The 72,089-nt window shown below is 41.6% G+C and overlaps 2 protein-coding genes across 2 annotated transcripts in view; one reads left to right on the top strand and one right to left on the bottom strand.

Annotated features, from left to right (window-relative positions):
• Positions 1-23,761: 23,761 nt before the first annotated feature.
• On the bottom strand, positions 23,762-32,056 carry LOC140254024 (uncharacterized). The gene is made up of 6 exons (XM_072340200.1): positions 32,003-32,056; positions 27,908-28,262; positions 27,350-27,648; positions 27,202-27,255; positions 26,738-27,111; positions 23,762-24,526 (listed from the first exon to the last, which is right to left on the bottom strand). Exons 1-5 carry the CDS (start codon positions 32,054-32,056, stop codon positions 26,755-26,757), a joined length of 1,119 nt encoding a protein of 372 aa, XP_072196301.1. The 3' UTR covers positions 23,762-24,526; positions 26,738-26,754.
• A 37,803-nt stretch (positions 32,057-69,859) lies between these two features.
• LOC140253808 (catenin alpha-3-like) overlaps positions 69,860-72,089 on the top strand; it is a 15,807-nt gene continuing 13,577 nt past the window's right edge. Inside the window, exon 1 of the mRNA XM_072339762.1 lies at positions 69,860-69,943. Within this exon, the coding sequence (XP_072195863.1) occupies positions 69,887-69,943 (57 nt within the window). The 5' untranslated portion in view covers positions 69,860-69,886. The remainder of the gene's footprint in view (positions 69,944-72,089) is intronic.

Here is a 72,089-nt window from a genome sequence, read left to right as displayed (position 1 = left end):
AGTAGCACGGAACCTGTTAAGTTTCAAGGCTGGCACTGCAATTTCCCCTCATAGACTGTTCTTGAGGCTTGTTTTCTTCCTGGCCTCCTCTTCTTTGCCCAGTGTCTTCAGTAGATGCTTTACCTACTGCTCCTTAAGGTCTAGTATAATGTTCCTGTTACAGATTCCCATGACAAAGCCAGACAAAATCTAGTGTGATACATAAAGGGATAGCTTTATTCAATTAAGCAAGGTGGTGCAGTGAGCAAAACAATGCTGGGTGCTGAGGGCAGTCTACACTCCACCAAGGTGCCAAGGTCGCAACTTGAACAAAGGATCAGTTCTGCAGTTACACAGTTCTTATCTCTTGCATACGTTCCAGTCATTCTTGTGGCTGCACAGGTTATTGCTGGGGTCCTATGTTGTTGTGTGTGGGGGTGCACTTTCTTGTCTCCTGATGATCGTGGGGGTGAAATTCAGCAATCTTTTCTGTTATTCTCTGGTTATTTTCTAGCAGCTTATGTGCCCTGGCAATGTGTATTTTGCAGTGCATGCAGCTTCTTAGTTTCCCTTGTATATAACACAATTTATTTTTTACAACACTGTTTACATTCCAGTACACCTGAGAAAGCACCATTGAGTTTCGATCTGACAAACAAACTGAACCCTTACCTATCACAGTTCCAGTCCACTCGAATTCAGGTGCTGTTTGTTATAGCTTTACTGTGGCACGTGAGCCTGCAGGCAAAACTCCTACTTAATTCTGTGTTTCCCTAATGAAAGCAGCAGAGCTGGTTACTTAAGGGCTGAAAATGGACTGTGAGATTTGTTATGATTTTTGTGTGTCACTAGATTTCTGCTTAGTTGGTATGCTCCATAGCCAAGCAGGGCCTTTGGCCTCCTTTACAATTAGGTTGTGAACATGTAAAAGCAAGTAGACAGCAAACTGTTGTGATTAGTGTTAACTCAAACACTGCAGCATCTGACTTCTCAGTTCACAATGGTTTTGAGACAGTGTTTTTGAGTTTCACTGTCTTAAGGAATTTTATTCATTTTCTCTGTTTTCCTGGTACCCTCTTAGTTTTTCTGTGATTGAGGCTCAACTCTCGCATGGATTTTTGGGATCCAGGAATACACCAGGATATTTCCTTTGTTCCCAATAGCTATAGATAATGTAATGTCTTTTATGCTCCAATTGATGGACTGGATTACGTGAGCCATAATTAGTGCATCTCTGGCAATAGGAGTAGGAAGACTTGATGTGTGGGTAGGGTGATCAGGGGAAAATTCTCGAATATGTGCTTAAGTACCTAAATCCTTAATCAGGGTATCCTTGGCTAGAATTATTTTGAATTTAAACCTCCTTCAAAGTCCTGCACACCCTGCAGGGTTTTCACTCTACTTTTCATTGTCTCTTAGCTGAATGCCCCTCAGTGTATGTCCCAATTTGCAGCTCATTCCAGTACAGAGCATCTAGCTCCTCACTTTCTACTGTCCATCCCCCTTCTGCCTCAGCAACATAGTTGACAACCTATCCAACTTTGTGCTACAGCTCCTCCTTTCCCGGTGAGTAACTCCCAGAACCTCTCCTCCTGCACCTCTTCAGCCCATGACAGATAAAATGCTTCTTGTGCTTGCCTCCTAGCCCTTTAAAAACTCCCCCAAAGCCTTCTGCTCCCTAATGTACTCCACTCCTGCATTCAGTCTTTCCCACTACTTTCTAGTATATGCAGCTGGACAAACAGGAGGCCTTTTCCCCCAGAGAATTTCAAGTTCCTCAGTGCAGGAATCTCAACGTATGTCCCTTTTCTCCTTGTGCTTCAAGGCAGCAAAGCAGGTTAAGTCAGGCTAGGCGTATACTAGCCCTTTGTGCGCTGTGAGAACGGATTGCTCCAGGCAAGGTCTGGAAGAACACTAAGGCTAGCAGTACTTCAGTGTGGTACTTTTTAAATACATTGTAGCTACTCTTACTTCTCTTGCCAAGTAAGCTGTACAGGATTCAACTCATCTTAAGAAGCAAATTCAGCCCTTATAGGGGCTTTTGAGCTGTTTGGCGTGTTTAGCCATGTGATTATTTGTGTGTTATTTGTGGTCACATGTTAACACCTCAGTTTGTGAGATGATAAGTGTTTTCAAACCGAAGGGATTTGGATGCATTATTTCTGGTTTGGCACTTTTTTTGAATGCAGTCTTATAGAGTAATTGTTATTACCCCAGTGTTTCCTACATGTGTGTTTGAAAAGTTTGCTTACATAGATGTAAGTCTGTGGAAAACAGTTATGTTGACACATAGTGGCTTAGCAGGAGCTCGGACCACCACTGTAGAGTTGTGCAGCTTCTCTCTTTTCCCTGGGGACAGTCAGGAGCTACTGCAACCTGCAGTGAAAACTTCACCGGCCTTGGGCTTTCTCTAAGACATGGAGGTTGTAATGAAATAATTTTGGCTGAACTGTTTATTTGCTCTGTGTGGAAGGAGAAGTGACAGCGCATTACCAAGCAGAGTACTGACAGCACTGAAACTGTTTTCCCCACTGAAGAATATGAGCAGGCGGTGAAGGACTACTGTAGTGCATTCTCTTCACAGATTACCAACAGGCAACTAGATGCCTTTCTAGAAGGGATCGGTCTTGCCAGGGTCAGGTCTATGGGTCACAAGTGAGTATGTTGATATTAAATACATGTGAAGTGAGGTCAGCATAGATGAATACCAACTTGGCACCTGAACCCACATCCGAGCTATTTCACTTGCTGTTTTTAAAATGCTGCTGATAGTATAATTTTACAGTTTTACCTGAGGTTTGCATTTGTTAATTTCATCCTGAAAGCTGTTAATTCACGTGCTATCTTGTGCCAGTCAGTCACCATCCTACTGCTTCTGTTTCCAAGATTTCTCGGTACTCTTATGGTATTGATATGTTGATTCCCTTCAAAGCTTCTTCCATTCTGTCCCGGAGACCTTTGCTGAACAAAGAGCCTGGGGGGTGATTCCAGTCCTTACCGATATCTCTTCAGGCACATCCTTAGATACGTCACTACTTGTATATTTGTACAGTGTGTACTAGAAAACATTAAAACACATGTTGTTGCTAGTTTATATACTGTTAATTATTTTAACTTCTCCTCTTTAGATCCTTTATTACTCAGGCCTTATTTGTCCAGCACCAAATATCGGTAGTTTTATTTAGACAGCTGGACAGACAGGAGCTGCACTCTTTGTACCTATGACTTCTACCTAGGAACTACAAATTTCTTTACTTATATATTCTTACTTTGTTCTAAATGCAGAAACAAACACTTGATTCCCATGCTATGGCAGCTCCTGTTATATTTCTGAGTGTTTGCAAGCTGTGACTGGGTCAAATCAGAAGTAAGTCTTGCTTAACCTCTTAATCTTTGAATTGTACTGTGCCAGGATGATACAGCTTTTTAGGTACTGCATTCTCTGCTGGAAAGAGTGACAAATTCGTGGAAGATAAACCTATTGAAGACCGTTAACTATAGAGAAACCACCTTTACCAGAACTGGAATCGCACATAGCTGAAGATGTAGGAGCCCTCTGGGGAGTGCCATTATTTGCCTGATAAAAGGGTATGCTCTTCTGCAGGCATCTACCATCAGCTGCCGTTCAAATTGCAAGGCTTTCATTTGCCTTTAAAGGAAAGCACAAAACAGGGAAGAGGGTGAGCAGCCGAGTCGTCCCCTCGTTCAGTGGGTCTTGAGGGCAGAAAAGGCCAATTAGGAGTGTTCCCCTGTTGAATGCTTGTTCCATTAATTCTTGAGCACTATGCGGTTGGTGCGTGATTTTCATATTAACTTTAACTAATGGAGGGCAACCAGGTTTTGTGTAATGCCAAATTGCAATAAAGTATTTTATATGTAAAATATATATATAATAAAAAAATAAAAACAAAACTACTGATAGGACTGTAGGTCTCTGTACATGCCCATCATAGAATTCATGGTGCGTTTTCTGGTTCTTCAGTGATATTTCCTGGTAGATATATGATGCTGGTTTGGTGGTGATTTCTTAATGTGTTGCAATATTGTTGTAGAGAATTGTACTTCAAAGGAGCTGTGATCTACAAATAACCTCTTCTCAAAGAAGTGTTCATTGTTTTCTTTGTACTTTGTAATGTGAACCCAGAGTCCAGTCATTTTCACCATTTATTAAAGAATAAATACACCAGAATATCCTTTATTCTTCCTGCAGTCTCACACTTCCAGCTGTCCCCAGCTGTAAACTGGAGCCTGATGAGCTCTTAGTTGCCTGGTGTGCAATGTGAGAGAAATCAGAAACTTTCTCTGCTAACTTTCCTCTGCTTATGTTACATTGTTGCAGCTCCATCTTCCCACACCTTTAATTTTCTGTCTGCTGCTTTAATTTTAGTTTGTTGTTAGTAGTGTTGAACTGCTATCTAGCTGCATCAATATAGAGTTTTCCTAAATGAGCATGAATTGCTTTGTTTGCCTGATGCTTATGCTGCAATGAGAATGCCCCGATGCTTACATGTTATCTTAGAAAACAGTTAGGAGAGGATGAAAAAGATTTGTCCAAATACTATTAGAAGGTGATGGGGCTTTCTTATTTCTTAAGTTAGGGTCTGAAGATGATGTGTTTTTTACCTCCGTTGTGTTTCTCTTATCTTTTTAGCCATGGTTAAAATTACTTTTAGTGTTATTGCCTCGACTTATCACACACTGCGCAATATTGACTGGAGATGGATTTGAGTGCTGATGTACAGTGAGCTTGTAACTTGAATTGAGCATTACAGCGATGTTTGCCATGTATTTGGCCTAAGTTTTAACTTGTCATTTCTTGTAGGTGTGGATGTCTTTTAGCCTCTCTGGAATACTCAAAATACTGAAATCAAGAACTACAAGTATGTAAGGTTAATACATCAGAGTACAAGACTGTCTATATCAATTCCCAAAGTTTAGCCAACCCAGTATCCAGTGTGTAACAGCAGCCTGCAGAAAATGCTTAGGAAGCATCGAACAAGATGCACTTACGGTGTACATTTCACTGGGTATCCTTCTGTCCTTCAGAAAGCTGCAGCTGAGTGCCTGCCTCAGCCACAGGTAGCTCTGTGTTTAGCAGCCTTTGAGTATAGTTTTTTTCAACATCTGTAAGACAAACTGGACACAAAATCCTGTGGCAAAGTATTCACTAAGTGTTTGAAGATATGAAGATGCGTTTCTTAAGTTCACTTTGTGTTTTCTATCTAATGTCTCTGTGGAGAACATCGCTTAGTTCTTTAATAGGAAAAAAAGCTATGAATTATTCCCTTGTCTGTATAGCAACCAGAATTACTCATTCTCATGGTAGAAGAGCCAAGAGAAAATAAAGCTTGCTCACTGAGTGTTGCTGCTGTGTTGGATAAGAGTGCGATTACACATATATCTGGGACTTAGTCCTGACTATGGGAGGCATTTCTGTTTCTAGGTAATGTTTACAGATGGAACAGATGTTTTTACTGTGGTGGTCTATTTCGGGGGGAGAAAGTCAATGAAAAAATACTACAAAAAATTAAAATTGAGCTTTATTTGGGAGACCTAAATTAGTATTCTGATCACCTTCCTCTTCCAGAGCAAAATAATAAAATTCAGATTAAGCAATAGAATATGATTTTTATATATTGAAGCTAGTATCAGCATGTAAAACCTACCTTAAATCTGAATTTATTAGATTTTTACTGTGTGGTTTATAATTGTTTTGCTTTACGCTCCAGTCCTTGGAATCTCCACTGTTACATTTATGTAGTTGTCAGAGGGTTTTCTGTTACTTCCTGCGTAGCTCACTGGTGGAAATTAAAACTTGATTAAGAACAATGTCTGTGCTTCATTCGACATTAAGAAGTATTGAGAGCTCTGTGTGTTGTTAAGATTTGTCTGCTCTGGAATCAATGGCAAAACGTCTGCCAAGAGGCACTCAGTTTAATAGTAGCGCAGTGCTAAGCAGCCACTGCATCAAGCTACTAATGTACAGTCAGTCTTATGAGGATGTCAGCATGGGCCTGTGGATGGAATATTAATTCCCCAGTCATTCATTTGTTGTATGCATGCGAAGACACCGTATAGGAAGTGAATGGTTGTTTTGTATGCTCAGAATTTTTTTTTTTAACAACTTCCTTTTTTCTGCATTGCAAATATCTATAAAATTGAAGCTTTCTTAAAGGTGTATTAGAGTGATGAAATAATTGTAAAAGAATAGGACAGGACTTGAAATTCCAGATACCTCCTATGACATTATTGCAAGTACATTAAGTGAAGTGATGGCTTGTTCTTAAAAAATAAAATTGTTCTTGTTCATAGCTACTTAAATCTGTAAATTGAAGGTATCTATTTCAAATATTTTCTGTTGCAAAATCTACGTTCACACTACTCTACATGTGAACTGTGAAAACAGGACAGCCCTGAAAGTAATGGCTTCCTCCCAGGGTGTATTTCATGTTTCTGAGGTCAAATAGATCCTTTCTGATTTTGCAGTAGCAGCTATGTATCCAGTATTTTGCACTGTATTTCTGTATGTCTCTTGTAATAAAGCCTTCATGAGGTGGAATACTCTATGCTCATATTCAGTCAATTTCAGCTTGAAGAAAATCTGTCTATTCAAACTCCAATACGGGGCTGATTCACAATAATCTGCTTTTAACAACCTGAATCATTATGATACTTACTGTTCAGGTATTACTGCTAAAGCTTAGAAGGTTTCTCTGCATTGTAGTCCTTATCAACCAGTTTGTGTCATAACATATTAGTAAACTGGTTGAGAACTGTTATGTTGTGGATACCCATCAGCAGCACGCACCACCACTTGCCCAGGTAGAGCAGACATCCCCGCTAGTCAAATGTGTAAGACTGAGGCATGCTGTGCCCTGTAGCATTTGCTTTTACCAAAGTAATTTTGGATGCAGCAGTGATAGTTATGGGCCTACTGGATTATGAAATGAGCGGGGTTTTAGTTTGAAAACTTGGTGGAGTTTATTTTCATTATAGATAATTTGCTCATTCTATGTATTGTGCTGCTCATTGCTTTTGAAATTCATCTTGGATTACAAGTACTTTATCTCTGTATGCTCTCGGGTCAAGGCGCATGTGATGTTCAAGGCATGCCTTCTGTATTGTGAGTATATTCAGTATGCTGAATATATCTTCACAGCAGCTTTTATCTTAAGAATCATTTCTATCTTCCTAGAGAGGAATGTCCTCAAAGCAGTAATGTTAAGAGACTATTTGTTTTGTACAGCTGGTTTACAATTGGGTAGTCTGCCAAAGAATTCTCAGTAAGTTTGTGTTGTTATTTTGTGATGTAGGGATTTATATCTCTGCCCTGCTTTGCTCTTGAAATGCAACTGATGATTTATGGCTGTGGTGATGCATGGAGGTGCAATAATATTTCATTCAATTGCAAAGATTAAATGCCAAAGATAAATCACTTTATTAATTTTCTTTACACTTATTTAATTAATAATAAAAAATCAATGTGTCTTTTTTTATGTTGTGTTTGCAGATGCTGATAACTGTATTACAAGTTACGCGATCGCTGATGGTTACATGTGGCGCAATGAACATCCTTAGGAGCTGCTTGAAGTTCCCTTGCATAGTGAAATCCTTAAGTAGTTTTCTTGCTGGAGAGGAAAGAGCAGGTAGAATACAAGAAGGTTGAAGTGATATTTATAGTACTTATTAGGTGTAATAAGTTGTCATTTAATTCCACAATTCTGCATTTACACAACAACATCACCCGAGAAAACAGATACAGAAGTTGCTTGAACCATGCTTGAAGGTTTTTCCCATTTGAGGTAGCGGATTTAGCTGTGGAGAATTAGTTTTCATTCATCAGCTTCCAGTCAAACATCTACACAATAAAAGCTGCAGAAAGTTGCAAATGACATAGTTTAGTGCAACAGAGCTACTTCCACAAGCCAGTAGGACTGGCTGAATTAGAGCCTACCGCGATTGCAGCTCCTGCAAGAAGTGGCATCTCAGATGTTGCTGGAGTGAGAGGTAAGATCTGTTCAGTTACTTTTTAAGAGAAAGGTGCTTGTAGAACAGTTTATTATCAAAGTGAAAATTGGCTTGATGGTGTAACTGCACCCGTGTTAGTATTTCACTGTAGAATCAGTGCAGTGTAATGCAACACCAAAAGGCTTTACAAAAATCAAGGACATGTATAGCAGTGTTCAAAAGGTTGTGACCTGTGGTATTGGGCAGGTATACTGACACTGATAAGATGGATCTACAGCTGTTTCATGGGAATGTGAACTGGAATCTGCTATCTACAGAATACTAGATGACAGTGATGTGCAACATCTGGATGCCCAATGAAAATCGTGGCATGCCCTTTGCAGAGAGTATCTCTGTGGTAAGTTGGCAATGAATCCTGCTAGAATATGTCCATACAGATCTTTGAGAGAGGATACAGCTTAAGAAAGCAATGTATTTTAACAGTTTCATGGGCAGGAGTTAGGCTAATCAATGTGACAGCCTAAGATCTGATCAGTCTTGAATACTGTGTATTCATAAAGACAGGAAATAGATGTTGTTGCATAACCCGTTACTGCCAACAAGATGCATTTTGAGAACAGAATAATCTGAATGTATTCTAACTAAATTAAGAGTACTTAGATAATAAAATAAACTTTTAATTCATGCTGTTTTTGAACACATTTCTCTGTATATGAAATCACCCGTCCCTGTAAGTATGCCTGGAAGTATTCTGTCTGCAGATCTAGGTAATGCCTAAATTTACTGTGCGCTGCTGTAGCTTAAATAGATGTGTTTTTCTTCTCCATTGCAGATTTTCTGTACCATGCTTTGAACAAGAATAGTGCACCTGCATGTATTTAATCAACAGCATGTGTTTAGCAACAAGTTCTATGGACAATCATAGTGTCAGTTTGCACAGTCCAGTTTGCACAGTCCAGTTTGCACAGTCCAGTTTGCACAGTCCAGTTTGCACAGTCCAGTTTGCACAGTCCAGTTTGCACAGTCCAGTTTGCACAGTCCAGTTTGCACAGTCCAGTTTGCACAGTCCAGTTTGCACAGTCCAGTTTGCACAGTCCAGTTTGCACAGTCCAGTTTGCACAGTCCAGTTTGCACAGTCCAGTTTGCACAGTCCAGTTTGCACAGTCCAGTTTGCACAGTCCAGTTTGCACAGTCCAGTTTGCACAGTCCAGTTTGCACAGTCCAGTTTGCACAGTCCAGTTTGCACAGTCCAGTTTGCACAGTCCAGTTTGCACAGTCCAGTTTGCACAGTCCAGTTTGCACAGTCCAGTTTGCACAGTCCAGTTTGCACAGTCCAGTTTGCACAGTCCAGTTTGCACAGTCCAGTTTGCACAGTCCAGTTTGCACAGTCCAGTTTGCACAGTCCAGTTTGCACAGTCCAGTTTGCACAGTCCAGTTTGCACAGTCCAGTTTGCACAGTCCAGTTTGCACAGTCCAGTTTGCACAGTCCAGTTTGCACAGTCCAGTTTGCACAGTCCAGTTTGCACAGTCCAGTTTGCACAGTCCAGTTTGCACAGTCCAGTTTGCACAGTCCAGTTTGCACAGTCCAGTTTGCACAGTCCAGTTTGCACAGTCCAGTTTGCACAGTCCAGTTTGCACAGTCCAGTTTGCACAGTCCAGTTTGCACAGTCCAGTTTGCACAGTCCAGTTTGCACAGTCCAGTTTGCACAGTCCAGTTTGCACAGTCCAGTTTGCACAGTCCAGTTTGCACAGTCCAGTTTGCACAGTCCAGTTTGCACAGTCCAGTTTGCACAGTCCAGTTTGCACAGTCCAGTTTGCACAGTCCCTGTATTTTGCTATGTGTTTTAATAAAAAACATCTCTTTATATGTTCATTTTATGTGGGTTTCACATATTGCTAGTTGGTTTTTATATCCTCTTGGCTGAACTTACATAGGTTGATTGAAAAACTCACATTTTGCAGTTTGCAGACAAGAAGTGAGGATGGCGACGGTAACTGGGCATAAAGGATACTGATGTATCAACACAAGATTGTTTCCAAAGCTTTTTACTGTAACAATCAATAGAGTTTATCTCGTTGCTACAATTAAAGCGAATGTATCCAATGGCAGAATGGAAGGCGTTCGGCTTTCCGTTACCTGGCTGCTGAGAGTCGTTCCTGCCACTGGGGGGCGGGAGAGAGGCCGAGCTCTGTGGCTCCAGGGGTGTCGTCCACCCGCCTGTAATCAGATCGTGGGTGCGTGAGCGTTTGTGCTCTGCTGGCAGCCTGCGTGGGGTGACCGCTCCGTTAGCGGGCTGCGTTTCTGGGTGCCCCGGACTGGTGAGAGAAGGAGCCTCCCTCGGCCGTAGGAACGGGGGCTGCCCTGTACGCCAGGGAGGAGTTGCCCCGGGGTCCCAAGCCCTTTGCAACTGAGGCGGTGGCTGGGGGTCCCCTGTAAGCAGGGAAGCTGTCTTTTGGCCGCTGCTTTTTGTGTGTCCGGCACCATTTGCCCGGTCTGCCCGCCTCTGCGATCCCCCGCAGCACCGGCTGGAAGTCCGCAGTGAGTCAGTGAGGTGAGAAAAGTTGCTCAAAGCGGGTTTTGCCGGGGTGAATTGGGTTGGGGGCGCAATGCGGGGAGGAATGCAAGGCCTTCCTTGGCTGGGTGGTTGCGTGACCCGTTCGTTTGTCGACGTCGGTTTTCCCTTTTTTTTCTGTTGTTGGGGCTTGCCGCTCCGCGGGTCTGACGGTGTCGCCGCTGATGGTTCGGGAGCTGCTGCGGAAGAAAGAAGAAGCGGCGCGGAAGACCTGGCCGGCAGGAGCGAGTACGAAGCAGCTGCTGTCGATTATCGATCTCCTTGACTTACCTTTTGTCCTTGGAAGCCTCGGTTCAAGTAAGCGTTCTGCTCTTTTTAGCTCCTTATTGCCACCATATAACTTTGAGAATAGAATTTATTTTCATGTTTTCTTTCGGCGATGTTTGCTTTTAATCTCTGGCGTGCACTGAGTTTTAGTTTTAAATGATGTTTCTGGTTCTTTGAAACGTCTTTCCTACTGTTTGAATTGTCAGCTACCCATTAGTTTCCTTTCTGCGCCCATAAGGAAAATCCTTTTATTGGAGCTGTGGGTTATACTGGCCTGTTTTTCGGTTCATAGTCGTGACTGATATGGCACAGCTCTTCCCTTAATCTCGCCCACGTCCTCTGTCAGGCACGGTCTGCTTTAGATTGTCAGTGAAGTACGTTGCCTCATTTCCAGGAACACTTTTGCTGAGCTTTTCTTCCGTTGCAGTTTGTCAGCGCTGTCTGCCAAAGTTAGATATTTATTTGGATTTATGGGATGAATTGGGTAATCAGGGGTAATTGTATTTGCCTGGTTCCCCATCTACTGTTTGTGTCATTTTCTCTTCTGGTGCTTTATTCTTCCTTTCTTCGAATGTGATTTTATTGGACTTTATGCATTAATGTGTCCCTGATCAGTGGGCCTGTGTGGTTGCGTGACTGTTTCAGAAATGAGTCCCGTTGTCTGATTCAGTTCTCCCTGGGGTGTCGAGTCACCGGAAGGCTTGCTTTGTAGGGCCCGGGACAGTATTTTGGGCAGTAGCCACGTGCACGGGGTCTGTTTCCAGCGATCCAGTGGTTGTAAGTGTGTGGTGTTTAGGTGGCCAATGGCTATAATCTTTTCACACATCTCATAGCTTATTTAATGCTAGGAGTTGGACTATTTCTTTCTCCTCCCATTTTTGTGTGACATTGCTCCTCCTTTGTCTTATCTTACAAGCTCTCCTTGTTAAACGTTCAGGCTTTTTAAGGCGTTTTTTTGTTTTGCTTATAGGTGACAACAGTTACAGGCACTGGTTGTTTGGTTGAACTGTGAGACTTACAGTGACTGTAGTGACCGCAAGGCTAGTTGTGAGCTTCGTGGCAACATTTGCACCCTTTAGGAGGGTTGCAGTACCCACAGGTCCATCACATGGCTTGAAGCAACCGCGAGGCCTGTCATAGGGAGCGGAGCAGCTGCAGGACTTGTCGCAAGGCTTGGAGCAGCAACAGGGCTTGTCACAGGAGCCGGAGCAACCACAGGGCTGTAAATGCTGCAACCTGGCTGTTCTTCAACGTTGGGTAATCCTGCTTTGTTTTCAGTTTTTGGAACTGCAATTAAATTCACAGTTGCAGAAATCTAGATAGCAGTACTCAGTGCTTGTGTCTGTTGCCTAATGTACTCAATATTTTTAGAAAGAAGGAAAAAAAAAAAAAAAAAAAAAAAAAAAAAAAAAAAAAAGGTTGCCAAATACATAAAAAAAGAAATCAAGTTCCAAACTAGGGATGTCAGATGGGCCCTAGTTAGTTTCCATTTATCTCATCTATTTATGGAACAGATACATCTTCTAAATGAAGCTTATTAAGCAGTCTTTCAGTGTTGTTGTACTTGACACGTATCCTCTCAAACGCTTTATAGACAGTGCTTGTCAAAAGTCAGAAAGAACTTTCTCTTACATCCTCCTGTCCCTCTGATAAAAGATCAGGGAAGGGGGAAAAAAATCTGCAGTTCCTTGTGTGTCTGAGGTATGTTGCACCAGGAGTTGGGAAGGCAAAGTCCTTGCTGATGTCCTCCTGTATATGTTTACAAAGCTATAATGGATCATTAAATTAGAGCTAGTGATAGGTTTTTAATTCCAGGTGGGAATGGTTTTGTTCATTTAATCGGATGTTATGCATATCAGAGATCAGGGATCTCTGGTATTTTTGGGGGAATCTTAATAATTGCCTCAGCACTGAGGCTTCTCTTCAGCATGTAGCAGTATGGGCTTTCTGTTTTTCCTTTTTTTGTTTTGTTTTGTTTTGTTTGTTTTTTAGTTTTAAAGTATTGGGTTTTCTATTTGTTCAGCACATAGACAAGATTAATGTTGTCATTTTTCTGTTCATGTGGAAATTATGACCTGGAAGTGACCAAAACCTCACGCAGATGACAAATTCCCTGCAGTTATAAAGTAACCACATGAATTGATTTGGTGTTGTGATTGGATTCAGTCATTATCTATCTCCATCTGCTTTATTATTTTTAATCCTTTTAAGCTCCTGGCCTAGGTTATTCCATGCAAAAAAATATATATGTATATTCCAAAAACCTGACAGGTTTATGCTGATAACCACTTTGTTTTACTGTTGTTCTCAGTTAGTTCCATCAGATGTACTCTTCTGCAGTTCTGAACTTTTGAACTGAAATGCTAAAACTAAGCATAAGGTGTAGAGCAGTTTGAAAAGCTGTGAACTTCTCTAAGACCTCTTAGATGCCATCTGTTAAAGGGCAGTTATTCTGCCTGGTTATTCTTACTGTTTCTTATCATTTAGGAATCTATTTCTAGTTTTGCTATGACCAAGTCTGCTTATCTTATCCATCCTATGTGTTTTCACGCAGGAAAGTCTGCGGTAGTTCTTGAAACAGCAGCTTTTGAAAGGTTTTGCCTGCTCCACCCAGTGTTCCAAAACACAGTTTTCTGAGTAGTAAAAGTCACCGTTCATTCCTCCGTAGCAATGAATCCATCTCAGTCCTGAGGTATGTCTATTTCAGCACGTAAGTTAATTTTTATTAACACGGGATCTAAAACAGAGTATTAGTCTGGTAAGGAACTGCCATTATATTCTATGTACGTATGCATAGTCTGTAAAGCATTATATTCTAGTATGTGAAGTCCACTGTTTTTCTATCCTTAGCAATTTTCTTTCCTCCTGGGCTTTTTAAGCTTTTATAAGCAGGGTACTATTTTTCTGGAGACATTGACAGCGGGCGTTATTCAGCGCTCATGGAGAGCCTTCAGTTAACAGGCTTTAGCAGGGGGGTTGGAGCTTGACATTCCTCGAGGTCCCATCCAACCCAAACTATCCTATGATTCAGTGTTATTATCTTATTATCAGATCATACTTTTCCTCACTGTCTTTTGGAGTTATTTATTTACATGTCAAACGATGTTTCCAATACAGACAGTCACAGTGAAATGACTCAGTGATGAATGTGTGGTAGAGCTATATTTTAAGGAAATAGATTTGTTTACCTTATGAAGTACTAAAGTCTTGAATTTAGTAGTCAAATAATTCTATTTGAACATGATACAGCAGACGATTTTGCAGCCTGATTTGCGATCTCTTCCAAGGAAAAAGCACATACTGGGAAGCGAGGGTTGTGAATTCAGCTTGTTTCAGAATAACCTGTTTTTTCAGCATTGCTAACTAGCATTTTATATTGTTTACCAATCATCAGAAATCCACTTAACACAAGATTATTTCTGGCTCCTTAATGTCCTTCTGGTTTTTTTGTTTTGTTTTTGTTTTGTTTTTTTGTTTTTTCAGCTCTCTTATCATGATGCAGTGGAAGTGTTTGCTAAATCAGCTGTTTCGAGTGCATTTACCCTTTCCTTTCCCTTCACGTCAAACTCACGATGTCACTCAGATGTCCAAATACTTCACTCTAGACCGTGATTTTCAAGGAGGAAGACACTTGCCAAAGACTGTGGTAGTACTCACCCCTATGCTTTAGTGTTTTAATAGTGCATTCCTATTTAATCTTAATACATTCAATCAGTAACTCTTCTTTTCTCATCATTTCAGTAGTTTTTTTCTTCTCCTTTTTCCTATAGGGTATATTTTTTCCCACTTGGTGAGTTGATGCCAGCAGAAACATTGTTGGAGTTCAAAGGGGAGAGATTGTTTGGCTAAAATCTATCAGTACATTGTAAGTAATCCTGCATCACAAATACATTTGATTATGGTTAGAAGAAATAGCAGCAAAGTAGTTGAGTTTTATTAGTGTTGAAAAATGTGTACACTTGTCTATTCTCGGTGCTATTTCAGAGAGAATTCTTTCTTTAATGTCAGTTTATTTTTCTGTGCTTTCACCCATAAGCCAGCTTCTCTGATATTTGAGGTGCGATCATGCATGATTGTGATGGATGTAAAAACACGGTATGGTCGATGTCAGAAGATATTTCCAGAGGAGACCTGCTCGAGCACGGCCCCCTATATGAAGCCCCCAGGGTCACGTCCGGGCTGCTTTTGAAGATCTCCTTGGTAGGGTACTGCACAGCCTGTGACAGTGTTCTGACACCCACGCATTAAAGAAGAGTTTCCTGATGTTCGGAGGAAACCGCCTACATTGCAGCTCGTGCCCTTTGCCTCTTGTCCTGTCGTCAGACACCACTGGAAAGAGTCTAACTCTGTCTTCTTTATTTCCTCTCTTTTTATTTGATCCCAGTAATAAGTTGTGTGTTTGGTATGTGCTATTAGTGTTACTTCTCTGCGTGACTAGTTAGAGGGACATGCTTATGAGAATTCTTAATTTCACTCTCCATTCCTTTTTTCTTTTTATCTTTGACTGAATTGGAATATGGAGGCAATCACTTGGAAGCAGAGCCGCAGTGAAATCACATGGATAAATTTGACTGATTCTGCTTTCTGAAGTTGTTTTCACGTACTGTAACTTAAGAGCTCTGAAGAGGTAACTGTGCTTAATCTTAGGGGCTGCTTTATGCTCGCTAGGGTTTACGTGACTGATACGCAGCGCTGGCAGACGAGCAGGGTGGTACAAGGAATCCGAAAAGGAGGAGAAGCCGATGGTTTGCACCCTTCTCAGGACAGGATGAGGTGGTGCGTTTGCGAATTCAGGCTGCTAGTTAAACTCCAGGAAAAACCAAGCTACAGATGAGGAACAACATGAAGGTGACGACAGGCTTGCTGGGTTAGGTTTGTCTCAGGGCTGTGCACCTACCCGGGCTCCTTCCCTCTTTATTTTTATGGACAGAATTGAAAGTCTGCACACGGATGAATTCTTTTCTTTGGAAATGATCTGCTTTCCCTCCGCTTTTAATCTGTTTGAGCAAGTTTCTTCTTTTAAGAGGTAGAGAAGGCATTCCGTGAGTCTGCATCAAAAAGGCAAAGTTAAAAGGCAGACTCCTCCTGAGGAGAAGCCTGACAGCGCTTCACTCACGTAGGTGGGAATCCTATTATTGAAGACTGAAAAATGCGAATGGGCCTCGGAGAACTGAACTGAGCAAACACAGCGTTTTATAAAGAGAGAGAAGGGAAAAGCTGAGAAGCCCTAAGCCCATATTAAATTTGCCAAACGAACTGCAGGACAGACTACAATGCAGTATAAATACCAAGTACAGTTTTCCTAGTGTCACGCATTCTGGTTGTTTTTTGTGTATTTCTGATGTTACAGTTTATGGATAAATAAAATAATTTGTACAGCAATAAAATGAAAGAGTATTTGTGACTAAAACTGGATTATAACTCTGTCAGATTTTCCCCGCTTAGCACATCACTGCCAGACACAGTGCTCTATGCGTATCACCATTTGCTTTTGAGTGCTAATGTACATATGTGACTTTAAATCTCATTTTTACTAGTGTTCACTTGAGGGATTTGAACAAAGGACCTGAATTAAAAGCAGATCTGTAACACAAGAGATTATTTGCAGAATAATGCAGAATTCTGAACAGCTCTCTGTGTAACACAAGACATCCCTTACTGTTTTTTTATTCATCTTTCAAACCCTCAGTTTCATGCAGTTTCATTGCATTATTTGTCTGCTTTCTCAGCATCAAGTAATAAACACTAAACTGTTTAAAGCTGCTTTTACTGAAAGTTTTGCTTTCTTAAGTCAAGAAGATTTTGTCTGGCAGCTTTTATTCACAAATAAATGGCTCTTTTTTTTTTTTTTTTTTTTTTTTTTAATCCTTAAACTTTTTGTTTTGGTCATGTGATATCCCTTTCTGCTATTTGTGGTGACTCAGCACATGTCATTTTCATCACGCTCAAAGTGCAATCTGTCACTGGAAAATGGGCTCTCAGTTTGTGCGGCTGGCAAAAAAGGTGGCCTAAAAAGGCCTCGCAACCCTTTGAGAATGTTACAATAGGTGTTCCACAAAGAGATTTGCTTTTTGTTCTGTGCTCCAGCGTGTCCAATTATTATAATGGAAAGAGACTTCCCTAAGCATGCTGAGGAAAGCATACTCATCTCTAGTAACAGCTTCACAAGCCACAGCTTGAAATGTTTGTTTGTTTGTTTGTTTCCATTTGAGACTGCATAATAATATGTATAACTGCATAATATAATACACCTTTTTTTTTTCTTTTCCTTTCTTTTCTTTTCTTTTCTTTTCTTTTCTTTTCTTTTCTTTTCTTTTCTTTTCTTTTCTTTTCTTTTCTTTTCTTTTCTTTTCTTTTCTTTTCTTTTCTTTTCTTTTCTTTTCTTTTCTTCTCTTTTCTTTTCTTTTCTTTTTTTTTTTTTCTTTTTTTTTCTCTTTTTCCCAGTGTGTTACAAGGTTCATTTTCTCTATCAGATGATCACAAATGACAACTGACATCCTTTGGTATTTATGGAAAAAGAAGGAATATAAATGAAAGTGTGAAGAAGGGCTGTACGGTCCCATCGTTCCTATGTGCGCTATGGGTAAATGAGCTGAGTATCCAAACAACCTGACAGAAGGGCTTTGGCAACTGGAAGTCAAACGTTTCATTCTCAGTGCTTGAACTGATTTTACATCTGCAACGTCAACCAAAAATCAGAGCTCACCGGTGGTTCTCGAGAGTCTTTTTTATGTGGTTTTGAGTGAAACTCTTAAGGAAGTTCCTGGCCTTCGCTTGCGTACCAGATAATTAATATATTGAAGTCTTGTTTCCTGATTTCTTCCTGTACATCTGCTACAAAATGACTATACATAGAGATGTAAGGACATATTAAAATTGGAACTCTGATTCCACAATGATTTTTCACTTAGAATATTTTGAAATAAAGGTATCTTAGTCCTCATTTCCTTGGTAATGAAAGTGTAATGTGTTGCCAGTCTTCTCGGAGGTACTTCCAGCAGAAAAAGGCATCTGGAAATTAGAAAAGCATATCAGATAACAGCGGTTGTTGTAAATACCCAGAACCTAAGCAAGTTTTTCATCTTGCAGGTTTCCATGCAGGTCAGCCGTCACCCTTTCATTCATTTGAATATTAGGGCTTCTGCCTGTTAAGCGTCCACTTAGGTACCGATAGCTGCAAAAGGCTGGACGCTTCCTGTCGGAGAGCCGCTGGGGGACACACACATATCTTACAGCATCGGAGCCTTTGGATAGTTTCTACATTTCCTGGGCACTATCTTTGATAGGCATTTGAGGGCAATAGGAATTCCCAGCTCTGCCTATTAAGAGTCAGAGTGAAACTGAAAATTAGAACAATGAAAGATGACTTTCTGTCCTGCGACAGGGCATTACAATGGACCTGAAGCTTTATTTAGAGTCTGGTTTAGAGCAGAAACCCTTGAGGAGATAATGAATTCTATTATTAAATGCAAACATGTTTCACATGGGCTCAAATGCACCCTGCTACGGGCGAGCGTCCAGATTTTGCAGTTGAACGTGGCAGGGTCTGAAACAGCGACCTTCATTTGAGATCTCTATCATCCTCAAGAAAAAAAAACAAACAAACAAACAAAAAAAAACCAAACAAAAAAACAAAAAACAACCCACACAATAAGTGTTAATTAAATAAAGAGTTAAATTAAAAAAAATAAAGAGCTAATAAATAAATAGTTAATTCAATAAATAGTTAAATAAATGTTAACTGAATTAATAACTTTCCCATACCAGGTGAAGTCTGTAATATTTTTTTCCAACTTCTTTTAGCACATGTTCAGTGAAAGCAACATGTTTCACACAAGACAGTTCAACTGGAAAGCGAATTTATTATTTTGGCACATGAGAGTCATTATGGAAACTATTTACAGTAGACTGAAAGTGATAATGTTGCTGTTAGTGTTGTCTTTAGAAGTTTACAGTTCAAGACATTGAAGATAATTTCACACAAATTCCATTTTAAGAATAGTTTGTAATACTAGAAATACTGAGTCATTATGTATGATCATCCTGTGAGAGTAAACCAAAATCAAAATCTAACATGACTTTCAGGCGTATGTAAGGAGCTCTTTAAAGAAGGGGTAACTCTGGAGTCAGTCTGGGATCTTCTGTACTGCTGAACAGCTCCAATTGTCATTAAATTCTTCTTTGAGGCCTTTCAAGTTAATATTAATGGCCTGCTTTACACAGTATATTACTAAAAAAAAAAAATATATAGAAAAAAGAAAAAAAAAAAAAGAAAAAACAAACAAAATAACGCATCTCATTTTAAATGGAAGAGACAGGAATCACACCAATATTTCACAAAGAACTTTCTCAACATTAATTGAAAATGAAAGAACCAGAGTTGAAGCACGTGCAAATGGAGTCTCAGTTCCCCAAGAGCGCTTTGTTTCTCTGCATTAAATCTCTTCTGGCTCTGCTTTGTGCAGTAAAATCCTCTGTGGAAATTCTGATGTCGGTTGTGGGTTTTCTTACGAATGTTAAAAAACATTTTGAAATATTGGCTCAGCGTCCATTTCTTTGACAGAGCGGCTCGGGTGGCAACAGAGCTTAAGAATCACGCCGTCGGAACACCTCCGCTACAGGCAGGGCCGCCACCCGCTCGGCGGAGCCGCCCGGAGCCCCGTCCGACCGGGTGCGGAACGCCTCCGGACGCGGGGCCGTCACGGCTCCTCCGCGCGTCCCGCGCCAGCGCCTCGCCGCCCCGAGTAAGACATTCCTGCCTCCTCAGATGTCACCTAAATGTCCCCTGTGTTAGTTTAAAGCCGTTCTGCCTTATCCCGTCTCTTTCAGGCTGTAACAGAGATGACAAGTCACACCTGGAAGCGATGACGGAGCACGTGGCGAGAAGGGGCCGTGCCGACCCGGGAGAGCTCAGGTGCGGGCGCCGCAGCGTAAGGGGCGGAGCCGGGATCCACCCCTTCGCAGCCCTCATTTAAGACTCGGCGGCGGAGGTGAGAGCATCTTGCCCGAGTTCTGTGAGTAGTAGAGAGATCTTTAGAAGGTGAGGCGTTTTTCTTTTCTTTGGTGCTGCTTCTGTGGCAGTTGCTGCGTTCGGGCTCGTCTTTGGTTGCCTAGCGCTTTGCCACCCTCCTGTTATTGCTGTACTTCACATCAGTACAACAGTATCACACAGACCGCATAACATGTCAGCGTCTGTCCTGTTTATGAGCTCGCTTCGTGTGCTAGTAGGCTGTAATGAGGCCTTTGTCCCTTGTGATAAACAGACCCAAATCCCTCAATGTTTCTCGTTGGAAGAAGTATTGTAGCCCTTTGCTCCCTTTTGCGGCCTTCCCCCGGAGCCACTCCGGCAGTATTTCTCCCCCCGAGGCCCAGGCGCGGGACTCCAGCCGGGGCCCTTCGGGGCAGAGCGGAGGGGGACCGTCACCTCCCTCTTCCCGACGCCCTTTCTCTTCTGACGCGGCCCAAGATGCCGCCGGCCTTCTGGGCCGCAAGGGGGTGCCGTTGTGCTCACGTTCAGCTTCTAATTCACTAGAACCTTGACCCAAGCGGGACACCGGGCTTCTTTGAACCTCGTAATGTTCACGTGGTCTTGCTTTTCATATTTGTCTAGATCCCTTTGGATGATAATCCCTCCCTTCTTTTGTATCAGCAGCACCACCGAGCTCGGTGCCATCAGTGAACATGTCTAGGGTGCGCACGATTCCAATATTTGCGTCATCGGGTACGAGGTTGAAGAGCACTGCTCCATAGAGCGGGCCTTAGGGGATGCTATTCGTCCCCGTGGGGTAAAGAAAACTGGGACTTGTGTGAGCAGAGTGCATGCTGCAGGGTTAATGATTTGAGATGCCAAGAAAGGGTGTTGTTGTTGTTGATGGTGGTGTTGTGTGTTTGGTTTTTTTTTCTCTGTAAAAGAAGTGAAATACTTGGAGTATTGGCATTGCAAACAAGACGGGTTGGAAACCTGTGAGCTTTTGAACATATGACTGTGAGGTTTCTTTTAATTAAACAATTGCCCCTTCCGGGAACCGAGCAAATTCTGCTAGTGGCTTCTCTGTGAGAAATGTCAGATTTGATCTTCTATCTCAGCACAAGTAGAGGAGATGAGGGTTCAGCAAGTCAGACAGCGACTTGAGGAGTGCGTTTTCTTGTGTGATCATCTCACTTGATCAGAGTTCCATTTAAAACAGAACAGTAAAAAAGCCTGTGAGTCAGACAGTCTCCGCAGCCTTCTTTCCTCACGTGCTGAGCTCAGTCAGAGTCCTTGGAGTTCCGGTGAGCTTTTGTTAAGCTCTTGCAGAGCTTTTGCTAAGGTGGCAAAGTTTGGGGGATCCCATTTCTCTGGAAAGGCTTTGAGAAGGATAAACGATTCTGCTTCCTTCTGCGAAGCGGTTCTGCCTGACTTATCCGAGGCCAGCGTGTCTAGGTACTGGAGTATACCAGTATATATATATCTATAGATAGATAGATATAGATATATTGATATATAGATAGATAGATACCAGTATATATATATAGATACCGGTATCTCTCTCTCTCTCTCTCTCTATATATATATATATATATATAGTATACATATATATAGCTTGTATAGTAAGCAGTAAGATTTGCAAGACTGTCAGGGAACTGCAGAATCCATGTCCGATCCCGCACCTGGGCGAGGCGACCGGGTCTGTCTCGGGAGCACAGGGGGAGGCGATTTACCATAACAATGGGAAAGGGTGGAACCAGGCTCTGCCCCTGTCAGACCTCACTCGAGGGCCTTTTGCCAGCGAGGAAGGATCTCTCGGCCGAGATCCCTCCTTTGTGAAATTTTTCAGTGAGCCTAGATCTTCAGAGACAGGTAAGCCTTGTTCTTTTTGTTACGTGATCTCACGGCAGTGGTTCCGGTGCTTTTACAAAGATAATAGCTGTAGCCTTAATATTTCTATTTATATGGCTGGATTTTGATGTGTGAAGTAATTAAGAACTTAGAAACTGCTGAGAAGGGTTATATCAGATAAAGGAATTTAAAAGATCTCCTACTGTCATTGTAGGTTTGATTTCTCTTTAATTGGGAAAAAAATCCCCTTACTTTGACATTCATTGCACGGTTTTGAGGGCAGGAATTTATCTTCTCAGCATGAAAAGTCAATTTGATGCGGAAGGGCTATTACTAGAGACTTCCCCACGTGAGCGTAGATCTAGAGAATGTGGGAGCTCCCACACGGCGTGACAAGGGAGAGGGTTTTTCAGTCTAGGGGATCAAGAGAGGGGCGTTTTTGGCTGTTTGAGTCTTCATAGCTACAAAACTTACTTTCTGTTCAGCCCTTCTGGGTATTGGTAGTAGAACACACTGGTACTGATTCTATGCAGACAATGTGTTTAGTGAAACGTCTTGGATTTTAGCAGTTGAAAGTCTTTGATGCTGCGTGTACTTGTTAGCTATATCTGTATTACTGATTCTGACCTGTTTGTCATTATGCATGAAGGGGATAGGCTCATTAACTGCAACGGTTTAAGCAATTCTGATTCAGTAATTAATTGCTATAAGTTCTGCTTTCTAGTTTGCCTTCCCTTTTTTTTTTTTTTGCTGTTTCTAACATCCGCTCGCTCCACTGAGCGCACGCATAACAAAAGAGGCGTCTGTGCCGTGTTCTAGTTCTGTATTATCCGAGTATGTAAGGAAGATGCTTGTCGGGCAGGGGGATGCAGAAAGTCAGTCCTATCTCAGCAGACAGCCCTTCCTCCTTGTACCTCTTATTTTTATTATATATATATATTTAAAAAAAAAAAAAAAAAAAAAAAAAAAAAAAAAAAAAAGCTAAGCACTGACTCAGACCCCTACAAAGGAGACTGCAAGCGTTTGTTAGGATAAATGACGAGAGGAGAGGCTGGCAAAGCACGTGCAGTTTGGCAAGAGCAATTCTGCTCTTTATATATATATATATATAAATACTTTAGCTTTTTTTTTTTTTTTTTTTACTGATTTGGAATCAGTATCGAGAGGTGTTCAAGGATAGGGTAGGTAACGCACCAAGTTTCATACTTTATTAGTGTGGCTGTGACTGGTTATCTGTTAGCTGGTTTAGATCTTACATAGACGGTGAGGGTGCTGGAGAGTCACTTGTCATAACCCCTTTGCCGAAGCATTTGGACCGGACTCTCAGCAATATCCGGGGCAGTCAACAGACTGACAGTGAGCAGCAAGGAGCAATAGGATGTTTTCTCCTTGAGTTTACTAGAAAAATCAGACTTGTAATTGTGATGAGCTTGTTGTTTCTTATAAGCATGTATTAGCTCAGTTAAAGAGACTTTAAGCATTCCTCAGGAAAACAATCCATCATTATGCTTGTTGCAATGATCATTTGCCTTCTAACATGTTCTTGAACTATTAATTAGATATATCTACTAATGTACTGCTGTGCTGTTCATATCAATAGGGAAGCAGAATCATTTTTAAGTGAGCTCTGCACACAGTCCTGAATTATCTAACAACTGTTGCACTTCAATGGTAGCAGAAACAGATCATTTATTAAACATGTAGCCAGTACATAACTGCAGACTACGGCAGAAAAGATTCAACCTGTTTGCTTTTAGACACAGAGGCAGAAGGGAATGCAGTTCCATTTATTTCAGTCGGAACAATGTGATACAATACCACCACCCCCTTTTGTATTACAGTTAAGTCTCAGTTTGGGACCAAGTTTCAAGGCAAAGGCTTTAAAGGAAAAGCAGCAGCTAGAGAGTTTCCTAGGGAGAAACCACAGTAAATTGTCAGCAGACTTAACTGTAACATAGAAAGAAGTGTTTTCTGAAGAGCTCAAAGCTTTACTGAATTAAAGGAGTACTTCTATCCCTAAGTTCAACTGCAACAGTAAAATCACTGGTATCATTACTCTGCAGTTTTACTTGTTGCGTAAAGCCTATCTGATATGTTATGTAGTCTTGCATTAGTTAATTTGAATTTAAGTCTCAATTTCTTTTTCTACAGGCTATGCAACATAACAACTGGGCGTGCTTATGAGGGATCACCTTTTACCTTAATCAAGATAAACAGCCTAACACCCACACCAAAGGAACAAGGCTCAAGTCCAGAAGTAGCCAGCACATCTTTTATTGAGGTAAGTGACATATTACTGTGGGGTTTATCTTTGTTTTATTCAAAGACAGACAGGCATCCTCTGTACAAAGTCTTGAGCGAGGCTTCTCTTTCCTTTAATTGCATAAGACATCCCACTCACATCTGACAACACACAGCACTCACTCTGACAGCCACAACAGCTTTATTGAAAGAACATTATAAGCCTTTATTTTGTCTCCAAACAAGACAGACATCATAACCCACTTCTCACCTTACAGAAGTGAGCTTAGAGATATGCCAGTGGTACACACTGACATGAGAACAGTTGTACCCTGATGTTGCCCTCTACAGTTGGGCTTAAGTAATAAAGTAGTAATAACAAAGTAATAATAATTTATCTATTTTTATTTTATTTATAATTAGTAATTCAAAGCCTTCTCTTACAAAGCAAGTCCTAGTTCATATTTTATTTTTAAAATTTAAGTTGTCTGCCTACAGGTTACATTCAGCACACATTTAAGGAGGCACACTTAGAAATACTGAGTTAAACCTCATTAATGCAAAGAGATTATTTAATATTACATAAATGTAGAAAAGCACTCAAGTCAGCCTTGGACTTGACACACAAGGAACCATCTGGACCATCTTCTTTATTCTTCTATTTAACTGACTTGCATTCCTGGAAAAAAAAAAAAAAACAAAAACACACTTAGAGCAGAATAGCAACTTAACTCCTTCTCAGGTATCTCAGACTAAACCCTTTTAAGAGGGCAACCCCCTCTACTTCCCAATTGCCATTTAGTGACTACATAGAGAAAAGCTGTTTCATCATTCTGGTTTATCCTAACACTTCAATTCATTTTTCTTCTTTTGCAGGACATAGAACCCAGCTCCTCCAAACCTCCTTTACAGCCCAGGAGCCCTACCACAATGCAGCCATCACCACGTAGGAAACACTGAAGCACACAGGGAAGACAACTTGAGCAGAAGCTGCCCCCCACTCAGGGGAAGCCCCTATAGAAGGGGCTTTCCCTCCTCACCCCCACTCACGGGGCCCCGATGCCAGGAGGGGCCCCCCCACACCCCCACTCAGGGGGGCCCCTATGCCAGGTGGGGCCCCTCCTCACCCCCACTCAGGGGGCCCCTATGCCAGGTGGGGCCCCCTCACACCCCCACTCAGGGGGGGCCTTCACAGGCCCCCTCACCGGCAAAAAGACCGACATGAACCCACCATCCCGCCCAAAAATAAAAAAATAATATCTCTTTAGAGATAGTGCAAAACCCAGTGTCTAGCCCCATTACAAAGGGGGAAACTCCAGCCACTCACTCCAAGAGTGAGCAGCCAGAGTTTCCCCCTTACATTCCAAACCAAGTCAGCACAAAAGCAAAGGCCAAACGAAGAAAACTAACAGCCCAAGAAAAAAAAGCTCAAAGACCTAAAAAAACCTAACTACTCAACACAAACAATTAACCAAAACTAACAAAGTCAACTTAACACCTCAACAACCAAAAAAAAACCACAAAGCACTAACATCTAACTCCTCAAAAGAAGAAATTTCAACAACAAAAAGAAAACTAAAAGCCAAAAACTAAGACAACTAAACAACAAAAACAAGCCAAGACCTAACAAACACACCTCAACAACCAAATTTAATCAACAAAAGAAAACTCTGCATGTTCAAACACTAACTCCGCAAAAAACACCAGCCAAAACTAACAAAGACAACTCCTAACAGACCAAACTCAACACAGAAAAAGAAAAACTCAAGCAACTACACTTTCCCCACAAAAAACAAGCCAAGTCCTAACAAACACACAAACATCTAACTCCTCAACAACAAAATTTAACCAACAACCAAAGCAGCAAACTCCGCATGCTCAAACAACACACTAAATCTCCAAAAAAACACCAAACTCAACGCTACATAAACAAACCGAGTCCTGACAGACCCCAACCGCAAAACTACTCTACGAGGAGAATTCAACGACCGCTGACAAAAGCCGAAAACTCTGCACGCTCACCGACACGAACACTTTCCCTCAAAAAACAGTTTTGGCTGCTAACTCAGAAAACTCGGTGCCACAAAAAACAGAAACCAGCCAAGTCCTAACAAGACACAAACAACCAACTACTCAGCGAGAAACATTAACTGACCTTCAACAAAACCAACTGCTGACCGAGGCAAATGCAACACAGAAGCCACCGCATGCGCTAACCTGACGGTGCCAACAATAACACGATCGAGCTAACCCCCGACGGCTCCGTCCCCTAATGAAGCACTAACAACACTACAAACTCTAGCCTCCGAACCACACAAAAAACAAACATACACCAAAAACTACACAAGTTGCCGATGCTACACGCCTCAACCGATCTGCCCTGCCTTCCGGACATCAGGCTCCGCACTAACAGAAACCGCATGACAAAAGAACACAACGCCAACCTCTGCGAGCCCCTAAACCTGATCCAAACGAGCCGTCTGACTCGCCCCCTGCCACCGTGCCCATTGCAACTCCCTGAGGCAACATTAACAAACATTCCACCATAACCACTAACTATGGCCAACCGGCAACAGAAAAACAACCCCCTCACCGCAGTGCTAACCTCCAACCGACCGCCTGCTGAACCCCGCTTGACACTCTAGCACGACCCTTCTCCTGCCTTTGCCCGCCAGCCACGGCATCGACAGACGCACCAGCTGCACTAGAACCTGACAAAACTAAACAGCTCTAAGACATAGCACCTCACACTACAAAACCCTTACAGGACAACCACACCAATATTTCTTAACCCTAATCCTCTAACAAGTCACACGCCTCGAGGGCACGACCGAAAACGCTCCATCTACCTCCAAAAACAAAAAAAAGGGTAAAGAAACACAGCCCCTACCTGGTGACGCCGTATCCTCATCCCGACGGGCTTCCGGGTGGCCGACCTTCTCGTCTGACGGCTCGCGCCCCTGCTCCCCTCCGTCCTCCCTGTCGAAGCCGATGCTCCGCTACAGAACGCGATGTGAAAGGAAAACCCTGCTGTTCGGCTCCCTTGCCGATGTGAAAGAAAAAAATCCTGCTGTTCGGCTCCCTTGCTTCCGTGCCTTTGTGATGGTTATTCCATTGCGAATGCTGCGGGTCCAACTTAAGTATCCCGGGACCACAGGGCTCCACAACCTGTCTGGAGAGTGAAAACCTGTAGTTCTGCCGGCCGTCCTTCTCACGCTTCCCAAAAGCTGCGCCGATCGTCTTTACCCTGCAGTCCTCCAGTCCCTTGCAAAAATAAAATGATTAACTGAGTAAAATACTACCTGCAAATCACTCACCCCAGCTCCCTTTGTTCAGGTTACTCCCGTCACTTACTCGCAATTGAAGACGAGCTCCGGAGGCCTCGCGCTCCTCCCGGTCTCCTGTCACCTGCACAAAAATTTTAGTCTTAGACTCGCTGACCGAACCTCCTGCAAAGATACATTTCACTTTCCTGACAACTAGCAGGGACGTACAAACCTACTGATAGAACAAACGACTGAAGCCGAGAAGCTCCTTTTGGATGCGTGCACGCCCATTTCCACGCTTCTCGGTCCCGGCCTGCGACGGACGCCCCCGGCAATGAAACCCACATGGACCGGCCGCTCGAGCCCCGCTCCTCGGCGCTCCCCTCGCTTCCGCGTCCCTCGAGGAACTCTCGCCACAACACCGACTCCGCCGCCTCGTCCCCGGAACGTATTCCTGTAAAATCTGTGAGCCCTCCACGGCAGCGTTCCTGTCCAGCCGTGTCTCCGTGTGGAGAATGAGACGACGCTCCTGAAACTACACAGAAAAGGAGAGAACACACGATCCCGTCCCCGAAAGCAGGACGGACCGATGCGCCCGAAAACGCCGGCCGAAGGGGCGAGGCCGCCCCGGGGTCCCTCTCCGCCCGGGCTCGTCCGGCGGCGGTACCGCGCCGGCCCATCCGAAACGCCGGGTCGGAACCCGACCGCCGCGCCTAACTGAAGGCGAGGAAATAGAAGCGGTCGAACGGCGGACCTGCGAGATTACTACAAAAAACAAAAACAAACACAAATACCTATTAACTCCCAAACTCTCAAGGCTTCCACCGCCTCAGCGATTCCGGCATAAAGGAGTCTCCGCCGCGACCCTCGGGCGATCTGCGAAAAGAAAAAGATTCCGTTTAAGCGGCTCTCGCCGTCGCTTCTTACTCCCGGCGGCACCGAGACCGCGGGAACGCGGCCCCGTCCCCCTCGCTCCGGCTCGACAAAAAGGAAGGATCCGAGAAAGCCGCTCAAAATCTCGGGACGGACCGAGAACGCGGCGGGGCTGCGCTGCGACTCGGAAAACCGAGCGGCGGCTCCCTCCGAAAACGTAACGGCGGCCGGACGGCGACACTGTGCCGGCTCCCAGAAGCCGGGGAAGCCCAGGGACTACCCCGCGTCGGCTTCAAACTGAGCGCGGCGAGAGCCCGGCGGTCTCCCGTCGGGAAAGCCGGGCCCCGGACGGCTCCGAAGCGCGCCGTCTCCGCGGCTCCGGTTCCAATAGAACGACTCACCGGTCAGGGCCGATCCTCGACGCGGAAGATCCGGCAGCAGCCTGAAACGAAACAACGAAAAACATCACAACCAAGCTCAAAAACACGCGTTAAAAAAACAAACCCACCTACCGCCTTTCGGCATCACCAACGCGAAGATCGGACGAAGAAACGACACCCGCTTCGACTCCTCGTAATGCTGATTCCCGTCGACTCCCTCGTGGCTACCGGCGGCCTCAGCCGGAGCTTAAGAGGCGTCGGCGCGGTTCCGCCCCCGGGCTGCCGACGAACCGCAGCCGCGCCCGGGCGGCCGCAGCTGCGCCCGGCGGCCGCGGCCCCGCCTGACGCTCGCCGCCTCGTTAGCGCAGCTGGGGCTCGTTACGGCCGGCCCGGGGCCGTGACGGTTTGACGTGTGAGCCCTAGATCTGAATTAGGGGCTGAGATGACGTTTCTGTAAATGACAGCTTAGTACGCGCTTCCCCTTCTCTCCTCTTTGACGGATTCATAAATCAATTAAATAATTGTGCCAAATTGGAACGGATCTCTTTGCGTCTCACGAGACACCCTTCCAAAGAACGTCCCCGCCATTAACGGTCTCCAGAGTCCCCTGCTGTCCGCTTTCTGTCTCTGCCACGCTTTCTCTTGGCCCTCATCCAAAGAAAAAAAAAGGAGAAAAAAAAAAAAATACAAAAACCAAACCAAAACAACAACAACAAAAAACAACCAAAGAACAAAACCAAAAAAGATTGTTAAATATGTAACAACTTTGTACCTGACTGAAGAAGAAAAACTAAAGGTGGAGGTGGAAATATGGGAGCAGGGATGTGGCAAACACCCGCAGGGGTTAATGATGTGCCTGACAGAATAGCTGGTGAAGGACATTTGCAGCACAGCTTTATGAACGGCTCTGTACGGTGTTGCTCGGGGTTATGTTGATGTGACGCATACATGGGCAGGAACGCTTTCGGAAAGAGTTCGGTCATCTCCAAGGTACTGTGTAAAGACTTCAGTGATTAAACTCGCTTTGCTTAGCAGTCTTGGTCTTAATTGGAAATCTCGATGTTTTGGGGACAGCGGGAGGAAACCTTTGCCTGCTGGTTTTCTGGCAAAGCCATCCAGTTAATGTAGTTGTGAAATACAGCGATCGGGTACTGGCACATACAACTCCTTGGCTTGTAAATGTATGAATACATCTCTCGCTTTCCGGACCTACTGCCTGCAAATGGGTGCGTGTGCTCAAAGTGAACGTGTCCTGGGCTACAGATTCTGACCGAGAAGCCCAAAGCGGACTTCCCTCCAGATGTTCCATCACTGCTTCTGGCTGTGATTTAGCATTTTCTGTACAGCCTGATAGTGACAGGACAAAGCAGAATAGCTTTAAATTACAAGGGGGATAGATTTAGGTCAGTTATTAAGAGGCAGGGATTTTTTACTCAGGTTGGTGAGGCATTGGCACGGGATGCCCGGAGAAGTCGTGATGGCCCCATCTCTGGAGGCATTCGAGCCTGGGTTGGATGGGGGGTGACTGAGGGGGTGGCAGCCCTGCCCGTGACAGAGATCGCTCCTGCTGCTCCCCTCCCTCTCAAAATATTGTCACAGAAACCCAATACAGATACCAATGTCTGTTACTAAATGAGGGGGAAAAAACCCCACACCTATTCTTGTCTGGATTTCCTTCAAAAAATAACAAAGTAGTGCGACTTTGATGTGATACTAGAAAGAAAGAGTGCAGTTTAATACGGGTTGAGAACATGAATAACAAGGTAGATGGGAGGTTTAGATCTCAGAAGCCTCGAGAAGTGATCGCTAGCTGTGAGAATACTTTCCCTGGGTCACAGACTGTAAATCTGTGCTATTCCTAATTCATGAATGATGAAATGGTTTCATTTTTTTTCTGCTCAGAATCAACGCATAACATTCAGAGTCTGATTGCAGTTGGAGTCTGCAGGTCACCAGAGGGAATCCTGATACTAAGATACAGTTGGGAAGGTAGAAGAAAAGAAGCAAAACAACAACACCTCCCACATACAGAAACAAACAAACAAACTAAAAAACAAAGAACAAGGAAGAGAGAAAAGGAAAAAAAAAAAACAAAACAAAAAAAAAAAACCTCTTGCTGTGAAGCTGTCATGTATTGCAGTGAGAAAGTGTACGAGCAAATTAGTTCCCTCAGCTTCTTCCAGTCATGAGATTAGAACCTCATTTCTCGTAACTGAGATCTTGTGAATAGAAATGAATTCCAGCCTCTGCCCTTTATCCTCTACAAAGAAGGCTGTGAAACTATTTTATCCTGTTCAACTCATCAAAGGTACGGTGAGAATATTTGACTAAATCTGCCAACAAACCCAGTTCTGTAATAAAATATCAATCTGGATACACTGCAACAAGGGATCGGCAGCCTTCAAAGGAAAATCATTAGGCTGCCTGATGAAAAGTCAAACGCTTCTGGTGAGAGAAACCAAAACTCTGACTGTAACCGAGAACAAACCAGGTTTTCTCATCACCGTAATTGTTCATGTTAACCAGCAGGCAAATTTGGGTAAGACAAAGTATTGCTGTCAGCTTTACTGCAAGGAAAATAGATATTTTTCCTAACAGATGGATAACACAAAGTTCATCTCCATCCGAATATTTTAATGTATGGGAAATTGGTAATCACAGCCTGAAACTCTGATTGATCAGCTGAGGCAAGTGACGGGTTTGTTGTGGGAGCATAGGTGAGAGTAATTCTGCTGTGCTCCTGGAAGGCGTGGAGCTTGACTCCACCTCCTCTAGACCTCATTTAAGGGCTGACCATAACTAAGGCAGCTTTTCTTGGTGAGTGCTTCCTGGTGGAGATTGCCTCAGCATTTCCCAACATAGGCATCCATATTGGTGAGTTTTTCCCTTATAAATTATCTTTTGAATATCTGTTACCATCTTTGTGTCATTCTTCCTTACAATTCACGTGTGACAAAGCATGTAAAATCACTGCGTTTTAGAAGCTCAGCCAAGTGCTGATTGTCTTTCCATAGATTTCAGAAGCAATAGGCTTCACAAAAATAACTCAGGGATTTTTCATCTGCTCACTGTTACTGAGCGCAGAGCCCTCTGTCCCCCTAAGCTTTATCAGCTTTGTCAGCTCCATGTGAGTATTACTTAATGGTAACCTCTGTTATTTTAATGCTGACTGAGGTACAAATGTCCATTCGGGTAACCGAGTGATGAAGGGGAGTTTTTGTTTTGTCAGTTCGCCATGCTTTGCTTTTGTTATGCACCGTGATTTAAGTGTAAGGTGGACAAAAATGAATCAAATTCCCTTAAAAACAGGAAAGCATTTATGTCACATACGAACATCTTGGAAAATATCTCAAAGTTAACAAAAAAAATAAAATAATAATAATAAAAAAAATGCACTGGTACCCTAACCCTAATTTGGAGATGTCAGGATCTGTTGCTTTTCATTCTGAGCGATATTAAACACAAGTTTCCTGCACTCTCACCCATAGCACAATGCATTTTAACCAAGGTAAAACATGTTTATGTTTAATGACATAATTCATTATCTCCTCAAGATTCTTTGCTAGAATTCAGAATCCAAATGAAGCTTTGGGTCCCTCATATTGCTCTGTCATAGGCCACAATGTTATCTCTCACCATCACAGTTTTCAGTTCCATCAGAACTTCTAATACGATGAGTTGGAAATTCATATTGCCCTGGAATAACTATTAAAAGATAGTTCCCGGGAAAAGGGGAAGCTTTCCAAACTCTCCAATGCTGTGGGATATACATCCCCGTGTGACTCTCCATTCCCAGCTTCCAGGCTCGTGTGGCAATAAAGTACATAAGTGGCCGCTTAACAGGCAGAAGCCCTAATACTAAAATAAGGGAATGGGCAGCAGCTGACCGGCATGGAAGAGTGCAAGATGAATATCTTCATTACTTTCTAGGTCTGCGCTGGGCCGGTTGTTGTCTGATACACTTTTCAAATTGAGGCTGGCAGTATGTTAAGATATTATCCCTAAGGAAATGAGAAGGAATAGGATACCTTTATTTCAAAAAATGAAAATTAAGTGAAGAATCAGAAGCCCAATTTTAAGATGTCCTTACACCACAACGTATGGTCATTTTGTAATGTATGTATACACACAGGAAGAAACAAGAAATCAAACATTCAATACATTAATTATCTGGTGTGTGAGTGAATGCCAGCAATTCATCTTACAATTTTGCTTAAAGTCACATAAAAGGGACCACTGAGAATCATCAGCAAGATTGCAATTTTGGCTGACATGCTGACATCACAGTCACAAAATAAGTTCACATGCTGCGCACGAAACATCTGATTTCCAGTTACTAAAGCCCTCCTGTTGTGCTGTGAGGATATTTAGCTTATTATCTGTAGCGCACACAGGAACGCCGGGACAGTTCAGCCCTTATTACTTTTATTAACATTCCTTTAATTCTATACGTAGCAAAAATGCCAGTCATCATTTGCAACCATTTGATAGAGGAAATTAACTTTGTAATATAATGAAAACAATCTATATAATGCATAATATAATTGCATTTTCAATGTGAAAATATGCTTCCAAGCTGTGCCTTGTGAAGCCATTATTAGAGATGAGCAGGCCTTTCTGAGCATGCCTAACATCTCTTTCCATTATATTAATTTTATGTTTCACGGTAGAATGCAAACAGAAATCCTCACTGTGGAGCATCCATCGTAACATTTTGAAAGGGCTCTGATGCCTTTTTAGACCACGGCTTTTGCCAACCAAACAAATTCAGAGCCCACTTCTCAGTTACGGATTGCGCTTCCAGCGTGATGAAAATGACAAGTGTGGAGTCACTTGAAATGACAGAAAGGAATATCACAGCAAAAAGTGGAAAGAAATGCTTAGAGATCTTATACTGCTTAACAAAATAAAATCTTAATTCATATAAGAAAGCAGAACGTTCTGTCATAGCACCTTTAAACAGCTTAGTATTGATTACTGGATGGTGAGACAGGAGAAAAATCATTCAAAGAAAGCATACAAGACAGAGGATCCAGAAGAAAAGAATAAGGGATGTTTCATATTACAGAGAATCATTTAGAATTTGGTGTGATTCTGCAAAGATTCCCTTATGCTATTCAGCTGCTTGCAGTCAGGTTATTCCGTCAAATCCCACAGATGAACACAAGGGAATAACTGGATTCGAAGTCACGCATGCACATCGGCACTCCAGAGGAAACGATGATCTTCTACGCAGAGCACCACGTCCAGCAGAGATGCACTGAGACCAGGAATATCTGAAAGAGTTAATCTTCAGTTTTAATCAAAAATTATCTTTCACTTTATCAATGTACAAATTAAGGTGTTTATCTATAAACTTAACATGCGAAACAATCATAGCCCAATCAGAATACATGACACTAGGAAATTATTAATTTATACTACATTGTGGTCTGTTCAGAAATTCACTCAGATTAAAAGCAGAGGGAAACAAGCTCAGTCTCAAGGAAAAAAGGCAGCATGCAGACTTTCTGATTTACATGCATAACAATAAAATTAAAAATCTTGTTGAGTGTGGAGCGGATTGAAAGACTTCAACCAGTCTTCCTAATAAAAGATCATTTTATAAGCAGAAAAAAAAATTGCATTTAGAAGTGAATTAGCAGTTCTACTTGTGTATTAAGCTGTCCTTTTTTGATCCCCTTCTTTTCAGCATCTCTTTAAAAGAGTAGTAAATAGTTTCATCGCTGCTTGGGAGGTGTTGAGATGAACCAAGCGTTTTCACTTGTGCAAAATTCAGAATCCCACAGAAATGTCACCAGCGTGTTGCTGTAGGTCAGCTGTGCCAACTAGTGCTGAGTTTTCTTATCCGGAATCCAAGTGAAACGGGCTCAAGTGCCTGTCTGAAGTAGGCTGATTTTGGGTGGCTCTTTTTCTTCATTTAGATGAGAATTTATGTATTGGATGAAGGAAAGGTTACCAGAGAAAGTCATTTGAAAACATCCATTTTTACAAGTTGAAAACAAAGAAGAGAAAGGAAGGAAATGTTTTTAGTGGAACATTCTTCAGCAATGGTCCTTTGTGGAAACATTTCCAACAATCTGCAGTCTAAAGTTCGCTGTCTAAACCTCACGTTACAAGACCAAGATTCTGCTGGCTTTGGGTGCATCTCTGAAGCCACGTAAAGCCTACAGACACAGCATCACTGTGAGAGGGACAACTGCTGAACTTCATTTCCCTCTTACTTACACCGGTGAAATTCAGGAACTACTTTTTGGAAGAAAATGTGACCATATCTTTAATTACATTTGCACAATTCATACAGTAATCACATTTCCCACATATATACATTATAAAAAACAATGTGAACTTCTTTCCCCTCTTCCCCCCCCCAAAAAAAAAAAAAGATAATTAGATCCTGGAAACAGATGGTCAGCCAAATATCTTTCAACTGACTGGAAAGTTTATTCCTGCCTTCAAGAATCTGGAGTTAAGTTCAGATACAGCAGGAGCTGTGGGACAGAGTACGTAGGATTTCAAGGATTAAAGGTTATTGTGAAGCACATGAGGGACACAAATATTCTTCCTCTGAGCTGTGGATAGACAACCTCTATTAAGTGGTACAAAAATGATTGTGAAATTTGTGCATCCCTTCCAAAACACCTTCTTCAAAATGCTGGAACAATCAAAACCTAAGAGCAATAATGCTGACAAATGCACACCTTTGTCTCATCCACCTGGCAGCATATCTAAAACGCACACTGATTCTCATTCGTACAGCCTATTCTCTTCAGCATCTTAAAACATCATTCTTCTGTTTATCATGTTTTCCCTTTTCAGCAAAGTTCAGAGTCCTTAGAAGGACTGTGAAGATCAGTTGCCTTGATTTTATTCCTGGTGACAGTCATCTATTTTACTGCTTATTTAATACTATGCAATTTAAAAGAACTGTGGAATGAACGCTCTCTCTCAGAACAGGATACATTTAGCTATTTTTACTCTTCTGAAAACACGGGTAGGGGATATTTCTGAAAAACAACTTACTTAGCCCCTACAAAAAAAAATACTAAACAAACACATTTTACAAAAGCCAGTCCATTGTGAACTTTGTTCTCAGTTTCTAACCATACAAGCAATATATATACATATACATATATATATATATGTGATATCTACATATGTGTGTGTATGTGTAACAATGCATAAAATATGACATTAATGGAAAGGCCCCTAAGCTACCAGAAAGAAAATGTGTCCTATGATGTTGGAAATCACTGGAGGCTTCCCCAGTTCTGCATAGATATGTTAGAGTGCTTCACTTGAGACATTTTAATTCTGTCATCCTTATTCTTATAGGTAAATTGAGATGTACTGTGTACATGCACATCACTCTAAGGCCAAATGGAAGACAGGTGAACTGGACTACATATCACGTTTCACAATGAAGTTTTGTATTTTATGAAATAGGCTGAATATTGTTCTACCATTTTGTCAGCCTCCAGCAGGAAGTTACTTCTTCAGTGAAAACACTACTTTCAGGATTTTACTCCAATAACAGCATCAAAAAAAAGAAAGAAGGAATACAACATTATTGTGGGTCATCAAATATATGGACTTAATTTGCTAAATCTTTCCTTTGATTATCCTCATTCTCACTCAGTTTCACATTAAACTTCCCTTGTGACAATTAACTTCGCATTTGTTTCACTAAAAGAAAAAAGTTAGGGACCTGAAGTTGAAGCAGCATCACCTGTTAGTCTACCAAGGCCGGAATTCCCTTACACATCAGCTGATCTCCAGTAAAGTCTCATCGCTTAATCAAGAAACAGACAGAATAGATCCTGGTGCTTCCCCACTGCATTTTAAAATACAAGACACCTATGAACACCCCCAGCTACATAACAAGCGATATCTGGACGGTTCTGTATTTTGGCCTCAAACCACAGCTTTGCAGGAACCCTTTCTGCTTCTGTAAACAATTCACCAGAATACACTCTGTCAATGTGCCTTTTTACATCATCCTCACCACAGAGCTGTTTGAAGAACTTTAAAAGGATACTTCCAACTCTGATACACCACAGAAATAGATACCACATGCTAACACCCTTTCATTACCACTGATCTCACAGTCACTTCAGCAATCAAAAATATGCTTCATGAAATATTAAGGTAAAAAAAAATATCAGTACAGCCTCCTTAAAAATACAGGTGAATCCTCCTAACTTTAGCCTCATCCATTTAACAGAAAGCAGAGTTAAACACTTCAGCCGGGACAAGCAAAGGGAAGCTTGTAAATTCTCCGCTCCAGCAATTATGTCACAGCAAACTGCGGACAGCAGTATAGGCTGCTTAGCAGTCCTTTGAAAGAAAGAACAACTAAAAGTTGTTCTTTTAAATTCCTTGGAGATGTCCTGGTGGCTCGGTTGTGAGAAATCCTACAAGTAGAGAAAGTACCAGCTTGGTTCTCAAAAACTGTCCTCTCCATATTTTATTCTTATCCTCTCAAAAGCTCGGATGACCTTGCTAAAACTACACAACAATACAAAAGCTGTGAATTAAATGGGTGGAATGAAGCTACAGCCTGTACATCTTACAGCGTCAAGAGTCCTGACCTGATCTTTCATCTTTTACACACAGTTTGCTGCCATCAGCAATTCACACGTTCACCAATTCTTTGCATGGAAAGATGGCTCTCTTTTAAGAGATCATTCCAGCGTGTAAAAATGGGCAAATTCTGGTACACAGTAATGGGATCCCCTCAAAGCTTCATGAAAAACTTTCTTCAACCACTGCATTGGGTCAAGCTTCCCATGGTAGAGCTGCATCAGTCAAAGTTCGCATCTTGGTACACTTCTGACTTACCTTCTATTTTATTTTAAAAGTTCAAATCACTCGACCACAGCTGTGACAACAACATCAACCGCCTCCTGATATAATAGTGGTAGTATTTACGTACCTACAGCTGGAGACACACTGAAGATTTCACAGTGGATTTGAGATCAGCAAAACATTCAAATCCCTTTCTTGTTTTAAAGCTAAGAAGATACATCCATGGGATTCGTTTCTTCCACTGAACTCAGTGACGCTGAATGACCTAAAGCTTTAAAAAGGAAAATGGTGTAAAAATCACATACTGGATGATAATAAATAATAAATATAAAAGCATAAAAGCAACATCATATCTTCTCTTGGCCAGCCAAAACATTAATTTTCTGCCTTGATACTCACTGCAGAGGGTAGCTCAGGCTCACCCACTTCTTCTCTTTCTTCTCAGGACTACTGCCGTATCCTCAGAGATTTAAATAAAATCTTCTCAGTTCTCTGTTTCTGATTTTAAAGCATAAGAGAAGGTGGTTGGTGCTGAGAGGACGCCTAAAGGAGAAACTAAACAGAAACCCAACTTTCCACACATTTGAGTATCTCATCTCTATTTAAAGAGTACAAACAATCGTTAAGGGATAAAACACATCTCATTCTTTTGCCCAAATGTCCTTTCAGATAACTAATACCGGAAATATTTTCTATAGCTTTAAAAAGACTCCAAAAATAATGAAGCATTTTTTCCCTCTCAAAAAACAAGGTTTCTAGTGAGCACTTTGTGCTGTGAATTCCCCTTCTGCATCAACCAAACACAAGAATGAAAGAATCTACTGGAGGGAAAGAATACACGGAGACTACTCTCCCACCACCTGCCCTGCCATAGAGACAGCTGTCAAAACACCTTCACTGAAATATTCCATTACACAGACAAAACATTTTTTAATGTTCGTTTGAAAACAGAATGGGGGAGATCAGAGAGGTTCTGCTGCTGCTCCAGCCCATGCAACACATCCTGCAGCTGCTCCAATCCCTGCAACAGGCCCTGCAATTGCTTCAGTGCTTGTGATGGACCTGTGGGTACTGTAACCCTTCTAAAGGCTCCTGCAGCTGCCATGAGCCTCACAACTAGCCCTGTGGTCACTCCAATTCCGATAATAAGTCCAGCAGTTCAACCAAAGAACTAATCAGTGCCCTTAACTGTTGACCCCTATAAGCAAGATGAAAAATATATCTATAAAAGCCAAAACATTTAACAAGGAGAGAAGCCCGTAAGTCAGGATTAAGGTTGAGCAAAGCCATTACTAAAATGGGAGGGGAAGAAAGACAAAGAAGCTCTCTGACTCCTAACATTTAGTAATCTTTGAGATGTGCAAAAGGATTACAGCTGCTGGCCAACCAAGCACCACGTGCTTCCAGTGGTGGAAGCAACCACCAGGTGGCTGGAAACAGACCCCATGCTCATTTGCTACTGCCCAAATTACTGTCCTGGGCCCTGAAAATCAAGCCTTCTGGTGACATGGCAACCCAGAAAGAACCGAGTCAGACAACAGGACTCAGTCCTGAAACAATCTTAGAATCACCTGGGCAAAAGAACACAGCACTGAGTTCCTATATCACATCCCCTACAATACACTGCATCTGGAAAAATCAGATTATACATTGGAATCATAGAATCATCACGGCTGGATCACCCAGTCCAGCCATCCACACATCACCAATAGTTCTCAATAAACAGTCTACCTCAACACAACGTCAAATCATTCCTTGAACACCTCCAGGGTCTGTGACTCCAGCACCTCCGTGGGCAGCCCATACCACTGCCTGACCGCTCCTTCAGAGAAATAATATTTCCTAACGTCCAGCCTGAACGCTACCGATGCTTGGGGACTGGCTGAGCATCGGTCAGTGGTGGCTGGGCAATTGTGTGGTTAACAGTTGCTACTCATAAATAAATGAGTGTACGTACCATAGCCATAATCGAGTTTTCCCCTTCTTTTTTGTACGTTAGTAAATTCTTTTTATCTTTAATTCACTATTTCTACCTGTTCCCCCTCTCATCCCAGTCTCGACTGTTACCACGTGGGAAGCAGGGGAGGAAGCCAAAAACTGCAGTAGGACTAAACCACCTGCAAACTTAAACCACAGCACTTCAGGAAAACAAAATCACCAGCCACATTGATTAGGGCCATGTAAGTGCAGAATGTGCAGTAAGACTGCACTGAAAGAAAGAGAAGGGATAAAGCATCAGCAGAAAGAACAGCATTAACCGCTGAAAAACTGCAAAGGAAGAAGTCAGAAGTCAGCTTGTCCTGAAGTGGAATGCAGAATTTGACATTCAATTTTAATTTTTTCTCTGAGCATCCACCTTTTCTCTCCTAAAGTACTTTAAAAAAATAAAATAAAATATGGTCTTAAACAGGGATCTCTATTTTTGTGCTTCTCCCCTTTTTGTGCATCTACATCTGTGCACCACTCGTCTCCTCTGCCATTCCCACCACTTTATTAATGAGAAGAAAAAAAAAACCACAAAGCTGTATGGCTCAACACTGTGATTGCACTTGCTATTGTTTTATTAGTGCTTATGTCCTTTCATTCTGTCCTTTGCTACTTTCTTCCTTGTTGTAGCAATGGTACAAAATACGGCTATGGGAGAAGACACAGTGATGATTACAGAGTATATGCTGTTCCCACTGGGCTATGCCCGTTGCACACCCCTTCTATGCATCAGAAGCACAAATAACTGAGCTGTGAGGAGAAGGTTCCTTTTAGGCAATTCTCTTTCACCTGGGATGTAACCCAGGCAGATGGATTGCCCTGGAGAAAGGAACCCAAGATCTGAGGGAACAGGCTGTGGTACAAACAGTGTATCGCACCAGCGTCCAACCTGTCTTGGCTGAATTGAATGAAGACAAATTCTCATGGACCACATATGATGCCTCCTGTTTATTTTAATGGAAACCACAACAGATAAAATAAGCACAGTAATTTTGTTTGGTAGAGCAAATTCTCAGCTACAAACCTTCATTTGTGAACATAGTCACCACCATTAGCTATGCATTTTTGCCAGCTACGAACGTGAGGCTGCATGCTGTGCATGTCCTAATCTGCACCAGCACAAGTGACCCACAGGTCACTGTCACCACTGAAGTTCACTACACGCCACCCACATGTGTTCAGCAAGCACCAAAGAAGGTCAGTGGGTGCCATTTCTCTCCCCCACAGAGAAATTCAGTGACACACCTTATCTTCATACACACTTCCTGGACGTGAAATGCCAGTTTCTCCATGTTCCTCTGCTGCCATCTGTCACACAGCAACAACACGTAATGGACATTGGTCCAAGGTTCAGTCTCTGCTGCCATACTACAGAAATTCTCTTCTGATGTCTTGAGCCAACATTAATTCTTCAATTCCCAGTGTGCTACATGACATGAAATAGCAATAACAGTAAAATGACAACAAGGTATTAATCTGAGAGAACACACGAGAAGAGCAATAATAGAAACACACTGAGGTATTGTACAGGATCTTCACTCAGTTTTAGATACCGTTTTACCCCAGGCTAGCCAGAGCATTTGTCAGGAACTGAGTAGTAAGATGAGCAAGGCAGTAGAATCATCATCTCAGAAACCCAACTCTGCCCCAACTCTGTCAGCCTGTCCTTGTTGTAGAAATGTTCCATTCCTTGGATTGTTTCTGTGGCCCTTCTCTGGATGTGCTTCAACAGGTTCGTACCTCTCCTGTACAGAGGATTCCACATCTGGATGCAGAACTCCAAGTGAGATCTCACAAGTGCATAGCAGAGGGGCAGGACCACCTCCCTCACCCTGCTGGCCATGCTTCTTTTGATGCAATCCTGGATGCAGTTGGCTTTCTGGGCTATAAGAGCACATCGCTGGCTCACATTCAACTTGCTGTGCAGCAGAACCCCAAATCCTTTTCCTCAGGGCTGTGCACAATCCTTTTCTCCCCAGGCATGTAATGATAGCAAAAGTAGGCATCACCATAGTGCAAAACTGCACTTGACTTGGTTGAACCTCAAGAAGTTCACCCAGTCCCGCTGCTCAAGCCAAATTATGACCTGTAATAGAGTTGTTGGGTTACTCCCCTTTTAAGAGGTTTTCAGTCAATACAAAATATCACAGCTTGTGCTCCTCCTAAGACCTCTTAAATCACTGGCAAGAAGAACAGGCATTTCAAAACCTCAATTATCTGCTGTGCAATACAAGTATATCTTCAGGTGAATCTTCAGGGAATTATTAAGTCTGCAGCTAGAGATAGCATATATCCTCATAAGCATACCAAAGATCAACTTAGAAAAATGATATAGTTCTTTTAGATCTCTTCCTTGTCCCTTTTCTGTAAAGTGTCTGGCTTGCAAGACTCAACAAGTAATGAAGGTAACGTAATCAGGCTTCTCATATTTTGCAGTGAGCTTTCACATTGGAATCAATGCAGAATAAAGAGTCAGTCTAGAGACAGTTCATAGCTTCTAGCAGTGAAGATACCACATACTCACACTACAGTGGAACAAGCACAGCTCCTGCCTGATCAGAGGAGGAAAGACAGGCAAGGCGGGGGGGGGGGGGAGGGGGAAATGTGTCTGGGGGCTGCCACACTGACCAAATGCCACAGTTCTGGGGGTAGGTTCTGTTTACCTCTCTGCCATGATCCCTTGTTGCAGTCTATCCATGTGGGTATGTAAGGTCCTCACTAATACAGCCATTACCTTGCTGTTACTTTTGGGGCAACCCTCAAAGTTTCACAGTTCATGTGTAGATTGCCAGACAGAAGCAACACATCTTAGAAAAAAGCTATGAAAAAGAAAGGCACAAGGAGATGGAAACACTTACATAAACAATAGCTGCTGTTCATCTCCTTCCAGTATTTACATACTGCAATAAACTCCAAACAATCACTATTTGCTTTTATTATTATTATTATTTTGGAGCCTTTTGTGTTGTTTTTGTTCCAGACACATGGTCAGTTGCTTTGTTTCCCCCCATTAAACCACAACCTACAGACTCTAGAAACACTGTATTCTAACAGTCACAGGACTTCAGCTTGGGCCCTTAAACCAGACTAAAAAAAAGCAAGTTCGTATATGTTGTCCTGCAAATTATAGGTGGGTAGATGTCCAGGAGAAAGTTACCAGGGTTACAGGGATAAGGAAGAGAAATAAGTCAAGAAGTGCTTGTAGACTGAGAATGGGAGTTCTATAATACAGAACACTGCACTGTCTTTAAAAAAAATCAATAAATTCAAAGATTTGTTACTTTCTACAGTGCAATTGTATTAAGGATTACTCCTTTTTAACCAGATTTTATTATATGGAGTAAAGAAGCATTTGCTGCTCTATACAAACAAGTAGTTCAAAACAGCTATACTCATATCCAAACCACAACACCACACACCAACTCAAACATACACCCACACAATATACACCTTCTATTGCCCCCTCAAACAGAACCACACTAACACCAGCACAACAAAACACCACATGAAACAAACCTACCTGGATACTCTGCAGCTCCTGACCCAGGGAGGAGACTTCACTCTACAGTGCTGCACCACACCAGATGAAACATGCTCCACTCCTGCAGGCATCACCTCTCCCAACTCCATTCCTCCTGCACACCCTCAGCCTGAACAAGAAAACCCACATACCATCACCCTCAAACAAAAAGGAATGGGCCTCTGACACCAAGGGACAGCATGCACCAGCCAAGAACACAACAACACAACTCACCTCCCTCCACAGAGGCTCTGCAGTCACACCAGATGCCTGCTCTGTCCTTAAAACTGCTGGAAGAGCTCCTCAAATCGCTTCTGAAGGGCCACCAGGGTGCACAGGCTGACCTTCTCACCCTTTCTGAACACTGCAGGGACTCGGGCTGTCCTTTGGTCCTCAGACACCCTTCCTGTAGAAAAGAACAGAAAGAACAGGATAGGGAGCTCTTCAGTACTCACTTCTGCCAGTTCCTTCAGCACACACAGGCATGTCCAATTAGGGTCTGGGAATATGCAGGCCTCCTTTTTGCCTAAATCACCTTTGACCAGCTCCACCACGCTTGAGACAAGCTCCTCCTTCCTCAAAGCCTCTCTCATCTCACGCCCCCAAGGAGCAGTCACAGCAGCCACCGGAGGGCGTTGGGCACCTCCGCCTGCTTACATCCCGTTTCACCAGCTGGTCCCCATCGCAGCAGGCCCACGCATTCCCTCATCTCTACTTTGCCTTTGGCAAACTTGACAACTTCTGTTAAGTTTCCATTAACTTCTGTAACCAAAACCCCCGGTGATGTTACCCACCATTACTGCCTCTTGAGCCTCACCCGCCGGCTCTCCTAGGTCTTCCTTCATCCGGAGGCACGGCACGGGGAGTTCTGGTTCTCTCCACGGTCCCTTACCCTGAAAACAACACAGCCATCCCAAACGCGTTCCGGTCGGGCAAGCTGTCCCGCCGCGTCTCCGGGATGGGAACGACATCGCGCTCCTGAACTTACAAATAAGGGGCGGCGAGTGGAATAGGTGGTCCCACCCTGCTCGCTCCCACCGCTGGAAAGCGGAAGGGGCCGAAGAACCCGAAAAACCCTTCTCCGGTGGTTCGGCCGCGGCCCCCAGCTTATCTAGCTGCTCTCAGATGCTCACCGCTCCCACCGTCTCGCCGGTTCGGGCTGACGACGGGCTCCGCTGCAGCCTTCGCTCAGCCTGAAGCAGAACAAAGCTTGCTTCAGCAGCCCCTTGCGTTGCTTCCTATTCCCAGCAGCACCGAGAACGGAGGAATACGGCTCCACTCCGTTCGCTCCTACCGGAGAGATCGGGAGGACCTGACGGCGCCGCTAAAAAGCCCTGAGGGGCTGAGAGCGCCCCGAGGCTGCGCTAGGACTCGGGGAACAGAGCGGCAGCACCCTCCGAAAACGCGACGGCAGCGGGACGGCGATGATACCCCGCCTCCGAGAAGCCGGGGGAGCCCGGCGAGAGCCCCGCGTCGGCCCCGAACGGAGCGCGGCGGAAGCCCGGCGTCCTCCCGCTGCGGGCGGACGGCACCGAACGGCTCCCGGGAGCTCGCCGCCTCCACGGTCCCGGTACTACCTGATCGGCTCACCGGTCCGGGCTGATCTTCATCGGGAGAAGTGTCACTGCAACCTGAAACAAAACAGCACAACACGCAGAGAACGTGGCATAGAATCCCAAGGTCCCGTATTAAAAGCAGCCCGCCGCGGTACTTACCAGCCCCAACTGCACTACGACCGGACACAGCAGCAGAACCCGCTCCAGCTCCCTCAACTGATGAATCCCAGAAGCTCCTCTCGTGGCTCCCGACGGCTTCTGGAGGAGCTCAAGAGGCGTAGGGGGCGGAACATCCCCGGGCTGCCGACGAGCAGCAGCTGCGCCCGGGTGGCCGCGGCCCCGCGGCACCTGACAGTCGTGGCCTCGTTAGCGCCGGCCGGGGGCCCTGACAGCTGAATCATCCTTCCAAAGAGCGACCCCAGCCTTAACGGTTTCCAGCGGCCCCTGCTGTGTGCTGTTTCTGCTTCCACTTCCCTCTCCCTTTGTTCAAAAACAAAACAAAACAAAAAACAAACAAACCAAAAACAAACAAACAACAACAACAATAACAAAAGTTTGTTACACATGTACAATAATTGTACCTGATGGAGAAAACATGACTGAAGGCAGCAGTGAAAACATGGGAGCAATGATGTGACTGATTCCCCAGTGGGTTAATGATGCACTCGAGAAAATTGCTGACGTGAAATCTGAAGCATAGCTATACAAATGGTTCTGTATGGTGTTGCTTGGGATTGCGCTTACATGTCACTTAAGGTAGAAATGCTTTTGGTGAGATTTCAGTTATCTCCAGATATGGACACGGGTACTCTGTAAAGACTTCAGTGATGAAAATTCCCTTTACATAGCAGTTTTGTTCTTAATTTTAAATCCTGACAGTTGTACTACACTCATTTACATTTCTTATGATGGTAGAACTGTGAATGTTTGTATCGCATGCTGTTATGGATATATCGGTCACAGCCATCAGCGGCATCAGACAGAAAAAGAAGGGAGGTCTGAAAATGCAGAGTGAGGTGAGAGGTCCTTCTGAGGGTGTGCAATAAGTTGCAGCGTTCTCCGGGAGAAGAAGCGGTTTGGTGATGGCTCCTCTCACAGCCAAGCAAAATCCTTACATTTACTTAAACGCTGTAAGGGAAGTGTTCTGGGAGACAAGGAGAGTCATAGCGCACAGCTTATAACTATTAGTGTGAGCTGTTGCTACTTTCTGTTTCTTTCAGTGAGCACTTCGCCGGACTCTCTGAAAATGCCTGACGTCTCTTATCTGATCACCTGATGAGTTCAAGATAGGAGGAACTGAGCTTTGAGTTACTATCAGCTTTATGCAAAGGATGAGCTGAAGAATCTCTCTGACTCTGCAGGTGGAATGAGAATGCCTTGCAGGATATGTGGCTGTTAAATACTCTTAAGAGCTATAGCCCAAAACCTCCTTTAAACTTGGCCCAGGTGGCCAAGAAGGCCAATGGAATCCTGGCTTGGATCAGGAACGGTGTGGTGAGCAGGACTAGGAAAGTAATCCCACCCTTGCACTCAGAATTGGTGAGACCTCACCTAGAGTAATGTGTTCGGTTTTGACACCTCAAAGGACGGGCATTTTAAACCTAAATTTGATCGTGCTAGCGGTCATTCTGTGTTTCATTCATTTGAAGAGGTAATATTTCTACAGTACAGAGCTGCTTTAAGTGAGCTCTGTGGACTGGATCCCTGGTTGTCGCATGTCACTGACATTTTGCAGGTTGAAATGTTCCAACCTAAGGGTGGTATTTGGTGAAAAAATGAGTTACATCTCAAGTGATCAGCCCCACAGTTAGGTTGGATGGGAATGTGAAGTGTTTAAATCTGCTTTGAAGAGCAGTTCATTGGGCTGTGTAAATATTTGGTCTTTTCAAAGGCTGGAGACTAAGTCACAGGGGACTCAAATTTCTTGTTTCTGTGCATTAAGCCAGTAGTTGACCTGCTTCAAAATTCAAACCTCTTCATCCCAAATGTATATACTGCTGACTATTCTGCTCTTTCATAATGCAATGCAAGGCAGAAGAGTCGTATTGTAGATTTCTGTCTGGAACATAAGTTGCCTAAAATAGCAATCATAAATTTTAAAAAAACCTTGTCCTTCAATTCTCTCAGAACTTGACTAGTGGGATCATTGCAAAACAGTGATAGAGAGGCAATAAATACCGATACCTACTTGGCTTCTCATACTTGAGACATTCAGATGCATCTTAGCAAGGCAGATGCTGGAAGCCCATTTGAAATTAATATTTCTCTAAACAAAAGACTTCAAATGCGTTGTTTATTCCTCAACAGTTTTGTGCATGGTCCCACAGAGAGTGTACTTTAATGAGTGTCTGTCAATTTTTTGCTTTTACAAACGAAGTAATACTGATGGACTGCATCTGCTCTGTTACCTTCATTCTACCCGACCGACTGAATATTTGGCATTGCTTTCATGCCTCGCAGCTGTTTGCTCAGGATAGAGAAGTCTTTTGGCATTTGGCAGAGTGGCATTTGAGAGTAAGGAACTAGGCCTTTTGAGAAAGATCCAGTTTTGTCTTTACCAGGGACACATCAGTTTCTGTTGTCACTGTGAGGCACTAATATTTCAGGTTCTGGGGGGCTGTGGGTTTGTTTGCATGCAGCTTAATGTTGGTATTTACTCCAGAGTTCATGAAAGCATTTATTGTACCCACTGTAGATGGTTTATGGGCTCCTCTGGCTCAGTTCCGTGACTAATGAGGCAGGGGTCCCACGGATCCACACCCCGGGAGAAGGGAAAAAAGAGAAAGGGTAGGGAGATGGGTCTAAAAACAAAACAGCAGCAACAGCCTGAGGAGCATAACTTATTTAGTAAATACAAAACATCACAATGCAAGATAACACAATACAGAGTCACAATGCAGAGAATTGTAGAGGCCAGAGGGGACCACTAGAGATCATCAAGTTCAGCCCCCCTGCAGAGCAGATCTGATACAGAAGGCGATACAATACAACATAATTGGAATTGAAGCTAATAAATCAAATAAAATGAGAGTGTCCAAAACCAAAGGCCTTACATGGCTAGGAAGCACGCTCTGCAGAGATGAGCAGAAGGGGAAAAGGGGATGTCTGTGCACAATTTTATCTTTAACCTCTCAATGGAAAACAGAAACAGAACAGTGAACAGTCCTCTGGGATGTGTAGTCCTCCTTCTCTTCTGAGACAGGTGTGTCAGGAAGTATTGATGATCCACGGATCTGGAGCATTTAACGCCTTAACTCCCAGAATGTTGTCCATCACATTTAAATTCACACATGTTAGACGCGCTATCACAACGAGTTTAGAAATGCACATAACATAAAATTACCGAAACAAGCTGAAGTTCACTTAACTGGTATATTTTTTATTCATCAAGCTCAGGACTTATGTTTGCCAGGTTGTTGTGCCTGATCAGTTCCCAGATAAGATGTTTTAACTGTTCAACTCTGCACTGGACTCACTTGCTCAAGTATTTACTAAGATGTAGGGAAAAAAAATGAGAAGCTTTGCAGCGAGACAGCTTAGCATTTCATTAAGATCTGCAGATCTAATACCACAGATAGTATAAACCATATAAAACAGCTTATTTCTACTGCCCCATAGACAACAGCAGCGTTAGAGCAAAATATAAGAGCTAATTAAAAGTTTTTGCTGAATTATCTTACTGTAGCAGGTAGGAAAAAAGAAAGAAAGAAAAAGTAAAGAACAAACCAAGCCTATTAGCTTTGAACACTGTATCTGTAACAGAATATATATCCACTATCTCAACCTTAACTTTAAATTACAGTACTTTCAAGCTCATAATCTGCTTTAGGATCAGCATTGTTACAACAGAACACACTGAATTAGATAACAGAGTAAATCAGAAGCACAGCATCAGAAACAATGATTGACCTGCGTCTCTGGGGTTTGGGTTCATTAAACCTGGGCAAACTCAATCTGCTATCCCACGTGCAAGAGTTCCTGTGCAGAAGATCAGGAGCAGGGAAATTATTTCCTCAGGTTTTGAGAACATGAACCTGTGAAAACATGCCTTGAAGTTCCTTTTAACTGTATCTGCTAGTAAAGTTTAATAGGTTATCAAAACCAAACTAATTGAAGGTGTAATACAAAACTACTATGCGTGTAAGTAGCAAAGCAATTGTTTTCTCTGCTGTGATTATGAAAAGTGGAAAAGCATCCAGCCTGATCCTGCTCAGCAGGATGCAGACATTATTTGCTGTCTCAAAATTCCTATACTTCTGCTACCTTTATGCTGTGCTTAGATTACCACAGCCATCAGCATTCTTGCCAATATTTAAGTAACTGAGTTATTGTTACAGATCAGTGCTGCATGCTAGTATGCCGCAAGCAGCAATCCTACCTTCAGCTCCTCAGTATTCCTAGGGGCAGTTTCCTTCCCTATCATTACAAAATGCTCTCCTTGGACTCTTTTAACTCCATCACACGTATTATATAGCCCATTTCTTAGACATTAGCAGCTGCCAGCAGTTTTCCCCACATGGTTTTCCAATAGGTCTCCCATGACAATGACTTTCAGAAGCTGGCCTACTCATTCAGAACCTTCAGACTGCTTAACATGTCCCAATAGTTCTGAACTATGTGATTTCACTGGCCTTAGGGGAACTATACTGTAAAAGAAATAGCATAATTAGCATATAATGAAATCATAGTATACATTGTGTATAACAACAGCATTATAGCATGTAGCATTTTCATTGGTACTTTGTTCTCCAGAACTATTCAAGGAATAGCGTTCTCAAGCAATACGTTATTAATACAAACATAAAACACAAACCTTCTATGCTACCAAGGGAATTAAAACAGAATGAAACTAAACACAGCACTTACAGCTTCTAAGAACAAACAAAAAAACCTCAATGCAAATAGTTTGGCAATTCCCAGAAATATAATCCACCAAAAACTAGAAACCAGGAAACAGATTTGTGGTCTTGTGATTTCAAAGAATCAGAAATGTTACAGTACAAGTGGCTTTGAAAAGTTTCTAGGGAGCATCACTTATGTCCAGCTCCTTTTCAAGCTTGCAGTCGGTACTCGATGTTTTCAGAACTGAAGCAAGATAGGCCTGTAGTAAAGAAGGAGCTTAAGTATTAGTGTTTTTCAGCAACAGCATTTCTGAAGACCAAGCAGTGGATGTGAGCACAGAGAGGCTGTGGGTGCTGCATTTCAGCAGTGGTGACAGCGGGTCACATCTACTGGTGCAGATCTGTAGGCGTATGGCATGCAGGCTCTTGTTCGTAGCTGGTGAAAATTCATAGCTTCTGGTGGTGATTGCGCTGAAAAAGAGTGCTTTATAGCTGACAATTTTCTGTTTCAAACAATGTTATTGTGTTCTTTGTATCCGTTGTAATTTCCACTGAGATAAATGGGAGTGACCTGTGTATATATAAGGATCATGTAGCAGTGTCTAGAACTATTATTTTGCTATGAATGGAAAAGCTGCAGAAGGGTGAGCTGAGGACACAACTCCCAACTTCAATTAAATTATTAATGAGTTGATACCAAAGAAGGAAGTAATTCTTCTCTTTTCCACTACAGTTTTTTTTTCTTCCTCTCAGTTAATATGAGAACCATACTGAGGAGCACACAGGGACAGCAGCAGCCCTTCAACTGCAAATTACCATATCCCATTTCGAAAAGTTTCTTTCCTTTTCCAGAGTGCCTGCAGAAATGCCAAGCTTCCCAAAAGAGACAGCTTTGTAACAATACCAAAAAAAACCTGCTGTGCTCTTCTGCACGTAAAGATTTGATATTTTTTCTTTTATCTTCATAAAGAAGGAAAATTTCATAGGCCTGGTTTTGCTACATATATTAGAAGCAAATTTTTACAAGGACTGACACTGACATAGATCTAGACTTAGATTTCATCTGCCTGTGCTCTCTCTGGTTAGAAGTCACAGCGACATTGCTACCAAATCTGTATAAGGAATAAGCAACAAGGGAAAAAAGAATTCAGCAGTGCTGCTGCCTGTTAATCACTGCACACATATCCAGACAGAAATTTTCTTTTAGCCTACAAACCCGCCTGCAACTGCAAGTTTGCTAGAAGTATTTTTATTCTACAGCTTACAAGAATAGAAGAATGTTTTCTCTATAACACACAAATGACTCGGCAGCCAAAAAGAAAGGAACACAGAGCTCACTGATTATCTAGAACATACCAGCTTGCTGTTCCGTCAGCAGCAGCTTTCATGAGTTGCTCAACTTCTTACACGGTCTGTGCCTATTGATTGCAAAAGATAATGATGCACATACAGCTTGTGTGCATTGTTCTATAGTCCATTTAATATTAATCTCAAACACAGTTTTATCTTTCTCTTCCCCCTACAACCTAGCCACCATTCTGTTTAAGCATAGAAAGAGTTATGGAATATAATTACAAAATATAATTACAAAATTGCAAAATCATGACATATGGTTAGCAAAATAGCTAAGAATTTGCTTAGATGAAACTTCAAAGACATGAAAGGAAGAGCTGAAAGAAAAGTAAAGCAGCCAAGGAAATACTTTGTTCATCCATCCATAATTCCTTGCAATTAAGTGGCAGTTTGCTTGCTATACTTTCCTCGTGAAAATATGCAAAAGGAAAACATTTTTAGAAGCATTCTATAGCTTTGAGTTACAGTGTGCTGCATATAACCAAACTCAGCTGACTGTTTAGTATTGCGGCATAGCCCTCTTGTATAGAATGGTCAAAAAGATCAGGTAGCTCCAAGCATCACAGGTTAGATTTGATCCCCTTCCAACTTAGGATATTCTGCGACTCTGTGAAAGCCATCCGCATAATCCTGTTATTTGAAAAAATAAACATAATAAAGCATGTAAAAGCTAACAACTTAAATCATATAAAAGAAAGTTCTAAAATCATAGTTTCTTCCCTTGTTCCTCTGATCTTTGGCACAACTTTTTGAAGATCCTAAAACTATCACTGCGGGTTCCTTTTTCTTTTATTCCCCGTTTTTATTTTAGTTATCTGTTTATTTTTGTAATAGTACTAGATCTCTTAATTCCAGTGTATAACAATGGGAAAAAAATACACAAAAATCCTAAAGAATCTAGGATATCATTTGTTCTCCTCTACTTGTACCCCCAATACTTAACTTCCGTAGCTCAGCTCTGTCACAGTTCATCCTGGCTTGGCCTGGTTCCATGACAAAGAGGCAAATCCATGAGCTCCCACAACAAGGATGCTGGCAGAGGGCTCTCCGAAAGCAATTGAAACCTGAGCTCCTAACTCTGCTTTTGTGTGCAGCCAGCCACACCAGCAACTCCCAGGCGAAGCTCCAGTCACGTACTGGAAGCAATGCTGCCTCGTGCTGCAGCAGCCTCTCATCAAGTATTTCCCTGGTCTCCTACAGTTAACAAAAAACATGCATTACTGAGCAGCACCCTTTAACACAGTCATCCCACAGCACAGTCTTGCCACTTGTGAGAACAGTGTAAGGCATACAGTATTAAGGACTCTATCCAGTAAGGAAAGGTATGCTCATCTGAGGCCCCATGGGAACAGAGCTACACCAAATTTAAGGGGCTGGAAGGTGAAAATTCAAAGGTCGGAAAAAAGGTTGTTGACAGAACCTTGGCTTCAAGCGTCTAAATTGCCATAGCTGTGCAAGTCAATTCACATGGGCAAAGCCAAACTGCAGTAATGTTTGTTTAAATTAAAAAGGACTCAGAAATGACTAGAAATGCATCTAGCAAAAAAGCACATAAGGAGATGATGTGTTTGTTCTTACCATAACTTTCTGAAACATCCATTTTTCTCTAACATTCCTACAGCTAGTCACTACTTTTTTCCTTTTTCTCTCACCTTCTTCCATACATCTTTTCCGTTTTTTTCTCCAAGAAAATGAAGATCTGTCAGTGAATCCGGTCAACTCAAACTGAATTTTTCTAGCCTCGACCCCTGGGAAACGGGAGCAGCACGTATCTGAGCCAAACATTTCATCTGTATTTTTATATTTTAAGCTCAGCTGCATTTGTGTCTGTCATGGTTTTGTGATCATCAGTATTCCACATCATCACATCCTTGTAAGCACATTTCACCCCTTTCCTTTTTCATAGCAAAATAAAAAGGTCCCCAGTATTTAGTTTGATAGCTCTGGAAACTACTTAACAGCAATACTGACTCATGAATACACATTTCCATTTTCACGTGATGCAAAGAAATTAAATACCACAGAGACTGCTCTACAGAAAAATTCCAAATAAGCTGGGAGAGAGTGAAACTGCACTAGGCCATAACACACTGATACACTTACAAGATTCAGCCAAGCTTTTCTTCTTTCAACCGTGATAAGTGCTGGCATATTCTTCTGGCAAACTGATGTTAAGTACTTCAGCATGTCTGCATACTTGCTACGGTAGACAAAAAACTCATTACAGAAGAAAACAGAGGTCTAAGAATTCAGGGTGGATGGGAGGGAGCCACTGCAATCAGAAAACAGTTATTAAATTGAATGCTGCATAGCAGAAAGCCCAACTTCCTATGAAAACTACAGAAAAATGAAAAACAGGACCTTTTTTCTTCTTTCCTAACAGCAGATATTTTAATGTTTTTATTTTACATTTCTTGCCTGCTTCTCTGAAAACATCTCCCTTTCCCAACCCTAACATAATATAAACTGAAATGCCACAAAGAGTTTTAAAGAAATGTGTCATGGTTTTGCAATGTTGTAATTTTGCTATCAGTATTCCACATCATAACATCATGTTAAGCATAGATAATTTTGACGAATCTGCTGCTCACAGAAAGAAGACTACATGTCCCAGGGAGCACCACGGTCAGTCATATGACCAGGACTATATAATCTCACTTCAGTGCTGGACTTGCTCTCTTGGACCTTGCCAGCCAGGGGGAGAGCCGTGTGGGAGCGTTCCAGCCGTTTCGCCTAGAGTTACAGTAGGCCTCTCGGTTTCGGGACTCACTCTCTCTTATTTTACTCAATTCGTTAGCTTTAATTCCAATTATATTGTATTATATTGTGTTATTCTGTATTCCGATATAGTATTTAGTAAATAAGTGTGCCTCCTTAGATCGCTGCCGCTGTATTTATTTCCTTTTCCCTGTTTTTCTTTTCCTTCTGGGCCAGCGGCCTGCGGGCCGACTGCCCCCCTGTCATGGGTGCAGGTAGATTTTAGGTTTAACCCATGACAAAATGTCAGTGGCTGTAATAATAGCATATAATAATAACAAGACAAGTAAAAGAGTGAAATGTTTTGATGCTTGCATATCACAAGTCTTTCAATAGGAATACTTCTAATGTCCCAAGGCAGGAGTTTCCTATCAAAGACTTCACTCCGGATGTTTTCTCAGAGCATCCCGATCATCAGCCTATGTGGAACAAATCAAGTTGCTCATGTTCACCAAAGAAAATGATCACAAAAGCAATAACAGACTTTACCAATGGTCTTGCAGAGTTTAAGAAGGCTTCGTGAACATAAAATCAAAAAGGGTTGCGTTTCACAGCGGTTTGGAGGTGAGTTCGTACCCTTCCTTCATGCTTCTCTGACATTGGTAATTATCTGAGGAAGGAACAGGATGGTCTGCTGACATGTTATAAAAATAGAAATTTAATACTTTTAAGATAGATGCTCAGGACATGTTAGAGGGTTATGTTCAATTCAAATACAGCTCAGGAGCCAAGGGAGAACAATGCTGACACCAAGTGGAAGAGAATGTTGCTGCAAACTTGAGATGGATCTCAGAGCCACAAGTCTTCCACTGAGGTGTAAAAAACATCAGATGAAGGCCACATAGATCCTCTGAAGGTAGAACTTAGTGTTATCCTAACATGTACACTAGATTAATTATGACTCTCTTCCCTCTGTTGTAGCTGGCCTTAATAAGCAACACAACCACCTGCCACTCTAAACACATCAGACACTTCTCCCCTTTGTGAACTGCAAATAACACTCCTCAATCTGCAATCAACATATGGCCTGCGAGTCTGGCTGTGGTAGGAGCTTTCAAGCTGCTCTGCTCACAGCAAAACTGAAAACAGGCATTCACAGACTGAGGAGTAACAAAAGTGAGTCTCCACTACTGCTTAGTTTGTTTCTGTACAGCGTATCGCCTCACAGTGTTTTTCCAATCTGGTAAAGGCATCTGTCATCAATCAATTTTAGAAAGATCTTCCCCACTCACATTTTTTATGCCATCACTGAATGGCTGATGGTGATCAGTGTTGTCAGCTTGTGCAATCACTTGAGCACTATTTCTGAATTACTCATTTCATTAAAGAATCGTAGGACATCAATTTAACCAGGTTCCCTCTTCATGTTCAAGTCACTTCGTGAAGTAAAACACAGCTGAGAGTGTGCTTCAAAGCTTACAGAGCACGCCTCCTGCCGCCCCTATTCTTTCCAAGCACAACTTTCATCAGCCAAAGGAAAATACAAGTAACATTGTCTAGATGTCACAGGGAGCAGGGAGGTAGTGGCAAAATCCACAGATTCATAGGAAGGATTTAAGTGTGACAGCATTCATACAGTAAGGCAGGAGAAAGTCCCAACAATGCTGGAGCAAACATTAAATGTGTCACATTGACTGGATCAGTGGATCTCATCATTTGCTAAAAACAGATCAGGCATATTTGTCATTTCAGAGTTACAGACCTCCAGCATAAAGGCAGGCCTGCTGAAGACCTCAGACACAGCTCAGAAATAACATCACACATCACCAGACCACATCCCTTGTGCTCTTCACCCATCAATGGAAAGGCTTTGCTGTTGAAAACCTAGAATGAGTAATGAATATTCCAGCCACCTCCAGTTTGTTAGGCTTTTAAAGTCACAACTGCCTAATACGGTGCTCTTTATCAAATCCTTATGTCTGCAGTCAGTAAATTATTCTTCTCTGTTTATCCAGAAGAAGAAGAAAAAAATACATTTTCACAATATATTACCCATAATCTTTGTGGAGATCCAAGTCCAGCTCTGATTCTCAATGTGCGGCATTTTTAATCCAGTCTTCTGGTTTGGACGGCTCCCAAACACAAACTTAAAACTTAATGTTTAATGAGCCCATGCTTTTAAAGAATTTACAAAGGTCAGAAAAAATACTTTTTTGTGTGTGTGTGGAATGGGAAGTAATACAAAGAAACCTTTCCATAACATAACAGCAAAGCCTACAGAAGCACTGACAAATCTCTTGGCAGTTCAAGTGCTACACGCAGGACTCGTTATGCTCACGTCTAAACTCAACTAAAAGTTATCTTTGCAAAGCAAAGATATGTGAAAGAAAACAATCCGGATCTGTACCAGTTTAAAGTTAGGAAATAATGCTAAACCCACAAATATGAATCAGGACTATGAGAGTCTATCCATGAAAAATTACACTGACTGGACCCTTTAGTCTAACCTGGAAGCCTGAGTTTCATATATCATAAGATCACATTTGCTTCATTTTTGAAAGGTTTCAACTAATTTCAAAAGCATTATCATGAGATTAGCAAAGGAAAACATCATTTCAATTGCTGCTTAAATTGAGGACAGTCCATTCATCAGACTGCAAATCCTTTTTTACGGCAACTTCAAATGAAAGTGAAGCACCAATTTTTTCTTTCTTTCTTTTTTAAACAAATCGGTTGATGTGGAAACACTCCCCTCTTTGAAGAATGCTGAAAACCTGACACTAACAAAACTCCCTAAGCCACAAAGAGCCATCTCAATAAAACCATAATTCAAATAGATGAAGTCTCCATAAAATATTTAGGTGCAGTAGGCCGACCAACTCAAACCACACTGTACAGTTTCAGAAATCCATTCTGAGGTGTCTGCGGTCTTTCTGAAGGGCTGCAATAGTGTTTAGCTCCCCTCTCCCAGCCACTGGCTCTGCAATCCCTTTTCAATAGGGCTCCACTATTGCAGAGAATAACTACAGAGTCTCTTCAGCCTTGCTGATAAAAAGAGAAGCATACATAAAGGGCATGGGAAGAAGAGAAAACAAGAAATGAGAGTTATTTCCTCAGGGCGTTAGCTTTTCTTCTGACTGAAGGACGGGATGCAGTGGTATTCACACACCCCAAAAGTTGTGCTTCTGTTTGCTTAATTCAGGAAGGATTTATCTATCGTGCTTCAGTACAGAGATAGGAAAAAGCACTCTAGAACTTGATAAAAAATAAAATAAAAGTCCAGTCATTTCTTAATCCAGAACATAAGATTTGAAAATGATGATGACAAAGAGCATGACAAATCACTACTGGAAAAGTTTGATTTATAATTCAATTAGCTTCTATGGTGTAATCTTCTACAAAAAGCACACCCCAACAACAATAAGAAGATCCCTCACATTAAATAGCTGAAAATGCAAACACCAGTGTAATTGCTTCAAGTTGCTTCAAGAGAAACAGCCAATAAAAGCAAGTTTCATTTCCAGGAAGCAACAAGGGATCTGAGCCACATTTGCCATTTCACTTTTTGCTTGCTTTGCTGGAGCTGGTTCATGCACGTTGAATATGTTTACTTTGTAAACCTAACTTTGATGTTTCTCGTTTAGTGGACTTTCAGCAATTGTTATATTATGAAAGATGGAGGGTACCTATCCAATATGCTGGATTTCCTGCCAGAAATTACAAAAACAAGATCAACCACAGAATTCTGAATTCCCTCCTCACCACAGATGGGATTTCTTTCATAAGCTTACCTCAGAGCAGGAGTGTGCCTCACGGCTATGCTTCGTCTGGGCTTTTATTAAAGAACTTGAAAGGATTTTTCCAGAAAAATTCTTTCCCACATCACCACAAGCCCAGACAGACTGGGACATTTTGCAGAAATACAGGGAGTGAAGCTCCTTCTAAAACAAAGTCATTGAAAAAGAATGCCAAGTCTCTTGGCTTTTCCAATGCCTTTCCAATTTCCTCTTGCTACTGTAAGAACACATAGTTACTGTGAGCAGAAGCAGATACAGTTGGATGGTCTTGCACACTCATTTGAGTACGTGTTTCAGGGATTCTCAAAGGAGAGTTGACATAGGAGAGTATAGTGGAAGGTAGAAGTGTGTGCTTCGATGCTGTCTGCATGAATTGACTAGGGTTTTAGATCTGGAATCATTTCATAAACATCCTTGCACTTGTGTCTTCTGTTCTCTGTACTTACGATTATACAGAATTTTTCAGGTTTTTTTTTGTTTTTAAATATGGAGAGGTTTTCCAAGAACGACAGTCTCAGTATTCTCCTTGCAGAACATGCTCTGCATATGAATCATGACTTAGCATTATAGAAGTCTGCCGATTTTTCCTTAACACAGGCAATTAAGAAAGAAGCCAGAAAGAAAGGAGTCAAAAACATGAGAGTCACGAGCTTCAATTACATACAATTTAAATCTATTCAATAATACTCTACATGATCTGTTACCCTTCCAGTCATCTAGGAGTGACCTGCAAGGATGCGTGGGAACTTCATGATGTAGTCTGAGACCGCGGGCCTTACTACTACATGCCCCTCAAGTCATTTCCTAATAAAAACCAATTTCTAATTAAGTGGTAATGATACATAACATCACAAACTGAAAACAAAACTTATATTGACCCTCTCCCTAAAGCAACATTAGTCTATCAAGGTTCTTCCACCAGGAGATTTTTGATCAATGAGGCTAACAAGAAATCCAAGCGCTAGCATTCTTTTAAAGAAGAACATGTCACCCAAAGAGAATCTGAGACAAATTCAGCAACATATGGAAAGATGAAATGGCTTTCACCCTTCCGTATTTGCTCCCCTGAATCACCAACATACAGCAACACAATATAAAGAGTTTCAGTAGAGAAAAAAAACAGTGGCTTTAATCTAATGAAGTTCTGCATTGAGATATTTAACATGGAAGAAGTTGGAACTCTATTCTTGTCTCTGTTCTTATACAATTACATCAGCATTTTTTTTCAAAAATCAGAATTTTAACTTCTGGTTCCTCTCTAGCTTATGCTTATGCTGAATACTTATAGTACCGGCAAGTAGCTGTGGTCAGTACTTAAACTACATATAAAGTAATTTATTTCCACTTGTAGCTTACAACTCAGTGAAGCACTTCTGATTCCTTGCTGAATCAGTTTATGTAACTTTCTTACCTGGAGGCCGTCTGCTTGTCTTGCTGAGAAACAAGGGTTCACATCGACAAAAAGCATCTCATAATGCTGAAGCAAATACAGCAGGAGGCCATTGTAAAGTCTTTGTTCTTCACAAGCCAATGGACTGACAGGAATCCTAAGTGAAGAACAGATAGATAAAGTTTTAGAGCTCTGAGATCAGGGTCTAATGATAAGTCATGAACGGAGCACCCCTAATGCCCCGAACAATTCAGAGTGCATCCTGTTAGACAGTTGGATAAAACAAGTGTTCCAGCCCCCTTCCTAATACATGATTGCTGGGACAGGAGTCATCTTCATCAGGTGGGGGTCACGATACCGCAAAGCTCACAGTGATGGAGTCTCAGTGTGCTACAGCTACTCACATCACATCAAATCTTTGACGCAGCAGAACAAGATAGCTAGAGCCTGACAGTTTCTCAGCTGTGAAGTTCATAATATCAAGGATGAAGAGGACAAAAAAAGAAGCCACAAAAATCTGCCACTACTCAAAGGTACAAGGGCTGAAAGAGCTGTTTTGCTGTTTCAGCTTCTGAAGGTGAATTTTGATGACTTAAATATTAAAAGAACAGCCTGTGTGTGTGTGTGTGTGGGGGGGGGGGGGGGGGGGGGGGCGGGGAATAATAATTCTAATATAGTGTTTCAATAGAATAATAGAATAATTTGTGATTTCATAGACTTTGGTCACATGAAGCAGAATTTCCAGGTGCTCCCAACAACAGATTGTCCATAATGGGATTTTTTGTTATTATTAAATAAGCAGTAGTTAAACTTGTTCTATCCATGCAAGTAAACTAAATTGGAATCATTTAATTTAAATCTGGTGATTCATTATGTGACATTGTAATCTCATTCCCTTAAGGGACTGCGTATTCCCATAGTGAGCTATCTGGAGGCTTGGGGAACATTACATATAAATTTGTTGCCCGATCCAGCTTCCCTGTTTATGCTGCAACAACTCAATTCTACACAGCATGATATTAATATTTAAACAAGAAATTCATAAACTAAGGAGACTAAGGAAGAGAAATACACACACCAGTCTTCCGCTTGCCAAATTAGTACCTTTGCTATTCATTTGCAATTTTGAAGTACAAATATATGCACAGGGTCCAGTTCAAGCAGTTTCATTCACATATAATTTTTGTAAATCTACAGTTGTTTCTGTAAGAGCTTGGGCTCCTTTTAAAGGAGAATGTATTAAGCAGAGTTATAGGCAGATATAACTTAGATGTACTGGACAAACCACCTCGATCATCACTTCTTCCTTCAGGACAATTCTCCCTCTTGGATTCCTCTTTTTCTCAAAACTTGTCCATTTCTCACATGACAAAGCAAAGCAAAAAGAAAAATATTTTTAAGGCTGGTAAGCAGAGCACACAGGAACCCCAACCAAACTCTTTCCTCCATTAGCAAGGAATACTCCACAAGCCGTCCAAAGGCAAACAGCTCTCTCCATATTTAGTGGGGCTCACGTTCACATAGTACTTCTGAGTGCTCCATTCTCAAGTCAGCATCAGACAAACCAAAGCTATACTCAGAATGTGATGCTACAGCTGACTCCAAATATCAGACATCTGCAGATATTCACAGGTGGCAACACATGAGGATTCCAAATATAGAAAGAACATTTTTAGTTTTCTCTGCAGCCACATTCCACATTCAGTTTCAATTAGTTCTGCAAAACAAGCACTTCCTGCCACTTCAGACACTTCTGCTTCTAGCAGAAACCAATCATCAGGCTGACAATAGAGAAGCTGCGTTCACACCACACTGGCCAGGAATACGTTCTTAGGAAGGGCATAGCTACTGAAGTACATTCTGCACTTCACCTCAAAAACTCTTTTGTAGTACAAATCCAACAACAAAAAAACCCAAAACACTAAAAATAAGAAATAGAACTTGATCATCAGGAATCAACTAGTGTTTTCCTTGAGAAAACCTAAGCCATTTAAAGTTGCTTTGCCACAAAGCACAAGCTAGAAAATTCATACACGCTTTGCCTTGGTTTTGTTCAGGAGACCTGCCAAGGTTCCTTGCTGGCAGAAGCTTATTTGTAAGACTTGCTGTAAATTTACAGAAAGAATGAGTCAAAGTGAGTAGATGCAAACAGATAGTTGGCTAGCACCCTTATGCACGCATCCAAGAACTGCTAACTGCAGTTAGCAGAAATCTCTTTACCAAGACAAGGCATAGCAAAGTGCACACAAAAAATCTAAGTAACACAGGTCAAATCTCTGATAAAAGAAAAGCAGTGTTCTCTCGGCACTTGTGCAGGCAAATAGGGCGTGAAGCAGCTCACAAGAAGCATGAATAGCAATAGAAGTGAATAGTTCAGAGGATGAGCAATAAGAATTCTCCAGTGGGTCCCAGCAAAGAAAATCTAGGGAGTAACCAGCATAACTCTTGACCTATGAGCTATGTTTTTGGCTCCCTCACCTACAAGGAGGTGAGGACATGACAGCAGCATCATGCAGATGTTAACACTGAAATTTCAAAAAGCAAGAAACACGTGCCAGGGTAAAAATCTAAGAGAACAGTGCCACAGGAAAAGGAGATCAAAGCTGGTTTATGAAGACTAAAGTAAAATTAGAGCATTTTACTCAGTTATAGTTTTTTTCTGATATATACCTACTTTTTTATTGACACTTTTGGTCCTATCACACAGAACAGGCACAAGAATTGTATGTGCCACTAATATAGTAACAGAACAATTCCAGTATGAAGATATTTTCAGTCAAATATTCAAAATAAGCAGGGTTAAGGTAAAGGGTTGCAACAGATTAAAAACAGAGAAGTGACATTTAATACCCAGTTTTCATATGGTGACTTTTTTTAGCCTTTAAAATTAAAGGTAATAAGTTCTCTGTGATCCTGTAACTAGACTTCCAATGTAACACCTGTGCTAAAGCATATAATTTCTATGTCGAGATTAACGTACTTAATAACTGTTCAGTATACACAGTTTAGTTTAGTAAGGAATAATTAGCAACAAGTTTTATGTTCCAATTTTGTGTCCCAACGTCCACAGCTACTCCACAGTCCAACTGCGGAAATACCAAACTCTGACACCTTAGCAAAGCATATGGGATCTGCTGAGTCCTGACCTGAAACACTGATTGAGTACTTGGGCAAAGGACTCAGGCCACCCTGAGAGCACAGGTGAAAATAATTCAGCTGTATGGCTGGAATGGGTGGATCCTGACTGCACCTCTCTTAGACTTCATATAAGGTCTGACTGCCAGTGGGGAAGGGTTTGTTCCTGAAGATCCCTCCTTGGTGGAGCTTTCCCCCTGCAGATATGGAATCTTCTGATATGGGTAAGCAATTGTTTTCCCCTCCCTTATAGCACTTTTCTATCTTACCCATCCCCCCATCATACCGATCTGCCCAATTGCTACAGTGATCTATGAATGTGAGAGGTCTCAACAATAAAATTGTCAATATATTGAGACAGATAATAATCAGAGATTGAATTTATGCTTGAACATCAACAGAATAAAAATTAAAGCAGAATGGTTTAATAAACAACCCAAAGTGAAAGCAGGAAGACATAACTGTACCAGAAATGCAGAGTACCAGTATGCGTGAAGAACAGTGAACACATGAAATGAATTAATGTTACAACTGTAGTTAACATTACATGCAGAAAGTTATTTCCAACAATAGCATGGGGTATACGCTTCTGTAGGTTAGATTTAAAATCGTATTTTCTACTACTATCTGAAGCAGAACTCTACTCAAACTATGGCAAGGAGTACTCAATGTGTCTTACTTTCCTGTTAATCCTGGGTGCCAAATGTTTAACAATGTTGCAGCTAATTGTGTAAAGTCTTGCTCTGAGAGACATAATGGAAATGCATGGCTTTATTCCCCGTACCACGCTTGACTACCTAGAAATTCATCTTGTACAGGGAAACGCAGCAGTTTATTCTGAATCTTGGAGGCCTCGGGCCACTCAGTGGGAAGCAGTCCAGCAATCTTACTTAAAGAAAACTCCAGCTGCAAGGCTCTACTCCCCACCCAATTACCAGAAAGGTGATTTTTTCATAATTCTAGAAGGCAGCTCTCAAGGACAGCAGCAGTTACACACTTCACAAAAAAGAAAATGACCTACTGGTTTCCCTCTCCCAGAGCTGGTGAGATCAGAATGACTATAAAAAGCATTCACATTCACATTCATTGGGCAGATATACTTCTATTTACGGTAGCTGTGCTGTCTTGACAAATCACTCTGGCAGGGAAGCTCAAAGCTGATCATTTCTAAGGCTTCTCACACAGATCACTGCCACAAACATTTAGTTTAGCACTAAGTGAACTCTAAAAAAAAACCAAAAACCCAAACAAATGGGCATGCTTGGAACTGGCTTGAGAAACTCCCAGAATAGACTAGGATGCTTAAAAACTGGAGGGGCTCATCACTTAAAAAGGGAACCTGCTTAGTTCTTCTGCAGAGATACAGAAATCAGTGGGCATACATTCAAAGAATTTGGGAAGAGAGTAATAAGGCATTATTACGTGTACGTGCACATAAGCTCAATGGGATGGTAAAGGTGCCTTAAGACACAAGTGTGACAGTCAGTGCAGTCCTTGTTGAGTTAGCGTGGGGGTGAGGTCTGGATTTTTGATGAAGGTTTTTTAGCATCAACCTTTTTTTACCTACTGTAAGTATCGTGCAACTAACCCAGACACTGGGAGCAAAACTCATTTGCCTACACTTATTAACTACTTTCAGTGCACAGGTCTTAAGGGGTTTTGCTGTACAACTGCTTTGTTCCACAGTTGAATATCCTCCATGGTGAAGCCTGCTTTCATAAGAGTGAATGCTATAAGCCTTGTCACAGTACACTCTGCTAGATAAGTCTCTCCAGCTGTTTTTTTAAAGTTCCTTTTATTAACGTCACCTGCAAGGGCTATAAACTGTTACACAGTTTATAAGCTCACAGAGCAGAGAAACAGACATTGACCCACTGAAACAAAGGTGTGCAAACTTTGAGACAAGTATGAACACTTCATCACTTTTCTGCATCAATGTGAAGGACAGGATGATGTGCTGATATTTCTGTTTCTCTGGAAAACCCAGCACTGTCAGACCATTCCAGGCCGCTGCTTCTCACCACCTTGACTGGCCTGACATATGCTCTCCTACCTTTCTTTTTTAGCATCCAGTTAAGTGTCTGGCCTCTACTATTCCAAATGCAGCTTCAGCACCTACTGCTTGCATTTTAGTGGCACCAATATATCCAAAACTCTCTCTGCAAAGGATACAATGAATTACTTTTGCATCTTGGAGAGGCTCCCTTTGCTGATGTTACACTAGCCCATAATATTCTGTGTAGACATTTAACTTTCAAAATGCTGCACTTCCTATTGGAGATACTGTTACTACAAAAAGCTTCATTTTCTAGTGTGATCACGTAGCACTGTTTAAAATGGATGAATAGACACAGAGTACTTACTTGAAAAGAGCAGGTCCAAACACAATGGCCAAATTTTCCAGAGTCATGCAATTCACTGCACTGTATGTTGCTACCTTTAACAGGAAGGCAGACAGGAACTGGAGAAGGTTTTGATGTGCTTTGGGAAGGCAGCTAATTAACTGTCTCAGATTCTTTATGCATTCTGTTGTGTCAATTCTGTGCTCTGTATTTAAAAATAAAGAGGTTATTACAGAGATATTCCTGGTAACAACAATCTCACCAGAGACACTGAAGTATATTCTTTACTCTTAGTATGTATTCCAAATGACACATTTCTACACTAAGTTTTGATAACTATTTTCATAGATTTTCCAGATTCCAAGTTTTATAAGCGCTCTTCATGCTATTTTTCCTGCTAGGGCAGAAGAAGCCAGTACTTGCTGCTTTTTTTTTGTAGAGCTGGTAACAGGCAGTAATAATGTATATGAACACTTAAGGCTACCTTTAGGGACATTATAAGATTATTGGCCTTGATTTTTCCCCAGAGATCTTACACACTTGCTTCTCATTAAGAGGTGTAAGAAACTGTGCCCCTTCATCCCCAAATCATCACAGTTTCCTGACTAATTCATAGCTCTCCATCTCAAAACATTTTTGCTCTATAAAAACACAACTGCAGTTACACAAGAGATGCTCAGAAAAACTAAGTTGTGGATGCTTAGTGTTTCCTTGATTCTCATTCTTCAAAGGAGTGTTACAAGGCAAAAATCATCTCTGTTTGATCAGCAATTCAGAATTAGTGTGATAAAGTCTCCTGATATTAGAACTGAAATGGCGATGCTGCTCAGTAACTGGCAGCTGATGCTCAAATTTGCCACAGATCTCCAGGATGCATCTGTGTAGCTTCAATATTGTGAACAGCAAATCACATCCTTTAGGGCAATTCTAACCCTAGAAAATACATTCCATAAAGATTAAGACCAATGTTGCCCAACACATTAATGAAAAGGGGTTGGAATGGAGGAGGAGAAAAGAAAGAACAGCAAGATTGTTCAGGCTAGTCAAAGCAAGGTGACTGCAAGAATCTATAGAAACCAAAAGGTCTTTCAGCACAGTCTTTTGGAGTTGATGAAAGTGATTCTGTGTACTTTTTTTGGCATCATTGTTAGTTGGGTTCTTGTTTGTTTTCTTTTTTATAAGCATTTACATAACTTGGAATTCGGCAGATGAAGTTTGAACAAGAGCAACGTGCAGTAAAACACACTTATTTGTACACAAATGCTTGAATTAGTTATCACTGGGAAGCACTTGTTGTAATTGCCTGAAAGCATTTGCTATCATCCATGGTAGAGTTGTATTTGATTGTACACTATTAAGAACTATCAACATGAAAAGGGAACTAGACAGTACTGCTGTAAGCAACTCCTTCTGGCTTTGCAATTGAAATACTTCACACCATTCCGTGCCACTTGCTGCTGCTAGACAGTAAGAAAACTGGTAAAAAGTACTAAGTCAGAACGTGGAATAAAAAGGCTGCTGCGCAAGGAAACGTGAAATAAAGAAGATTTAGCTTTGGAAAGAGAGATGTGAGGCAGTAGAAATATAAATGTAATACTATGGTGATTAGATTCAAAAATGGCATCTCAGCAAGTAGTAATGCACTGAGCATTTCAGAGAAGGAAGTTTAGAAGTGACCACTCTGTACCTTGGAAAGTTTTTATCATGCCAGTACAGATGTTGTCTGGAAGAACAGCCACTGGCAGCTCATTTAGAAACAGTTTCAGAAGGCTGGCCACAGAATCAACATCTCCATGATTAATGAGGTCTACATTTTCTCCCTGATTGTACTTCTGCTTCAGCTCCTTGATTTTATTCACTGAGCCACTGATTCGAAATATACCAACACGCTGCAGACCTGCTCAAGAAGAAATATGAAGCAGTATACAATAGTTGTATATCATTATATTTTTGAACATATACAATTACACGCACACACACACACACACGTATATATATAGGATGGCTGCATGGTATAGCTCCTCTGAACAAACGTGAAGGTATCAATAAAATACCCCCTCTATATTTTAATATTACCAGACCTTTGTCAAAACTGTAACACAAGTGCATGTTTTTTTGTTATGCAGTGACACAGTATTTCCCAGGGTCAGAACTGGCATGCTTCATGAAGAGGTGAGGTACAGACACTTTCTGGGGTGTGACTACTGACTCTTCCAGGTACTAGCCAGGCATGATACCACTTGAAAGCAGCCAAAGAGAAGGGAGAGGCAGGGTGATGGTGGTTACCATCATAGAGCCTCAGTGTCTCTGGTGGCCCACATGCCAGAATTTTTGTTGCATAGCCATGGCACCCAAGGACTAGAATACACCAGAGAGTTTTCATGATATTCCATGAAATTATCACAAGACTCAGGTGTTCTTTCAGACCAAAATAAGTGACCATTGTATTAGTGAAATAAAATGAATTTTAGACATTGCTCTCATCACTGAATTTGTCAAAATTCTCTTCCTGTGTTGTCTACTAACTAGATACTGTACAATTCAGTGAATACTGTACAGTTCTGTGATTGGTCTCAAATGGCAAAACAAAGAAAGAGCAACAAAAAGAAAGAAATGAATGGATGCTTCTCAGAGTGAAGCATGCTAAATAATAGTTTTATTTATTTTGTAATGTTGCTGAAAGCAGAAGGGGCTTGGACTGAAAAAGATGATCTAGATAGGGAAATCACAACAGGAGATCAAGAGGTTCTTGGTAGAAGCATAGACTGGAGTGTAGTGCAGGCAGAAGAATGTGCCTTTCCCAGTGCAGAGCAAAGAAAGAAATCGCAGGACTGACATAAAGGTACACTGATTGGTAAGTTGCTGCAAATAACAGTACTTTTCAATTCCCATTTTACTACCATGCTGATATGAAAGATTTAATTACTGTGTCTTCTTATGCTGGCATTTATTTTCAGTGTTATTTTAGCCACAGTTGCATTATTGTTCTGCATAAGTCTGGGAAAGCAGAGAAGTAACAGTTGGCCTGCCCATTTAACTTGAAGGAAACGAATGGTTGGACTGGATGATCTTTTAGGTCTTTTCGAACCTTGGTGTTTCTGTGATTCTATGAAATGTCTGGATTCTTGAACTGTTATGTGTTCAAGGTCTTCTACTTCATTGGTCATATATATTTCTTAAACAGTAGTGGTGTTGAATCCAAAGGGCTCATCTACCTCAGGCTCATCTGCCTCAGGGTCATCCAGAAAATGTAAGTTGTTAGTTGTACTCCCTGGAACAGGAGGTTGTTGCTTTGCTGGAACATATGTCATTAACAGATGTGCATGTTTCATTCAACGTCATTGTTTACTGATGGACCATGTAACCATATGAGTGCAAGTACCATACAATGCTGTTGTGCCATATAATCCATTGACTGCAATTGAAGGCTTTTCAAGGTTTTTCACAGAGCCTTACTTCACTGTAAAATTACATTTTAGGAAGGAAACCCAACACTAATCTACTAGTTTGGTCTTTTCTAAATTAAGTCATTCCCAGAATGTTGTGTTCTTTGTCAGACTTAGCTACAGATAACTCATTACTGTACAAAGAAAAGCGTTGGCTTTCTTCTGTACATACCATTTTGCCATTGCTTTTTCTTCTGCAGCATTCTAGTGCCACTTGATGCTTCTGCGATCAGCTGGAACTAGAAATTGTTTCTTATTGTAACACTGCATAGGGACTGACACCTCACTTTTGTATCTGTTCATTTAATTATCTTATGTGAATGGACAGGCTCTCCTTTTTGGTAATTATAGCTATATTTTCTTCCATACTTCTTGAGATAATTGCAAGTCTGGCCTCCCAGATATTTATATCCCCTTCCACATTACTGTCAAGTGCATTTACTGAGGGGAGTACAGTGAGCAGTAAGCCATTCAGCTTTGCTGGGAGGCAGAAGATTGTGATGGTGGAGCCTTTGAATATGAAGTTAGAGTGCAAGTTAAAGCTAAGGATTAAGGAAATATTTCTTATAATTGCTTTCCAGAGTGAAATTGCAGTGTAAAAGAAAAAAGAAAATAATGCCTCATAGTGATGCCTGTTAGTCCTTGGAGTTAGTTTAGACAGTGCACCGGCATAGATGAAGGGACTGCGGACATACCGTTCATCGTGGCTCAGGGCAAGAAAGATTAGACTGTGTGACTTAGGTCTTTCTGTCACTGTTTTCCTTGGTGTTACAGCAGTTAACAGATTCTAAGCTTGTTCTTTTGTTTATATTTTTCGAGAGACCTTTCTGTGAAGCTTTTTCTCTTCCATGACTTTGTTGAGATGCTCTCAACTGATTTCATTTATACTAACACCAATTAAACTCCTAGTTAGACACAGCTAGACTTCACACTCTAATTATTTATGGGCTACTCCCAGTCTCCTCAATGGATAGAACAATTGATTTAAGTGATCCAATAACAATCCATCACTACCTTGGGGGCATATAATTGCTCATAAATACAGTAATTTGTGTCTCATCTTTGTTTTCATAGTCCTAAATGTCTTATAAACTTAGCTAATACAGCTTTAGTGCTTGTAAATAGTAACATGTGAGGAAATAAATAGATCTTCCACACAATAAATCAAATAATGGCATTCATAGTCCAGTATAAGTTCTGAATCCATTAAAAAAAAAGGGGGGGAAAGACAGGCCAATTTAGAAATAAAAAATAATGAGCACCACAACCAAGAAATCAGAATTTCTCTCATAGAAGAGAGAAAAAAGATGGAAAACTTTGTAAAGGACAAAATTTATACTGCCACTGACCTGCAGATGGTTTATGGTGTTGTCTTACTGCAACTCCCTCAGGAGGTATATTTTTTCATTTTCTCATTGCAATGCTTGGAACAGCCACAGGATCCATAGCAGAACAACCACAGGGCTCATCATGAGGGCTAGAGAGCCATCAGGGTCTCTCATAATGCTTGGAGCAGCTGCAGAGCCTTTTGCAGGAACTGGAGCTGCTACAGGACCTACTGATGAAGGGTCCTACTGATGTCTTTTGCATTGCCACCAGATCCAGAGGTACTTTTCTTCTCCTTGACGGTGCTTATTAGTGTTAAACAATACTTGGTAGGCACATGTCAAGCCCCAGCATGCTGCAGTGATTTGTGTTGCCATCATTGTCTTTTTTACTGAATATGTAACCATATACAATAATGTTTTAGAGTAAATGAGTTGTTTTGTTTTTTTTTTACTACAAATCTTTCACAAAAGCTGAAATGCAGAGGTGAATTTAGCATGGGTTCGTACTTGATAAGTGCAAGGTAAAATAAATGTTGCTTCGTTAGCTTAAGTACTTCAAAGTTGAAGAAGGCTGAAAGTGGTTTCTAGACAAACTGTTCAGAGGAACTTGATGTTGAATTGTCCTGAATACTATGTAGCATCTTCAGATACAGTGTATCCAAGTTTTGAGTGGTGTTTGTTAGTTTTCATAGCATTCCTGTTCATGAATCATTTGTGCTTACATACACCGATTTCATAAAACAACCTGAGTTTCCTGACCAAACATCCACAGAGTCTCTGAATTCATCAGTCTGATAAACTTTCTTATTTGTATCTACTAGAGAATACTTCACTAGATAATACCTAATAGGAAACTGCTGGAAGGGAAAGGAACACAAACATTGTATAACTGTAGGGTAATTACAGCAAGCAGCAGAAGCGGTCTCTGTACTAAAACCTTCACTATTCCCTCAGAATTATCTATTTGTGACATATTGGAACTGGGCTTAAAAATCCATGTTCTTAGGATTTAGCATGGATTGCACTTGCAGGATGAAAATAACGTGTGGCATTTTTCTGGTACTTCTGTATCCAGCTGATGCCAAGCAGTGCAAATCTGTGGAACATGAAAACAAAACACTTGGAAGTGGGGATTTAATTAATGTTGCTTCTGTATAGACAATGTTTAGTTGTTTTTTTCTAATTCAGTTGAGTTCTTCTGTGCCTAATCTGCATGGCTATGATTTATTCTCAGTTTTGAATAATGTAATAAAGTCTGTGTTTCATTTGAAGGGGTAGAGGACCACTGAAGAACACATCTGATGTAATTAATGCAGCAAAAATGATTTCAGAGTCAGGATCAAGGATGGACGTCCTAGCACGGCTGATTGCCAATCAGGTAGGTTATTTATGTAGCAATGCATTAACCTTTGTCACAACTTAACCTGTGCACAGAAGTTCCAACACCTGTGAAGATCACCTACAGAAATACAGAAATAATAGTTAGGACATTTTTAGACCTGATTTTCCTTTTTTTTTCCCCTCCCAATTTCTGGAAATGATGGATATATCGATCATGTCTTGTGTAGGTGGATTCTCTTCCTCATACTATTTAAATACCTGTCTATATATATTTAGGTACATATGCAAATGTATATGCACATATACCTATTTATTATATACCTGTATATTTAAGAGTCTGTTAAAATTCTGCTTTACAATGTGAGTTCAACATTGTAGTTCCTCCTTTGCTTTCTCGGTTAAATCACTCAGAAAAACAATGAGGCAAATCACCTTAGATGTGGAAACTCACCAGCACCATAGTTTTTCCAAGCAGTGTTACCAGTTGCAAGGTCTCAGCTCAGTGCTTAGGTTACTTTTCTTCTTTGTCTTCAAATTACTTGTTTTACAGCACATTATATGTATTTTCTAGAATGTTTGCTTTCAGCTGTATCTAAGTTCTCTTTCAGACATCTTTTCCCTCCTAGTATAGGCCTCTTCTTTGGTATTTTTATGTCTAATTGCTTTCAATCTAAATACTCTTCTTGACAGATAGAAAACTGCCATCTGCATACCTTATGTCTGGAGGTAATTTCTTACCATTGAAAAAAAAAAAAAAAAAATTATCATCATAAAATGCTTTACAGCTATGGGTTTCTTTATTTCCAAAAGCTTCTCCTGGCTAAATAAGCTAAATAACAGAAAACTAAAATAAATGAATAAATAAATCAAACCCAAACCCACTCCTCCAGCCAAAAATCAAAGCATGATCCATGTAAATGTGCAGGTATGGTTAGCACAACAGCATTGTAGCTTAGTACATTCATTCAAGAAACTCATGTAGGTAAGGTCAACAGGGCCTTACAAAACCAGGCCAGAGAAGAACAATCCAGTGAAATTTTAGTCGGCAAGTATTAAAGCCATTTACTTTCCTAGCCTTTTTGGTCCAGAGTAGCAGGGTATATTTGCTGTTTTCCACATCCTCATGTACTTTCTCTCTACCCCTCACTTTTGATTTTCACCTGCTTAATATTTATGAAGCAGCAACAGTCTGTGTGGGGTTTTTTCTTTCATGCCTCTCTCAGATGGTGATGCCATAGAATTTTGGTAACTGGTCTATACAGTTGTGATTTGTGGAGAAAGAAGCAAGGTAGAACACCCCTGTTTCTGATCTTGATAAGTGTTCTTCCAGCACGTCTCTTTTCAAATGAACTGGATCCTTCATCATTTTCTTTCATCAATTAAAAATTAAAATTGAAAACTGTAATCATTACTGATATAGTGCAGAGAAAAGTGTCATAACCTTTTACTCCATTTTGAATAAAAATTGAGTCTTTCTTAGAGAACTGTTCATTCCCTTATGTTTTCTTTCTGTATTTTTACAGTAACTCCAGACTAGAAATGTGAACAAATCGGTGAGGGCAAATTGGACATAAATTGTTAGTGCTGATAACCAGTGTGCTGATAATGCAGATAAGCATTAGTGCTGATAACCAGTGTGTTTCCTAAGTTGCTGGGAAATGTGACTCCATTTTAGTTAACTCTTTTACTAAATTCACTCAGGTAGTTTCTATTTGTCCTAAGAGCCTGCACAAAGTTGATAAGCCTTGATTCACCTTTCTCATCTGACATGTACCTAAAACACACTAGTCAGTTTATATGTAATTTCTTGTCATAAGCATTTGAAGCAAATAAGCTTCTAATAGGTATAACAGATAGTGTATGTGCATATATATATATATAACAGATTAGTGGAAAACATGCTTCAAAGACATAGGACTGAGTCAGATGTCTTCATCAGTAAGTTCAATAACACTGCAGTGAATATAACTACAATCACAGCTAGATAGGCATCTGACTTAGTAAAAAGGGGAATCTTGCTCTTACTCCTACCCTCAGATGAATAATATGATCCTATCATTCCTCTGGTGACTAGAAATCTTTTAATCTTTATTCCCAAGCAAAACCACCCTTTGCCGTACAAAGTATTTTTCTCAGTGTGTTTTTCTTTAGTCTGCATGGTATTTGTAAAGACTAATAGTTGT

This window comes from Excalfactoria chinensis, chromosome 6, assembly GCF_039878825.1.
Source record: "Excalfactoria chinensis isolate bCotChi1 chromosome 6, bCotChi1.hap2, whole genome shotgun sequence".
NCBI lineage: Eukaryota > Metazoa > Chordata > Aves > Galliformes > Phasianidae > Excalfactoria > Excalfactoria chinensis.
The sequence above is the reverse complement of the archived record's forward strand: the minus strand, read 5'-3'. Positions and strand labels throughout refer to the sequence as shown.

Bases quoted from the DNA above. Each gene is read 5' to 3' on its own strand.
- LOC140254024 (XM_072340200.1), bottom strand. From the start codon at position 32,056: ATGAATTTCCAACTCATCGTATTAGAAGTTCTGATGGAACTGAAAACT. The intron at 28,263-32,002 runs GTGAGAGATAAC...GACGCGGGGTAG, and splicing joins TGGAACTGAAAACTGTGATG to TCCCTGGGCTTCCCCGGCTT. The intron at 27,256-27,349 runs GTAGGTTTGTAC...ATTTTTGTGCAG, and splicing joins TTCAGTCGTTTGTTCTATCA to GTGACAGGAGACCGGGAGGA.